General features: G+C 45.2%; 1 protein-coding gene and 2 long non-coding RNA genes across 5 annotated transcripts; 1 reads left to right on the forward strand and 2 right to left on the reverse strand.

The window, feature by feature from the left end:
• Window positions 1-959: 959 nt before the first annotated feature.
• LOC308591833 lies at window positions 960-14,152 on the reverse strand. 3 transcript variants are annotated; one of them, XR_014010277.1, is made up of 4 exons: window positions 13,949-14,152; window positions 13,490-13,556; window positions 3,875-4,095; window positions 960-1,703 (listed from the first exon to the last, which is right to left on the reverse strand). It is a non-coding gene; the product is annotated as an uncharacterized lncRNA (long non-coding RNA). The 3 variants fall into 3 exon arrangements; XR_014010278.1 differs by lacking the exon at window positions 960-1,703 and having other exon boundaries at window positions 2,367-4,095; window positions 13,490-13,593; window positions 13,969-14,152; XR_014010279.1 differs by lacking the exon at window positions 960-1,703 and having other exon boundaries at window positions 2,367-4,095.
• Window positions 14,153-14,303: 151 nt separating this feature from the next.
• TENT5B (terminal nucleotidyltransferase 5B) lies at window positions 14,304-32,190 on the forward strand. The gene is made up of 2 exons (XM_081202775.1): window positions 14,304-14,821; window positions 28,760-32,190. Exons 1-2 carry the CDS (start codon window positions 14,600-14,602, stop codon window positions 29,777-29,779), a joined length of 1,242 nt encoding a protein of 413 aa, XP_081058901.1. The 5' UTR covers window positions 14,304-14,599; the 3' UTR covers window positions 29,780-32,190.
• Window positions 31,482-33,790, reverse strand: LOC308591832. The gene is made up of 2 exons (XR_014010276.1): window positions 32,470-33,790; window positions 31,482-32,435 (listed from the first exon to the last, which is right to left on the reverse strand). It is a non-coding gene; the product is annotated as an uncharacterized lncRNA (long non-coding RNA).
• Window positions 33,791-71,713: the final 37,923 nt, after the last annotated feature.

Genomic DNA, 71,713 nt, shown 5'->3' on the forward strand with positions numbered 1-71,713 from the left:
ACAACCAGTGAGATGGAATTCAAAACAAAAGTCAGTTCCCAGGATTTTATAATCCGAAAGCCCTGTAGGGGGAGTACCACCAGGTTTCAAAGACAAAGAAGGAAGTAATCCGCCATTAAAGTTCCAAATTGTTTCAAAACAGTAGATTCATTAGTCCAAAAGTCCCTTCATAAACTCAAAGTTTCCCAAAGCACCTTTTATAGATCAACAAAGTTTCATGAAAGGTGCTTGTAACAGTATCCCATTCAGTCTTTTCTGCTCAAATATAACAGTTACGTTTCAGCAAAGTTTGCAACTGTTTCCGCAGTTTGACACAGTCTCTCTCTCTGGCAGCCCGACAATCTGGCTCTTTAAAAAAGACAGCCCAAAGGAGAAAAAAGATAGGAGGAAAGTCACCATTTACTACTTCTTTTAGTCAATGTCCATTTCCACCTTCAGCTCAGTAAAATAAGCAGATCTTATAGCACGAAAAAGTTTAAGCTTCCCACAGTCCCGTTTCAAACGCTTCCGTTTTTAAAAGCTTTGCTTTGATCTTGTCAGCAATGTCGGAAGACGGACTTCCCTTTTCTCGTCTCCCGCTTTCAGCCAAATTTACCGAATTTCTTCTGCCAAATTTAAAACCCCTTTACTCACGGGTATGTTGCTTGCAGTTTAGCGTTGATTTTAGGAAGAAGGATCAGCGCTCATCTGTAACAGCCGCGCGGCTTCGCTTCCGCGGAAAGAGCGATGAACTCACAGCACCGCTACCCCTCCTTCACTCCGGGTCTCCTTACGGGGTCCCTTCTGTGTTTTCGGAGCAGCTTCTGGTGCCCGCCGAGTCCCACGGCCACGGGCTCCCTCTACCCGTGGTTTATCTTGATGGGTCGTCGCTATGCCGCAGCGAACGACCCTTTTCCGCGGAGCCCCTCTTCAGAGCTCGAAGAGGACCGCCATTACAGTTTCGCGCCGCCCCCGGAAGTCCAATCAATCCCTTTTCTCAGCAAATTTGGTTATTGTAGCTCTGTGAGTGGGATAGGGGTCTCCTAACAACTCTCAGCACCCTTGACAAATTACAGCTCCCAGGATTGTTTAAGGCAAACCATGGCTGTTAGAGTGATATCACAGTGTTTCAAATGTGGATGTTGATAAAGTTGGCAAGAAATGAAATCCTATTGCCATGAATTGGAGCCGAGAGCCAGTGTGATGTAATGGTTGGCATGTCAGACTAGGGGTGTCTTCAGACTGTCAATGTTGCCTGGGAGGAATTAAGGTCTTATCCATACTTCCTCTTGTCCTGCTGCTTTCCTCCAGGGAAAGCTACTCTTTAGCATTCAGTCAGAGCAAATGGCAATCTGGGTTTTCTCTGGATTGACGTTTTCTCTGACTTAGCACTAAACAGGAAGCTTTCTCTGGGAAAATATCAGAGCCAGAGGTAAACCTCTCAGAACCCTGCTTTCTACGCATGAGACAAGCGTGGACGAGTCCTAAGTCTACACAATTATTGTTAAATCATTTGTAGTAATTTTCCCATAAAAAGCATCCCATTAACATTTCAAATCATAATCCAATTAAAATAAAAAACTAAAATTAAAAAAAACCAAATTATCATCCAAATTATAATTATTAATTTTCCAGGGCTTCCCATAGTCTGGACCTTGAAGCATCTCCAGATCTCAGTCCTGCCTCTCCTCGTTGTTTCCATATTTTCCACATCTCGATTAAGTCTACACAATTAAAGTGGATTAAAACACACTGTCACCCCATTGCAACAAATCCACTTAAACAAACCCACTGACATTTTGGAAAATGATAAGGAAATGCATTGAAAAGTGTGGGATGAATGCATGATTAATGGGAAGAAATGCAAACATCCCACAAACAAATCTGGATGAATGCAGAATGAAAGCTCATTGTCATATAACCTCCTTGTAAATAAATTGGAAGCAATGCTCAGTAAAGACTGTCCAAGCAGTATCAGCATGAATGCTGAATAAATAGGCTCTCTGGAGGAACTTAGGGACTTGAGGAGACATGGGGTCAAATCCTTCACTCAACCATAAGAACATCAGAAGAGTCTGCTGAATCAGGCTAGTGGCCCATGCAGTCCAGCAGCCTGTTCTCACAGTGGCCAATCAAATGCCTGTGGGAAGCCCGCCAGCAGGAGGTGAGCGCAAGAGCACTTTCCCTTCCTGTGGTTTCCAGCAACTGGACTATGGAGGCAGAGCATAACCACAGAGAGCTTTATCAACCATAAATTTGTCTTCATTAGCAAGAAGCTCACCAGGTAAGCTGTCTGGAGGGAAGGTAGGATATCACTGCACTGAACGAGTAAAATAATCTGCAATAAATAAACAATCATTTGGACAGTTCTTGTATTGGATTCTTCTCTGTGCCTTTTATGGTCAGGGGTTCCTTTACCTTTACTTTATGGTTTTCAAACTAGGCAAATAATTGATATAGTGGACAATCCAAGAGCCCCGATACAAATTATCCACCGGAGGATCATTGTTTAGAAAAGTAGGAATGTGAGGTTTCTCCAAAAATTGCATCACTTCTTAACCCCAATCCACATCTTCAATATGAGGCTGCAGTGGACAATCCAAGAACATTTAAAATGCTGCATTTGAAATTGCCAAGTGAGGTGCTATCCCTCCTTGTGGGGGGGAGAGCCGATCTCAGTCTCCATCTACTCAGCAGAGAAACTTAGGACTCATCTGCCCCCTCACAGAGATGCAATTCCCAGAGCAGTTCAACCGTCAATCTCTCTTCCCAGGGAACTCTGGGAATTGTAGCTCTGTGTAAGGAATGGGGTTTCCAAACAATCCCCAGCACCCTTAACAAACTACAGTTTGCAGAATTCTCTGGGGAAGACATTACTATTTAAAACAGTATGGTATTGCTTTAAATGCACAGTGCAGATGGTGCCATAGAGTCATAAGGGTAGGAGGTGGTCTTGTAGGGCAACCCTCTGCTTGATGCAGGAAACTCAAAGAAGATCTCCTCCAACAAGTGGTTGTCCAGTCTCTACTAGAAGACCTCCAGAGAGGAAGAGGCCATCACATTCAACCAGGATCTACCCTCCAGAGACTTAAACTCATTAGATCTAGTTCTGCTCTCTGGGGCAACAAAGAAAAAGCAACAACATTTGCCCTCTTCTCTGTGACAGCCTTTCTGGTATTTGAAGAGAGTTGTCATGTCTTCTCCAACAAGCATGATATTAAGACATTCTGTTGTGCAAGAAGCATCAATGTGGTGTAGTGCAGTGTGCTTCAACCTAGGATCCCAATACATTGTTGGACCACAATTCCTATAATCCCCAGCCATCTTAGTCAAGGGTGGGAGTTGTGGTCCAACAACATTTAGAGACCCGAGGTTGAAGAACAGTAGGGCAGTGGATAGTCCTGAACTTCAGCCAAGAAGTGCTGGATTCCAATCCTCTCTCAACCTTGTGGCATAGTGGGCTGTCACTTTCTTTCAGGCCAACTTGAAAGGCTGAAATGGGGACAACTCATTCCTGAGCGGTTGTGGGTAACTAATCCATACAGCTGATCATCTCTGTAGCCCTTTCTGGAACCTGCTGCGATTTGTCTACATCCCTCTTGCTATAACTCTGTGATTCCCAAAAGCCATCTATCTAGTCCAGCATCCGGTTCTCACAGTGGCCCACCAGATGAGAAGACTGCAAGGAGGGTCTCAGTGCGGTGAGCAGCAACAACTATTTCCCACTTGTGAATCCCAGCAACTGGTATTCAGAGGCATAACGCCTCTGACAGTGGAGGGAGAAAGACAAGAGGAAGTTGAGAAAGACCGCCCTAGAGACTTGATCAAGGAAAAGTGGAGTAATGGCTTGATAGACTTGGATCCGGAATTTGCTGGCGACACAGAAATGGCCTACCTAGGCTTCATTTACATCCTTTTCCTCTGCGCTTCTCCACCTTTGCTGCTCCCAATCTTCCCTTTGTAGGAAAATTATAGAGTGTGGTCAGGGTATCTCTTAATTGGCTGCTGTCTGATAAGCCACATAGCTGGAATACTCTGTGCTGTCAGGTGTCACATGCAACCAACAGCTGGCGTGTTTAAGCCAGGCCTCCTTTGATGTCATCAGAGCTCCAGCATCTATGATTTAAACAACCACATACTTGTAAGCTGATAATGCATGTGTCATTCTCCCTCTCTTCCCTCCTCCTCCCTCCCCATGCTGCTGAGTTTGTGCTCACAGCTGGCTTTCAACTTCCTTGATGCAGTGGCCAACTTGGGGACTGTCATATTCCAAGGGTAATGGTTGGGGATTATGGGTCCTGGCATGATTTGCACATTCTCAAAGAGGCAGGCACTGTGCCCTACTTTGTAGAGGACAGTCCTCATATTTGAAGACTGCCTCCCCTCTTAAGAGCCCTCTTTCTGAAGCGCTGTCCAGTCCAAGCCTGCTTTAAAGATTATGAACCATATGAAGAGAGATCAACTTTCCAACTATCTGAAGATAACAATCTGAAGATAAACAACTACCCGACTTTTAGAAGACATCTGAAGGCAGCCCTGTTTAGGGAAGTTTTTAATGTTTGAAGTTTTATTCTGTTTTTAATGTTCTGTTGAAAGCCGCCCAGAGTGGCTGGGGAAACCCAGCCAGATGGGTGGGGTAGAAATAATAAATTTATTATTATTATTATTATTATTAACCCATCAACAGCACCCAAGGAGCAGGCTGAGCATGGACTCAGATCATAGAATCATAGAATCATAGAGTTGGAAGAGACCACAAGGGCCATCGAGTCCAACCCCCTGCCAAGCAGGAAACACCATCAGAGCACTCCTGACATATGGTTGTCAAGCCTCTGCTTAAAGACCTCCAAAGAAGGAGACTCCACCACACTCCTGATCACCTGATTGTATTCATATTTAAATCATAGCAATTATTTCTAGCCAATGTGGTGTAGTGGTTAGTGTTCTGGACAAGAGGCTGGGAGACCAGAGTTGTTCAAATCCCCACTTGGCTATTAACTGTAACTTGCCTGGTCATCCAAACCAGATAAGCTGTGGTTAATCTTAACTATGGTTTGTTGAAACAAATCATCTTCTAACCACAGTTGTGCAAGGTGACTTGTTTCAACAAACTATGTTTAGGTCAAAAACATTTTACAGTTCAGATGTAACACTAAACGTTGGTTAATTAATCTAGATTAGCCTCCCTGCAGCCAAAGGAGAAAAGCAGATGATGAAAGGTGTGAATCCATCTTCATACAGCTAACCCATGGTGTAGCTGTTGACACACAGTTTGATGTGATGTGTGAATTAGGACACAGGAAGACAGAACATTCTGGCTACAACAGTACTCAAAAAACAAGGTGCAAAGCTTAATTTAAAGAACAGAGTTGCACTTAACAGTATTGGATGATGGGGTTTCCCCTTCAGCATAGCAGTATAGTCCTGCATCCTAACATAGCAGCTTTTGTGATTGTCCCACATTAAGTCAGAACATGGAAATAGAGCTTAGTGACAGCACAATTCCACATATGTCTGCTCAGAAGGAAGTCCGCACAACATGACCAGATAAGCATTGTTATGCACACCCCAGTCTCGGAGGGATGAGAGATTTCAGAGGTTCCCAGCATGTACCTTAGAAGCAAGATCACTGGAGACTAAAGATGGTTCCTGTGATATGAAGATTTATTTACAGACACCAACACCCACACTTATTGAGCATAAGAAGGAAGCTATACAGCATCAACACTCCAACAGAACCTGCTCCATTAGTCTTCTAGAGCAGCATTTCCCAACCTTGGGCCTCCAGCTGTTTTTGGACTACAACTCCCATAATCCTCAGCTAGCAAGACCAGTGGTCAGGGATGATGGGAATTGTAGTTCGAAAACAGCTGGAGGCCCAAGGTTGGGAAACACTGTTCTAGAGGGCTCCCAATGCTATAGCTCTTGCAGAGGGTGAGTCATGCCTCTGTGTCTCTTTCGGCTCCAGCTTCAAGACTGCTGGTCTTTTGTTCTCTTTCAGAAATAGACACCTTGATGATATAACCTCCAGCCAAGAAAGAAAGGCATGCCCCCTGCCATAAGTTTGTTTCTGTAGCAACCCATCACTTGCACTTGGCCTCTCTGTAGTTTTGCAAAAGCCCACCATTCTCCCAACAAAAGGGAACCTGCCAGGCTACACTTGTCCACCTGGCTTGACCTTATTAGCAGTCTCTTTTTACAACCAGAGTCACAGGGTTGGGTGGGGCTCCAAAACGCATTTAGTCAAACTCAAATCTCATTACCGTAAGCATAGTATCATTGTGGACTTTATTCCCACCCCAACAATAGTGGTAAACTTACTTATATGGGAGAGTGTAGAGAGGTGCACTGAGGATATCATGGGAGTGGAGGGCCACGCATGCTTTATATAACCAGCTATTATTGCCATGAAGAATCAAGCCTGCTTCTATGTGTATCACTGCATTATGGATTCTGTTCCTTGGTCACACCAAAGGCTATCAGAATGTCAAAAAGGGGTTTGATGGTATGACGGTTGCTGGAGGCGGGGACCATCCTATCTTAAGATGATCGCTTGCTAATACTCATGGTGATCAATTGAAGTTCCCTAAATGGAAGCGATTTCATTTATTTAATACAGACCAATTGGTTTGCATGGTGCTTTCTGAAGAACAGGTAGGACTGGTCCCTATTCCAAAATAGAGGGAAGCAGAAGGGAGGAAGGAAATGGAGGCACAGGTAGCTAAGGAAAGAGAATTTCATTTACACATACTTTAACTTGGTTACACTGCAGGCTGGGTGGATGATCCAAAGGATTTCTGGGAAAGGTAATTTTGATGAGCAATTAAAAGGAATAAGGGAAATGGTTGAACTGAGGCAATACAGCAAACAGTTGCAGGCTCAAGGGAGCAGTGGGGAGAAATGAAGAGTTGTTTCAGGGAGCAGGAGACTTTTAGTAACTTCCTCTACCTAGGAAAGTGTTTAATGTTTGGTGTTTCTTATGATACTTTTCCATTTGTTGGAAGCCATCCAGAGTGGCTAGTGCAACTCAGTCAGATGGGTGAGGTACTATTACTACTACTACTACTACTACTACTACTACTACTACTACTATTACTATTCTTATTATTATATCCTCAGTGAATTGTCCAGCAGAGCTGTTTAGAGTGGCATGGTAAAATCTAGTGGAAGGGGTTGTCTGGGTAGGTCCAGGGGGTGGTCAATGCCTCACTATGGGAGGGAGTTATAGCAGCCACCTTGAAAGAGACAGAGGTGCAAAACCTCCTAAAGAGGTCCTTCGTGGATCCAGAGGTTTTAGAAAACTATCTTCCAATCTCTAACATTTCCTTTTGGGGCAAAGCGATCAAGGGGGTGGTGACTACCCAGCTGCAATATGCTTGGAGGAAACAGATTATCTAGATCCATTCCTGTCTGATTTCAGGCCTGCTTTGGGCACTGGAAAAGCCTTGGTTGTCTTGATTGATGACTGCTATCTTTTTGTTAAATTATATTTTTTCAGGTTTATACATTTCATTAATTTTACAATCATTTTTACACTTCCAAACTTGACTTCCTTCCCCCTTTTTCTATGGTTCCTTAAATTTATTTTTAATGTCTTCTGCATATCCAAATTAACTTAATTTGCTAATTTATTCATCTACTTTAAATATATACATGTATAAAACTTCAGGTTATTGCAATAATCCTGCCAATGTTCTTATCTGTTTACAATTTATCTGTAAATATTCAATAAACCATTTCCATTCTTTTAGAAAAAGATTGTTATCTTGATTTCTTATTCTTCTGGTAAGTTCTGCCATTTCTGCATATTCCCAAAGTTTTTGTATCCATTCTTCCTTTGCTGGGACTTCTGCTTCTTTCCATTTTGGGGTAGTAACATTCTTGCCGCTGTAGTATCATACATGAACAAGTTTCTATACAGTTTAGGTAGTTCTGTCCCTGTAATTCCCAAAAGAAAAGCTTCTGGGGTTGTTGTTTTTACAAACGTTATTTTAAACATCCTTTTCAATTCATTATATATCATTTCTCAGTAAGCTTTAACCTTACTACAAGCAACCCTATATGTTCTCCTCAACCCCTCAGTGGCTTTTGACACCATTGTCAGCGTTCTTCTGGAGTGACTCGAAAAAGGTGGGAGTTGAGAATTGGAAGTACTGTACTACTGTATTGCTGCTCCTACCTGCAGGATCACTACCAGAAAGTAGTTACAGATAGGTAGCCATGTTGGTCTGCCATAGTCAAAATAAAAAAATTCCTTCCAGTAGCACTTGACTGGAAAGAGAAGCTGCTGAATTGCAACTCATTACCAAACTTAAAACCATGGAGAGACCTGGTCTGAACAAAGACATTGGATTCTTATCTCATTATACACGACTAAGCCATTTTTCACCTTCTCACCCCTTGCCTTTTCCTGTAAGACCTATTGCAGTCGTTAAGAGTCGTCAACAGGCTCATCTCAGCTATCTGCCAATCTCCCATTTCCACCACCCTTCTGAGTAATACCCCTCCCCACCTTCTCACTATATAGAAGGATCTGGCAACTTCTGTTTCAGTGTATCTGAAGAAGTGTGCAAGCACACAAAAGCTCATACCAAGAACTAACTTAGTTGGTCTTTAAGGTGCTACTGGAAGGAATTTTTTTATTTTTACCAGAAAGTAGTACTAGGAGATTATTGCTCAGGGCCAAGGCTTTGGGGTTGTGTGGCCCCACAAGCATCTTTTCTGGTTCCTATGATGGTGACCCATGACAGGGCTTTTCCAGCGGCGATTCCTCATTTATAGAACACCCTCCCTAATGAGTTAGGTCTGTCTCCCTCATTATTGAATTTCAGAAGAAATTTTAGAAGACTCCTGTTTGCCCAGGCATTTGGTGGTTGAAAGACACTATTGATGACAGCCTTCGGAATGGCTGGGGCAACCCAGTCAGATGGATGGGGTATCATTATTTTTAAAATTATTATTATTATTATTATTACTTTTATTACTGGTTGTGAATGTTTCAAGTCTTTCCAGGATGTATTTAACAACCATTTTTAGAATTTTCTTTTTTTAAAAAAACAACTGCTGGTGGTGGTTGTTTTTAAAAATGTTTTACCATTGCCCCTGAGCTCCTTCAGGAGGAAGGATGGGATAGAAAAGAAATACATACATACATACATACATAGCCAAGGATGGTAGAGCTGAATGAGTAAAGGTTACAGTAATGGGCCCTACCTAATGGCTGGGAATCTCTCCTCCCTGCCTTTGGAAGGTGACCCCCTTCAGCAGTGTTGAGCAGCTTTTGAACAAAGAAGCTGAAAGAGATGGGAGCTGCCCAAAGGTAAATTGGCTTGAACTGCTCCACTTGCTTCCCTTTGGAAACGTGATGCAGGATTAGCAGGTATGCCATCGACTGTTGGAGTCTTCTCCCCCAAAGCAGTCTATTTGTATCCCTTCCCCAACCTGGTGCCTTCCCAGAAGTTATTGGGCTCCAGCCCCCATAAATCCCAGCCGTTTGGAGGGCACCAGGTTGGGGAAGGCTGAGTGAGCTGTAAAAGATGTACAGCAAAAACCCTGTCCTACTGCCCCTTCCTCTTCCGCTCCAGGAAATGGAAGTGCATAGCACTAAGACAGACAGGTAAGCAGACAGGCGAGAGACACAATAACACGAAGGTTTTCTAAGTTATGCAAAGAGCAGTTGTGGTAAACAGTATGCCACAATGTATTTAGAACATTCCTCTCAAGCGCAAGGTATCATTATGACAATAATGGAAGCCATGGGTTAAAAAAAGACACTTCCTGGACTGTTGGATGTTTACAGCCAAGGAGCAAACCAGCAAGGTTTCACCATGTTCCCTTGCAAATAAATCACCCTACTACAAAGACTTGCCTACGCAAGCTTTTCCGCAGAATTAGCAAGCCTCTGTGTACAGTACTCACACCCCTTAAATGCTAGTTAATTAACTACACGGCCATCTCTCTGTCCTTCTTCAACCTCATTTATTTTCTCCATTCAAGGACTTCTCATATCCTGCCTCTCTTCCAGTGAAGAGATTCAGAAACAGCTAACAGGCCTAGGGTGTGATTGTTTGCTTGTGATTGGCTGTGGTGATCTTTGTTTTCGTGTGTGGGTGAGGTGGGTGGGTGTTTTGGATCAGGTTAGCCATATTGATTTGTATGCTGTTGGTGGATTATTGTCACTGTCCTGTTGGGCTGTGTATGTGATAAAGGGGAGCCATACCGGGGTGAATGCGTCTTCTTCTGTTTGTCCCCGTGTCAGTTTCAGCTTATTAGTTAATTTTTCTAGTAGGGCTGTTTCCCATACTATTTGGTACCATTGGTCCATGCTTACTCCTGACAGGTCTATCCAGTGTCTGGTTATGCTGACACCAAACTCTACATACATTAAACATAATAGAAACACCGCCACCCGACCCCACCCCTATCCATCTTCCCCCTCTCCACCCCCCTTTCTTTTTTCTTTTCTTCTCCCCCTAATGCCTCAAAAAATGAAATGGATTTGTAAAAATGTTACATGGGAAAAAAAATACGAGGCACTACACTTCTGTAAAACAAGAAATTCCTGAATAAAATAAAAAAGGAACCCCCCCCCAAAAAAAGAAAAAAGAAACAGCTAACAGGAAAAAAGTTAAACGGAAACCAAGGTCATCTCAGTATTTTGCAGGAGGGAGTCAATTGCTTATTGGAAATGTAAGCCCCCCCCAAAAAAATCATTTTTTTAAAAAGCAAGCATTTTGCAGTTTGGAAAGTGATGGCGAAAATAATGGCTTAACAGGGAAATGAGGGGTAGATGGGGCTTGACGCTCATCAACCTGGGAAGGTAGCCCATCTAGAAGAAGGAAAACTCTGATCCTAAACTTCTTCACTCATTCATGCAAAAGGCTTTGGGAGTAAACCCTGAGGAAAAATCCATACCTACTGCCTTGTGGGACATCTTTGGGAGAAGAAAAGGCTAAGGAGTAAACCCTACACATATCTGGAGTGGAGTCCTTAAGATGGTTAGATGGCACCTTGTTCACCTCCTTGAGAGCCACTGCCAGTCAATGTCGACAAAACTGGGCTAGAAAAACTAATGGCATGATTGTGGATAGGTCAGTCGGTAGAGCATGAGACTCTTAATCTCAGGAATGTGGGGTCAAGCTCCACATTGGGCAAAAGATTCCTGCATTGCAGGGCGTTGGACTAGATGACCCTGGTGGTCTCTTCCAACTCTATGGCAGCCTCCTGTGTTTGGTGAGCACCTGTGGTATGAGGTTGCTTCACGATGCTGATGGTGATGCTGGAGCTCACTTCTCAGATGGTTGCTTCATTGCCACAAATGTTTTGCTGAATCAAATTACTGGCACAAGGGACTCATGACACCAGACCAGCCCTGCCCAACAAGATCTCTGAAGTTTATCTGGAGTTTGTGGGTCTTAAGACAAGTGGATCCTATTTCAAACATTCCTCTTACTATGAAGAATTGGAAGCATACGGTGCTGGCAAAATTAAACCAATGTGTGAATCAGGTCTGTTGGAATCGGCAGTGTTAACTTGTGTACAGTTTGTTAGAATCAAGGAGCAGGTATCCATTTGGAAACCGGTCCTGTAAGAATTAGTATCAGAAAAATGAGATATAAATAGCCTGTCAAAGCACTGAATCAGCAGAAGCCCCTCAAGGAAAGGAAAGGCATAAACACACACACACACACACACACACACACACACACACACACAGTGGCTGACTGGTGCTCTGGGCACATTACATGTCACAACACAATAGAGTACGATGACACTACATCAAAGTCAATTAAGTCACAATTTTGAAAGATAGGGAGGAGAAGGTACATTGCAAGAGAACCAGCAATGGCTCTTTTCAAAGCTCCTGGTAATGTAAATGAGCAAGTGCTTTCTGATTAGGCACTTTTTAAAGCAGGGGTAGGCAACCTATGGCTGCATGCAGCCCTTAGCCTAATTTCCCACCTTCTTCCCAAAGCCTACTTAGCACTTTCCCAGCATTAGGAAGGAGGTGGGAAGGCTCTAGGAGCCTGCCATAGTCCTTGTACTTCCTTCCCAAAGCCCGGCACCTCACTTTACTCCCAGTTTTGGGAAGGTGGTGTAAGGGCAGGGAGGGGTATCCAATTTTGGCCTGCCACAGGGCGCCATATTACCCTGGTGGGTAGTGAGGGAAGAGGCAATGGACTCTTCAAAGTGGGTGGCAGAGACAAAGAGAGAAAGAAAAGGGAGTGACAGAAAGAGAGAAACAATTCATAGAGAAAGAGGGAAGAGGGGTAACTCTGTCCATCTTTGGTTCCGGCTCCTGACAAATTACCCACATGCGAATGTGGCTTCAGCAGACCAAAGATTGCTCTTCCTTCCTTTAAAGGGAGGTTGGCTGGAGCAAAACACTTGAAACACAAATACGTTTTTTGTGCCTGGTGTGTTATGGGCAGAAGTACAATTAGTGTGATATGTTAGAAGGCACTGTGATGTATTAGTTTGTGTGCAGAAGCAGGACTGGGGAGACCAATGTTCGACTACCCACTCAGCCACGACATTCCTGGGTGACTTTGGATCAATCATTCCCTCTCAGCTTAAGCTTCCTCACAGAAAATAAAATGGGGCCATGAGTGTGTGTGAGAGAGAACCATGTATGTTCACACCCACACCATACATTTAGAGCCCACAGCATCTCCCAAAGAATCATAGGAACTGCACTTGGTCAATGGTGCTGGGAATTGTAGCTCTGTGGTGGGTAAACTACACTTCCCATGATTCAGGGGGGAAGGGACTATGTGCTTTAAATGTATGGTGTGGATGTGACCTATGCTGCCTTGGCTTCCATTGAGGAATATCAGGATATAAATGCAATAAATCATGATATTCCATGGAGGAATATCAGGATATAAATGGAAAGTGCATGCTCCTTTCCATATGAAGACAGGAAAGACTGCTACATGAATTTTACTTATGCTGCATTTTAATCCATCAAGTTGTCCCACCATCTCAGCCTTCTCCCAAAATGATTTCCCAAAGCAATGCTCTTCACCTGTCCAAGCTTCAAGCTTTCCATCACTTCCATGTGATCACAGCCAAGGAGGAGGGGGGCAGGGATGAGTGAGTCTGGTCGCCTCCAAGATGCCCAAGGCCCCTTAGCTAAATTTACAGAGGGTTTTGTTTTGTTTTTTAAAATTGTCACATTCCTACTCTTTCAACATTTCAAGATACAGAGACAAAACAAAAAACGTGCAAACAAGATTCCATCAGTTGCACACTAAATCTGCCTACAGTGTTCTGGTCAACTGCTGTAATCCAATACAGTTTTAGGAAATCTTAAACCCATTGAAATCAGGGGGTTTAACTCTGTGCTGGATTTTGTTCAGTCAGTTCAGACCCCAAAGGTAGGAAAAATGATTGATTGGCAGCTACCACTTATTTTATTAAGCACATTTAACAAATTACTTAACTGCAGACATAATAAAGGGATTAAATTTTGGCTTTTTTTATTTGTTGTTTTCTTAAACTAACCCACCTTGCATGCATGTACCCGGTTGGAAGGCTCCATCAGCACAAAATTCGTGCAGCACCCAATCACTTCCCTTCTTCTACTGCATCCCAAATCCTCCTCCCTTCCATCTGAAAACAAACAAACAAACCTCTTTTAAATGCATCTCTAGAAACTCCCCATACCTCACCATTCCATATATCTTCCCTCACACTTCTCACATCCAATCTTCATAAAGGCCAGTCAGTTTCAATATCCTGTCTTCTATTCCACACTATCTCCCCTTTCCAAGGTTAGACTTGGGTCAGGGCTGGATCGTGAGAAACACGAAGGCGAGAGTACTTCTAAGTATGTGCAAAGTACCGCCGCCCCCCCCCCCCTTCTCTCCACGACCTCTCTGAATAACCAGCATCAGCCAGGCTTATCTGTGCTTTTAAGACGATGGCCGTGAATTCCAGACCGGCTCCGAGCCCCGGCTACGCAGACTGCTCTAATTTCTATTTTACCTTTTAAGTCAGGTTGCTTTGAACAGCACTTCTGTCTCTTTAAACACAGCCTTCCGTACGCTGACCAATCAGAGACAGGATTCCCTTGACGTCCGAGCCGAGACTCAGCTGCCCTCTTCCAATACTTCATCACCGGCCCCTCCCCGCATATTTTCATTCGGATTGCTTAAAGGGGCAGGGCGCTATCGAAAGTGGGGTGGGGCTTGTTTCCAATTAGAACGACCGGAGCTGCCAAAGTACGTCGAGGATTGGTTGGTTGAGCCGAGCCAATCGCAACGCGTCGCCGCAGGGATATATAAGACGGCTGCACACTTATAGGCATCCGCAGTGCTCGTGTTGCAGGCGCGGCTGGAAGGAGGGGACGGGTCGAAATAGGGACTTGGCAGTTGCACGCGGCGCGGTTACGCCTCCCTTTTCCCCGCCCCCTCCGGTCCCTTCAGATATAGACTTGCTTCTCTCAGCTCTGCAGTGTGGTAGTTGCTGCTGCTGCTGCTGCTGTTTTTCTGCCCGGCCTGGAATTTTCTTTCGGCTTTTTTTAAAAAAAAAAATCAATCCGGTTTGGTTTTCTCGGCGAGTCCAGCCCGTTTTAATTTTCTCCTCCAGCCTCAGCGTTTCTTCTCTTCTTCTCACCATGCGCGCGACGGGGTCGGCGGCTGCGGTGACGGGCGCCGGGCCCTCGGGCGCTGCTGCGAGCTCGGAGAAGCAGCCGCCCAGCAGCGGCAGGGACGGGCGCTTCAGCGTCCTCGGCTGGGAGCAGGTGAAGCGGCTGGACCACATCCTCGAGGAGGCCGTCCCCATCCACGGCCGCGGCAACTTCCCCACCTTATCGGTGCGGCCGCGCAGGATCGTGCAGGTGAGTGGCAGGACCCGGTGGACCGGGGTGGCCGCGTACTTAATCTCCCCACCCACCCCGCCCCAAAAAGAGGCATTATTAAGAACCGGCACGTTTACACGGGAGTAATCCCCGTTGCCTTCAGTGGACCTGCCTTCTAAGGTTCTGACTTTCAGGAGTGAAAACTCTGGAAACAGTCTTAAAGGCACATCTTTGGGCTCTTATTTATTAGGCTATTTAACCTTGCCCCGTCTGCCAACAACAGCCGTAAGTTCCTAACAGCAAAGAGAATGCACTGCAATTTAACAATAAAGCATGTCTTTTAAAAGAGCAGCGGTAAAGCATCGATTACTTTGCAGCAGGACATGCCCAAGATTGCACCCATTCGCCAGGCTTCTTATTGCATGTTATAAAAGGCCACGAGTTTCCCTCCTCACAAAGAACTCAAAGACAAATCTTGTCGCCTGATCTTAGTCATGTTTACTTGAATATAAAACTTGTTGAGTTCAGCGGGTCATACTCCTCAGGAAGTCTCCCTAGGGATGTAGCCTTAAATAAGCAACATAGCTGTCAACTGTCATTAGGTCAGTGCAGCCTTCTCCAACTATTACCGTATTTTTCGCTCTATTGGACGCACCGGACCACAGGACGCACCTAGTTTTTAGAGGGGGAAATCAAGGAAAAAAATATTATCCCTCCCCCCAGCCACAAAGAGCAACGGACAGGCTGTGCGCAGCCTGTCTGCTTCTCCCAGAGCTTCTTGGGGCTGCGGGGGAAGCCCGGGTTCCCCCACCAGCCCCAAAGAGCAAAGAAGCCAAGACAGCGCACGGGATCCATAGCCGCGCAACCTCTCCAGCCAGGAGCTAAACCTCTCCAGCGCGGCTAAAGAAGAAGACAAGGCAGTCCAGGGCAGGCACCCACTGCCCTGGCTTCCTCTTTAGCCTTGCACAGCATCTTTAGTCTTGTGCAACGGGATGGATTGCGCCCGCTGTCCACCGGGGCTGGACTAGATGACTCCTGGGGTTCCCTTCCAACCTTGCAATTCTATGACCTCGGAAGGTGTTTGGGGTCTCCACCACTGGAGGCTTTTAAGCAGCGGTTGGGGGACCATCTGCCTGGCGTTCTTTAGCTGTGATTCCTACATTGTGAGGGGGCTGGGCTAGATGACCCTCAGGTGGCCCTCCCAACTCTATACAGTCCTACAGTTCTGCAGCAGGAGATCCACAGCCACTTAGAATCATAGAATCATAGAATTGGAATAGACCACAAGGGCCATCGAGTCCAACCCCCTGCCAAGCAGGAAACACCATCAGAGCACTTCACACAATGCCCACTCCCAATTTTCATCTGAGAGACATGTGGCTTCAGTGTCTAGGTAGGTACCCCCCTACTTGCCACACTTCCCCCACCTCACTTAAGCTGAGGGAATTCCTGCCCAGAGAAGCTCCCAGGTGAGGCAAGGGTTAAGATCTACCTCTGGTAGATCTCTTGCGGCTGGAGAGGCACGCAAGGCTAAAGAGGAAGCCAGGGCAGTGAACGGGATGGATCGCGCTCGCTGCCCTGGCTTCCTCCCACCACCCCCCACCCCCGGAGAGGCGCGCAAGTCTAAAGGGGAAGCCAGGCAGCGAGCGCGATCCATCCCGTTCGCTGCCTGGCTTCCTCCCACCCCCCCCCACCCCCGGAGAGGCGCGCAAGTCTAAAGGGGAAGCCAGGCAGCGAACGGGATGGATCGCGCTCGCTGCCCTGGCTTCCCCTTTAGACATGCGAAGCCTCCCACCCCCCCCCACCCCCGGAGAGGCGCGCAAGTCTAAAGGGGAAGCCAGGCAGCGAGCGCGATCCATCCCGTTCGCTGCCTGGCTTCCTCCCACCCACCCCCCACCCCCGGAGAGGCGCGCAAGTCTAAAGGGGAAGCCAGGCAGCGAACGGGATGGATCGCGCTCGCTGCCCTGGCTTCCCCTTTAGACATGCGAAGCCTCCCACCCCCCCCACCCCCGGAGAGGCGCGCAAGTCTAAAGGGGAAGCCAGGCAGCGAGCGCGATCCATCCCGTTCGCTGCCTGGCTTCCTCCCCACCCCCACCCCCGGAGAGGCGCGCAAGTCTAAAGGGGAAGCCAGGCAGCGAACGGGATGGATCGCGCTCGCTGCCCTGGCTCCTCTTTAGCCTTGCGAAGCCTCCCACCCCCACCACCCCCGCTGGAGAGGCGCGCAAGTCTAAAGAGGAAGCCAGGGCAGCGAACGGGATGCATCGCGCTCGCTGCCCTGGCTTCCTCTTTAGCCTTGCGAAGCCTCCCCCCGGCTGGAGAGGTTGTGCAAGGCTTTTCTAGAGGAGGGAGAAGGGACTGACTGGCGGCGTCAGTCCCTTCTCCCTCTTGGGGAAAAGCCCGCAAGAGCCGCGCGAAGCTTGTGTGGGGCTCTTGAGGGCTTTTCCTGCCTGCCTCCTCCCTGCATTCGCTCTATAGGACGCACAGACTTTTCCCCTTAGTTTTTAAGACGGGAAAAGTGCGTCCTATGGTGCGAAAAATACGGTATACAGTGTTCACTTATTTGACTCATTCTGAACTAGAATATCTGCTTTAAAGCCTGTATGTGAGAGGCTGCATACATACCATACATTTAAAGCACATTCTCTCCCCACCCTGAATCCTGGGAACTGTAGTTTACCTCTAACAGAGCTACAATTCCAAGTACCCTTAACAAACTACAGTTCCTTGGAGTCTTTGGGGGGGTGTGCTTAAAATGTACAGTGTGTACTCAGCCTGTCAATTAGGAGAGGAACTAGAAGAGCCTATCTTGGATAACATTATTTATATACTAAAGGGCTCTTCTATGTAGCCATCGTTCTTGATTGGAATGAATAGGTGTTTGTAAAGCATCATTTTGTAGCCAGTTTAGCTATTGTGGCTCCTGCTGGAAAAGCCAAGGAAGCATATTGGCCGTGAATACTTAGCCTTATACAGTATATTCTGAGAATGTAAAGCTTTTTGAGTAATTGTGCTAATCCTTCTCATAATCCCCTGTTAAACTAAATGAGCATTAACTCCATACTGTGGAGAGTAGGCCAGGCTTATATTGAAGCCAAAATTTGGGTGCCTTAATTGACAGCTCAGGCCTTGGCTAGCTGTAGGTTTGACAAAAACTTATTTGGCAGACAATAGTTCAGAGTACAGGTATTGTATATGTGGAGTTAGTAATTGCAACAACCTTGATATTGATGCCCCCAATTACAGGTGGGAGCCAAGAATGGTAGATTGCTGCAGTGTTGCACCAGATCTGTAGTTCCTTTAATGAAATACAATTTCTAAGTTCTTAACTGAGTTGAGACTAGTAGTCTAAGTGAAATCTTAGAAATGAGGAATGTTAGCTGTGATTGGTAGGATACTGAAAAGTGCCCTGATGTAGTGGGTGGTGGTATTAAGAAATTATACACTACCCTCTATCAAAAGGCCACAGGATCATTTACTACATGATAACATAAATGTAATACAAAGACAAGTGTATGCAGTCTGTGTTTTAGGGTACCCTTCCCTTTGATTCTGTGGATTAGGAAAAGGCTCTGTCCCTGAAGCAGAAGGGAATGGAAGACTTTAAAAAAACCCAACTCCCATGGGGTAACCATATCCGTCTGTTGCAGCATTAAACAAGAGTGACACCCTAAGATTTGTTAGCCCACAGAAGTTTATAGAATATCCAAACTAGCTCTTATCCACGAAATTTTTTGTCATAGTAATCCAAGTCTTTAGGGTGCCATCGCTGTGGAGTAGGTGTTGCTGCCTGGGGATGACATTTGAGTTATCAGCTGTGAGGCAACACTCATTTTAACACAGGGTTGTATGCTGACAACTGGTCATTGGCCTGTACTAGAGAAGACGGGTTGGTTCGCAGGTGGGAATTCTTGGATCACAGGGGCGGTAGGGCTGCAGCCCGTTAACAAAAGTGGCTAGAGAGACAAGAAGGGCAAAGACATCTTCTGGCTGTGAATCGGTTGTAAGGAGGGGAAAGAATGAACCGGGGGGAGAGGGGGGCTGCCTGAAATGAAGGTACTTTCTATGCACAATTTATGTTGAGCTATTTGTGGGACCTAGAGGAAGAGAGGTGGGGAGTGCCACACAGTGCCATCCCCAGATCCTAATAGAAAGAAGTTGGCAAAGTCCTTCCATATTGGAGCAGCTCTTGAGACCTTCCATAGTCTTGCTATGGAAGACTATAGAAGTCTACTATGGAAGACTATACCTTCCATAGTAGAAACCCACAATTGTATACTAGGTTCAGGTGCCCTATTTTGAAGGCAACCCTGTTCCAAGAAGAGCAGTAATTAGGTTAAATAGGGTTGGGAGTATAGGAAGGCGTCGGTCATGGGTGTGCGACTGCAGTGGGTTGTTGGAGAGGCAACCTCAGGCTGGTGAGCAAGTGAGTCGATAGGCTGAGCACAGAGAGCTGGGAGCTGGGCAGAAATAACCCCCTGCTCCTTATTTCCCAATCCCTTCCATGTGTTTCCCTAGCGCCATATTTCTGGCAATGGTCGGTCTCTAGACTTGATTGTCGGGGGTGAGGAAAACTTGCTCTAGCAAAGCACGCTTAAGTCCATCCAGATAATTTTGCAGAAAAAGAAACGATTCCTTGAGCAGAGTTGGTTACGGCAAAATCCCATTCCATTAGAACATTTGGCTGTGGTCCAGGACCACTTTCACACCATACGTACATTTAAAGCACTGTGACACCGCTTTGAACAGTCATGGCTTCCTCTGAATAATTCTGGGACCTGTAGTTAAGGGTGCTGAGTTGTTAGGCAGCCTATATTCCTCTCAAAGAGCAGTTCTCAAAGTGGTTGAACAAACAATCCCCCTTCACAGGGACCTCTGGGACCTCTTCAAAGATATGTTAGATAAAGATGTGGAAGGACTGGACAGGTTCTTCCCCTTCCCATAGGAACATGTAGGAAGTTGCCTTATACTGAGTTAGGCCACTGGTCCATCTGGCTCCATACTGTTTGCACTGAATGGCAGCAGCTCTCCAGGATTCCAGACAGGGTTCTCCCCCAGCCCTACCTGAAGATGCCAGTGATCAAACCTGGAACTTTCTGTAGGTAAAGAAGGTGTTCTGTCACTCAGCTGTGGCCCTTCCCAAAGGGTCTGAGGTTGTTTTGTTAAGGGAGTATTCTTTCTTCTGGTAAACAGCTGGCAATACTGCAAAGAGTGAGGGTTAGTGAAAGAACAGTACATTTGTCTAGGAAGGGGGGGGTCACTGCCTTGGAGCTGAAATTGGTGTCTACAACGCCTGATCTTTCCATTATTTGCAAATTGATGTCTACTGCTGTTGCCAACTGGCACTTGAAACAGAACTAGTGTGTCTGAGGTCAATTCTAAATTGTATTAAATTCGGTATTTTGTTAAACGGAGGTGTTGTATATGACTCCCCGGGGTTCCTTTGGGAGAAAGGGTGTGTTTAGAATCCTTGAAACAGCGTTGCTTTGACAGACTGTTTGGTAAGGATGCTTGGCAGAAGGGGGTTAAAAAGCAGGCATCCATATACAAAGTGTAAAACCACAAGATTTATAAGGAAACAAAACCGAAAGGCCACAATTGGCAGAGATGCCTCTTATGCCAAGCTGTGTTTGAACAGCTCTTACTCAATATCCTTTGGGGAGGGAAGAAACCAAGATGTGCAAGGCACTTAGTATCTGCCAAGGGTGGCTCCCTTTACTGGAGGAGGCTTTCATTTAGCTTTCTCATAAAGCACGGGAGGCTTATAGAAGCAATAGGAATTGTTGCCCCTGTGTATGGTTCGCTTCTGTAGCGTGGCATCAGCCTCTTTCAAAGGTTAGTGGCTGCCTGCCTCAGTGAAACGAGGGCCCCTTTCACATTAGGTCTTTAGCACACCTGATGCATTACTTCCTCACAGTTGGCTGGAAATGAGTCTTCGAATGTGGTTCCATGCAGCATTGAATGGTGTGCTAGATTCCCCATTAGTTCTCCAGAATTGTCCCTCCCCACCATAGCAAAAGCACACAGTGCATTGTTGGAACGTAGCCTGAGAGCGGCTAAGAAATAGAATAAATAAAATTGCTGTGCAAGTCTGCTTATATTTTAGTGTATTAGTGCAGAAATGGAGGTAAGTGCCATCTTTTGAAGCTAATGGAGAATGGACTAGTTGTACTCCTGCTATGATGAGTACAAGCAACCAATGCAGGTTGAAATCCTACCAAGCAACTGCTTCCCAGCAAAGAGACTTATAGCATCTTTGAAAACAGACTCACGGGAGCACAGTCGGGAAAGGCCAGCCATGTAGGAAGGTGGGTCTTCCCCAGGTGACTCAGTAGTACTTTGTAAGTCCACATGTGTTGGCTGGTGGTGCAGTTGTGGTGCAAGTCAGAAATCTCAAGCCCTGTATAAGACAGAAGAAGAGGAAAAACTTTAGAATGTGACAGTTGGCAGAGTGATTATCTGGGTTCTTTAGGAAACGAGAGTACATGTCTTTTTATCGAAACAGGTGTGTGTGGGTGTGTGTGCCAGCAAGCAATCGCCCAAGGTCACTCAGCATTAGATGTCACCATTGACTAGTCTGACTACATCAGTTCATGTCAAATGTTGGACCCTGCTCTGATGAGCTTGCATGCTGGCTGGCCCTTCATTTGGCACCCCTCTGTCAGCTTATATGGAGCTTGGAATCTGCTAGCAGAAAATAAATCTGCTGAGGTAGTGATATCTGGTCTCTTGGGCTTGGCTCTGTGCCATCAGGGCTTGGGAGTCTCTAGCTGTAGCGGGAACGGAAAAATCTGTGCAGGTTTCCTAGTCCCTATGGTTGGGAGATGTAGTGGGGCATCTGACTGCAGGAGTTGGGGCTGTTAAAATATTTTCAACTTCTTCCAATGGGTGTGAAGAACATTTTACTTTTGATGGTAAATATTGCAGGTGACCATTATCCAATAGGTCTGCATTTTAAGTAAACTGGACAGAAATGGGTTCTTGGGGTTAATAAAATAGTAAATAAGTTTAAGTAATGGCAGGCAGCACAGATGTGGTACAAAGACAGGCTCTATAGAGCAGCCTTTCTCAACCTTGGATCCTTAGATGATGATGGACTCCCATCATTCTTAGCCAGCATGGTCAGTGGTCATGGATGATGGGAGTTGTAGTTCAAGAACATCTGGGGAACCCAAGGTTGAGAAAGGTTACTGCAGAGCAGTAATGGCCAAACTTGACCCCCCAGCTGTTTTGGGACTGCAACTCCCATCATTCCTAGCTAACAGGACCCAGTGGTCAAGGGTGATGGGAATTGTAGTCCCAAAATAACTGGAGGGCCAAGTTTGGCCATCACAGCTGTAGAGCATTTCCATGTGCTTGATCCAAGAAGTGTAGGTTTACACACAAGTGTATTGCACAGCCCTTGTGAGGTAGACTGAGATGAGATAATGGCGACTTGTCCAGTGCCACTTTGCTGAGCATCATGGGTTCAAATCTCTATTTGTTCATATCTGTTTCTACCTGACCAGCTCAACCGAGAATTGCTGTAAAACTGACCTACAAGACAAAACCTGGGGGAGGTAGTAATGACGAAAATGCTTGTGCCAGATGGACAGATTCCCCCCCCCATTTTATTGGCAATATATGGTTATTAATGGTCTTTAGTCTTGGATATTATCTTGATGGCAAAGGTTTAATAATATGGTAGACCAACATGTTCTAGATTCGTAGATACAAACCTGACTTATAGCAATTTAGCATCAGCTGATATCGCTGGGTTTTTTTTTATCCCCAGCACACTTTGACTTGCTTCTGTGCCTTCTGGGTTAATGACAGATTAACCCTACAGGTTTAACAGGCACAAAGCAACTTGTTGTGCCCAGCTTTACCTACTACCTTGGACTTCCTGGAAAGGTAAAACTACAACTCCATGTCTAAATATCAAGGTGGATTTTTAACATTCTAACTGGAACGCAGTGCCCTTAAAGTAGACATCTAAGTACAACACAGTAGCCTGACCTATAGCTGAAATGGGGACAACCTGAGACAGGTAACTATGCAGTCGCCATTTAGCTGAACCTTACACTCACTTCCAAAGCATGACTGTTTACAATTTTGGCACTTGGCTGCCAAACGCTTCCAATCTGCAGAAAGTGAATCTTAGCACATTGTAACACTTCTGGGTGGAAATTGGACTTCGTTTGTACTTGGCAGTATGACAGGCAGGTCTGATATGGAAGTACATTTCCTTTCTCTCCCTTATGGAGGGCAGTTTCTGCATGTCAAAGCAGAAGTCAGTTGTATGCACAGGGCTGGAGCGCCCTGGTTTGTATGTACTGAAAGTGAATCAAACTGATATGTGCAATTTAACTACAGGCGGTTGTAGTTTGCTTTGATATTTTATAAATTATTATTCTCTTTATCCCAGCCATCCTTCAAGTAGCCAAAGGTTCTCCCTCCACCCCAATTTCATCCAAACTGTTTTGTGATGTAAGTTAGGCTGAGAGAAACTGACCAGTCCCAAGTCACCCCAGAAAAAATTCCTAAGCTGGGCTTTGAACCCAGATCTCCCTGAACCACACTGGTTCTTTACATATTCATTTGGCGGGGAGGGGCATGTGTTGGTGCTGACATGTACATGGAAGCAAGGTGGTCTTGGTATACTTGACTTAAGTGAGCATCTGTGTAGAAAGTCGGTACACTGAAATCTCCAACAGCCATAAAGCTGTCCAGTGCTTGTTGACTCTTCCAATGAAGCTAGATAGCATTGAAGGTTGTTTCCAGTACAGTCCATTTGCCCTGAAATAGCCTGCTCTGCTGTGTGTCATAATTGCCACAAATTACTAGGGATTTGTTTGTCCGTGAAGTAGCAACAGTGTGCTTAGTAGGCATTAACGTTGCACCAATAAGCTGCTGCATATTCATTTTGTATGGGAGGGGCTTCATTCCTCTGCAATGACTCACTAATGTAAAATAACTCACATTGGTTTCTGATTTTTTTAAAAAGCATTGTTATAAAGCTGGCTGCCTTTCACAACATCAGTTATCAGGAGTTGAAGGTCTTCAAGAGGTGCATGCATGCACTCATTATTAAATGAATTATGTGCAAGTTCAAAATGCTGTTAAATTTTGTCAGCAGTGTCATGACTTTCCTTAAAAATAGCTCAGAAATGCCTTTTCTTTTACTAAAAAAAAGCTAAACAACTTTTCTGTCTGGATTTTCACTGTTTGAAATAAATGGCAACCCTAAGCAGAATACTGCATTTCATTGAGATTTTGAATTGTGTACTTCTCATACCCTAAAACTTAAGGTAAAACTGCACTTGCCTAGGTGGACAATAAAGTGTATACATAGGATGAGAACATATTGTGAATAGCTTTTATATGGACTAGGCCTGTGTTCCCATGGTGTGGTGCCCATGGGCATGTACATGTCTGTGCTGTTTCTAAATTAGCAACACCAGTTGTCAAGAACAACAAGGAATGGTTGCACAGAGGCAAAGCAGCTGCAGTGTGGCACCTGCAAGGTTTTTCTTTGCGGGATGGCACAAATGATGTGGCAGCTAGTGGAGAAGATTCTGCTGGCAAGGGATAAAGAAGTGCTAATCCAGCGTGCTAAAGATTTGGAAGGCAAGCACTGGCATGTAGGAAATGGGCTTGTTTGATGAATTCAACTTTATTGGGTCAGGGATAGCAGTTGGGAGATAGCAGTAATGCTGATGATGGGATTTTAGCAGACTAGATGTAGAAGGCTGGCATGCTAGAACTGGATGGAGACACCTGGGTTTAGATCAGTAGTTCTAACTGGCCCCACTCCCTCACTGGAAACGAAAACAGCTTTTTTGAATAAAGGGATGGCATGGCCTCTGGGTAGGCAGTTTGCCTTTCTAATCCATTTTGGGTTTGATGCCTTGAGGGAGCATCAGGATTGGTATGTGAAATTGTAGCACAGGCAGTAAATGGTCCTGGCAGCAACTACCCATGCTCTGTATCTGCCTGGTTTCCTTATACAAGCACACGAAGCAAGAACACAGCACACACTCTCCCGTTCTGTGGAATGATGAAACCCACACACAAGCAAATCCACTTTCTTTGCAGAATTCCAAGGTGATACAGAGTAATAGAGATTTGCCTCTTCGAAGTAACTTCCTCCTTTGCAGCAGTAACTTCCTAAACTTACTACTACTTTGTAGTAGTCAAAAGGAAGCCATTTGCCCTGGCTACGAAATGCTCAGAAATCCTGAGGCATGGAACTGGTTGCAATTGGATGACATGCTAAACACACCATGTAACTGGTGGATGCATACCTATGAAATCTAAATAGAATGCTTGTTAGCAGAAATATGCCAGGCTGCAATGTGATTCAAAGTAGCTATCATTTGAGAGTGGGGAAGAAGACAAGTAGAAGTAGATCACTGAACCAAATGCAACAGTACAGTTTCTATTGAATGCAAATAGAGGCCGGTGATGGGGGTATCTGATTATGTATAATGCGCTGCAATTTAAGTTAATCTATTGATTGGCTAGAAAGAAACTGCAAGCCTGAGCTGTTCAAGCTCTTATTTCGACAGATGGGTTGGGACAAAGCACCCTGTTTTAGGCAGGTCACAGCCAATTTTGTAAAAGCTTTTGCACATACTTCCAATAAGTATATAACCTACTTAACCACTCCATAGAACTTGCATGGTATTTACATATTTTACAAAAGATGTTGCCCAGGTCATTTGGAAGACATATCACTAAACAACTGCATCCGTCCAGCACTTCCATCATCTAGCAGAAAGGGTAGCATAGCACTTTTCTGTGGCTGCATTTGCACACTGTGCTAAACCACTGGTCTACTCTGAATGTGCAGGTGGTTCTTGCTTCGCTCCTTGAAAAGGCAACAAGCCACAATTCTGGCTTCCAAACCCAGGAGTCATGATTTGTTTTGCTCTAAAGAAGCCACATTCTGGAGCCAAAGTTTGTTGGCTTTATCAATCATGGATGGCCTGAGCAACGCAAGAAACTTCGCCCCGGGACTTTGGTTTGATGCTCAGGCTAAGGGAAGACTGAAGCTAGAGCCATCTTTATGGTTTACTATGATGTACAAACAGGGCCAGTTTGATCCAACTAGTTTCATTTAACTCTAGAAAGTGAACTTGTCAAAAGTGGCAGCACTGGGGGTACCCTTCGGAGTAGACATACCTCTGTTTGGCTTCATCCCTTGTTAGATGTTAATTATAGCCTGCATTGCAGTGTGACAAATAGATCCAGAGGAGCCAACAAGCACAGGTTTTAAGAAGGGCCTTTTGTTGCCCATCCATTTAAACAACCAGAGTGGTTGGGGCAACTCAGTCAGATGGGTGGGGTATAAGCAATAAAATTATTTATTTATTTATTTATTTATTTATTTATTTATTTATTTATTTATTATATTTTATTTTATTTTATTATAGATGGCATGTGTCTGCCCACACATCATCTTCTGTTTTAAGCAACATCACACCCATGTAGCTTTCAGCAATGCTACTTTAGCATTAAAGGGCTGATGTTTTTAAAGGGAAGCCAGTGCTTTTTAAAAACAAAACAAAAAGAACCCTAGCAGCACACTCAAACAGCTCCCGGCAGTTTTCTGTAAACAGAAAGGCGAATGACTCTGACCAGATAAACATTAGTCAGTCCCAGATGCAGAGCTTGCCAGTCTTGAGCAAGTAACCTAAAAAGGCAGTCAGTTTTGTGAATGCTTGATGTGTGTAGCCTTTAAACCAAAAGAGGTAAGGAACACTGGATGAAAAGGCAGCTGAATAAGCTGCTGTGTCTGGCCTACCAAGTGGGTAGGTGGCAACACAGTAGCTCTATATACGGACCCGTCTTCCCAAAAAGAAGGCAAGCAGCCCTCTTCTGTTAGCTTCTGCCAACAAGCAGCCCAAATTGTTGCTAGATAAATGAGAGTTTGCCTACCACACAGCTTTCTTCTTTTCATAATCCAAACTGAAGTGTGCCTGTTCATTTTTTAATTATTTTTTTGCTATTTTACAACCGCCGGGGGCGCATCACATTTGTCGGGGATAAAAGTAATAAAGTTACCAACTTCCTTAACATTAAAATTCACCAAATTCCTTCATATTAAAGCTCCCCTCCTTATACACAATTAAGATAGCTTCTTTCCTAATATTCCTGAAAGCGAAGTCTTCTCTTCCCTGCTGCATATTTGAAGGTTCGACTAAGCTGTACTCGTAGGCTAAATTCTGCTGGTAGGTTTATGAATCCTGTGTTAGTGTTCTAGCTGGAGTTTTTTTAAAAAAAAAATATATGCATAATTTCAACATATAAATGCCTCCAAGACGAATTATATTTGCCTCCAGCCTTTGTCCGGATGACGAAGGGTACACTTTGTATGGTTCAGCTACCCTTTCAATACTTGCAAATACCTGGTTGTACTTGGCCTACATGTTTGGTGCAGGCATATTGAAGTTAGTGACTTAGTCTGGAAGATCCACTAGCAGACTGGGGGTGTGGTTTATTTCCCCTTTGGTATATTTCAGGCATGTCCAACAGATAGATTGTGATCTACCGGTAGATCACTGGATGTCTGCCCTGCACCCCAAAAATATGGGGCTTTCCTCCTCCCTAAGAAAAGCTCAACAACTTTGACCTGAACCCCCAAAAACAGGGCTTTCCCTTTGACCCCTGGTATATTTTAACCTACATTGATTCTCACAGTTAGCTTCACCCTTGCAGCTGCCCCTTGGATTGGCTTCATGTTGACACGTTAAATCTCTAAAATAGGAGTGGAGAACCTTTGGCTCTCCAGGTGTTGCTGAACTACAACTCCCATCATCCCTGACCACTCTTGCTGGCGCTGATGGGAGTTGTAGTTCAGCAGTCTCTGGAGAGGCCAAAGGTGCTCAAAAATTACACAGCCTGGAAACCCAAGACTCTGGTTAGGTTCATATGGCGGTTCTTTTGCTATAGAGCCCCTGGTAAGAGCAGCTCCAGAAATGAACAAAAGCATGACCAATATTTTTAGGCACCTTGTGCCAGTTAGATGTGTTTGGTGCTGAAGGCTCCTCCCTTGGCTCTTAATCTTGCCATTTTGCACGCCAGATGAAAGTTCTAGGATACTCTTGGCTTAAGAATAAAGGCTGTAGGAGGAGGCATGGTTTCCTGCATTGAACTTGTCCAGGCAGCTGCTGCTTTAGGGTGGGGATCAGCAACAGATCTCCAGCTCCCAACATGGAATGCCTGAACAGCAGTGCTCATGTAAGCCCATTTGTGCTCTGAAGCCTATTTGAGGTCAAACGAGATGCGATGTCAGCAGATAGGTGATCTTCCAGTTTTTTAGTTTTTTTGTTCAATGGAATAGTTGCTTGGGTAGGTGTAAACCCTTCCCATGTCACTCCCTAGTTTGAAATTGCTCTGCCAAAGCAACTCGCCCCTGGAAACATACAGGTACCTGTGGCCTGGGTTCCCCTCTGAGTCACAGAGCAGCTTTGTGGAGGTGCTGGCACATTGGAAAAGGCTGAATGGCTAGTAGAAGCAGCATGGTTACCATCAGACCTGTGGCCCCTGCTGCTGCTGAACTACTTTTAAAACCAAAAGATATGATCGCTGATCTCCTGATCTAGTTGCATCCATGGAAACGAAAGGTTGTATCCTAAGTAGCATTAAGCAACTCATTTAATCAGTACATGGATTTCTCCTTCCACGATGGATGCCTCCCCCCCCCAGTGCCCCTTGAATGTGTTTTAGGAGTTCCCCACCATGACCACCCTTTGGAGCAGATTTGGGGAGTGTGTTGGGCCATGTGCAGAGGGCTAAGAGGAGGGAAGTTGCATGAGCAGAAATTCGTGTAGTGATGGGATGTGTTGGATATGCCCCGAGTCTTGCATTTAGCCCTTATGAGTGTGTTAACATACTCACACAGGTCACCGATTTAAACACACCAGCTAATGTTTGCTTAGGCCATTTAAAGTTTCCTCCCGTACTTACAGCAATGTGCTTTTCCCCGTGTTGTAGGTGGTCCGTAGCCGTCTGGAGAAGCAGGGAATTGCAGTCCACAACGTGAGGTTGAATGGCTCGGCCGCAAGCCACGTGCTCCATCAGGACAGTGGTCTGGGGTATAAAGATCTGGACCTCATTTTTGGTGTAGACTTGAAGAGTGAGGACGTCTTCCAGCTAGTGAAAGATGTAGTGATGGACTGTCTGCTGGACTTCCTCCCGGAAGGGGTAAACAAAGATAAGATCACTCCCATGACGCTAAAGGAGGCCTATGTGCAGAAGCTAGTGAAAGTGTGCAATGAAACAGACCGCTGGAGCCTTATTTCACTTTCAAACAACAGCGGGAAGAACGTGGAGCTCAAATTTGTAGACACTCTCCGGCGGCAGTTTGAGTTCAGCGTAGATTCCTTCCAGATAATATTGGACTCACTGTTGCTTTTTGGAGAGTGCTCAGAGAACCCGATGTCTGCAAACTTCCACCCTACAGTCACCGGGGAGAGCATGTACGGGGACTTTGAGGAGGCAATGGACCACCTGAGGAACCGGATCATTGCCACCAGGAATCCGGAGGAGATCAGAGGTGGTGGGCTTCTGAAGTACTGCAACCTCCTGGTGAGGGGATTTAAGCCCAAATCGGAAGTAGACATGAAGGCGCTACAGAGATACATGTGCTCCAGGTTTTTTATAGACTTTCCTGACATTGGGGAGCAGCAGCGGAAGCTGGAGTCTTACCTTCAGAGCCACTTTGTGGGGATGGAGAGCAAGCGGTACGATTGCCTGATGACCCTTCACAGGGTGGTGAATGAGAGTACGGTGTGCCTAATGGGACACGAGAGGAGGCAGACGCTGAACCTCATTGCCATGTTGGCTGTGAGGGTCCTGGCTGAGCAGAACATAATCCCGACTGTCACAAACGTGACCTGCTATTATCAGCCAGCCCCTTATGCCAGCGAAGTAAACGTAAACTACTATGTAACCCACATGCAGCCTCTGCTGCCTTGCAGTCACTCCTATCCAACTTGGCTTCCCTGCAACTAACCACTGACATTGCTCCAGTCCTTGTTCTCTGGGAAGCAGAGGCTGTACAATTCAGAAGAAAAATGGGTCTCTTGCTCAAAGTGTCTTCCTCCTACATAGGAACAAAGTCTGCTGTATATTGTGGGCAATTGTGCAGTGTTATGAGTAGTTACCAGAGATGTTTACAGTAAGAAAATGATTGAGTTTATGTATGAGGTGGATGGATAGGATTAGGTTAAGAAAGCAGAGCTGCACTACCTGAGATGCAAGCTGAGTTTCTTTCTTTCTTTAGTACACGAAGCATTAAGGGCTGTGCAGACTCTGTTTCTGAAGATATGCCAGAGTGGCCGATTCCTTTTAGGGGACCAAAGAAATCCTATTCAAGTGCCTGCAACCAAAAAAAGCAAAGAAAAGAAAAAAAAAAAAGCACTGTACCTTAATTTTTTTTTGTAGGGGGTAGAACTCCCTGTTGGTAGTTCAGTTTGGGATGTCTGCGATGAATATTGGGGGAGTTTGGGGGGTCGCTTGATCATTTCTGTTGAGGGAACCGAAGTGGGCCCGGGGGCTTGTAAAAGGAGCCAGTGTACCATGGCTTGCTGCCCCGATGGACCAGCTGTATTTATTATCAGTCAGAGGAGAGCTGTGGGGTAGGGTGGGGGTGGGGCAAAAGAATGGGGTTGGATACACAGCAGCAGATGTTTTGACAGATGATCATGAACACTAAAAGAATGGGAACCTGCCCCCAAAGTATTACTCAATGTGCCGTGCCAAAAAACCCCTAAGATGTGACTTTCTGAAGGAAAGGATCTAGATTAGTGTTTTCTGTATCAGTAACATCAGGGGAATGAGCAGGTATGGGAGTTCAGCATGATATTAAAATGGCTGGCTAACTTTTATTAGGAGTTTAAATGAGCTGCACACAGTGCGCCAACATGGGCAGAGAAGTCTGTTCATTTTAGTAGTTGCAGAGCTGAGGTCTTGATCCAGATGCCCTGGTCCTCTTAATGAAGGGCAGCAGCTGCCAACATCATCCATAGGCTCTGAAAGCTGCTCTTCTTCTTTCTGGAGGCCTGTGTGCAGCTGCTTGGCTCCATGTGCAAAAGATTCCCAAGTTTTGGTATTTTGGTGTTAACAGTGGAAAGGCGGTGGGAGAGAGCTGTTGGTAGCCAAATTTCTGAACCCAAGAGGTTCTTGGAGTCCTGTTCAAATGCAATAGGAAGAGTCAATACAGAAGCCACCAGCTGTTGGACCACAACTCCCATTAGCTTCAGCTAGCATGGCTTATCGACTGAGTAGTGATGGGAGTTGGTCCAGAAACATCTAGAAAGCACCGTGTTGCCTACACCTGAAATACACAAGCTTTTGAAGTAGTTACTTGCACAGCACAATAGTTCTTTTTACTGACGTTTTTGGATTGCCTGCCAGTTCCTTGTGCAATGTGTCAGTTCAGGTTGTTGTTTTTATGCTTTTTTAGGAAGCTGAGGCAAAGATTGCTAGCTTTTTGGGTAGACCTGCTTTTTTTGAAAGGGCTACAAGAAGATGCTTCATGGTGTATCCTTGAAGGGCGACTGACTTACTAATCTGTTTCTTTGCAGTAAAGCTGTACCACATTTGGGCAGGCTGAAAAAAATTGAAATAAAATATCATACTTGGATTGTGTCTAGGTAAAATTCTGCCTCTTCCTGGGAAACATGAGCTAGTTTGGCAAGACCAAGCTGGGCTGTTTGTTTTAAAAGTCTGCTGCCATGTTGTTTGCTTCTGTCTTGTCACGACTCTGACTGGCTGAGAAGGCACAATTGCTCATCTTTTAAGAGGTCCAATACTATGTAAGTGAAGAGTTCCCCTGAAAAATAAACAGCTCTCAAAGACAGTTCCTTTATGTACAGTAAATCCTTCCATGCTCCAAGATGTGTGTGGCTGCAGTGTCTAATGTAAGGGGCTTCACCAGGTTATTCCTCTTTCACTTGAGGAAAGGGCTGCTTCTCGATTATCTCCTTTTTGACAGCTTTCAGTACTTCACATTTAAAAGGGGAGAAGTGGTTTCGCACTAAAGGAGCACAGCTGATTAGCAGCACTTTTTGGCAGAATTGTGAATGAGAAGCCTAAGTGATAGACATGCCTCGTTTAAGCAAACGAACCTTCCCCTCCAATCCAAGGGCTTGCTGGAGAAATTTAAAGAAAATTGCACTTTTTGTGGTGTGTGAATGCGTGGTGAAATTCTCACAAATGGCTGCATCAAACAAATGCTGTGATCCTGCTGTTTCTTTGTATGCATGGGGGTATCTGAAAGATTCGAAGAGTGTAACACTTTGGCACTTCCAGTCTTGCGTTTGAATGTGTTCTGCAGCTATCGAACCTGTCATGCAGTGGGCCTGACGTAACTTGCTAGATTCTTTAGAATCTGTCACCATAAATAAATACAATGTATTGAACTCTTTTGGGTTATTCTTCTTACTTGATTGCACGACAGTGCCATGACCACTTGCCATCCTTCTGCCCTTTGAGGTGACTCGTCTGAAACAAGGTGGAATTGGGCAAAAAGAGGTCATGAGCATTCCTGTCCCCTGAGTTGGCTTTCAAATTGCTACCCCATCTTCTGCCAAATATCTTCCCAGGCACTTCAAAAACAATGGCTGCACCTCACCAGTTGTATTGCACCAGGACTGATGGCAGCCACCTTAACGAAGAAGGCAGAGAGTAATTACAAGCACTCAGTGCACATATAGGCCCCCCTTTTAACTAAAGTTGGTTGAATGAATGTTTCTACCTGTGCTCCATTAACTGCCAGGCATACTGCTTGTAATGAAGGCTTGTTTAAGTCTGTTCCTGGAGTGAGTGACTGGTCAGGGGTGGAAGCAGAGTTTAAAGGCACTTTCCCCCCAGCCTGGGTCCCCATGAAGACTGTCAGACTCCAACTCCCATCAGCCTCTGAGGATAGAAGTTCTTCATCATCTGGAGGGCAACAAGCTGGAGAAAGTGGACTTAATTGTGGTGGGAGCAATTCATTGAGAAACCTTGATCCACGAGATGAAGGCCAGATGAGCTTGAGGCTAAGCGTTGCATGAGCAAGCCATTAAACTCAGCTGGATTTGGGAACCTTTGGCCCACCTAGTGGTGTTGAACTACAGCTCCCATCAGCCCCAGCAAGCATGGCTGATTGCCTGGGATTATGAGAGTTGTAGCTGAGCAATATCTGGTTCCCCACACCTGAGCTAGAAAACCCCCAACCTGGTGCCTGCTAGGTATTGTATTATCTCCTGACTTCTATCAGCCCTAGATAGCATGGTCAGGAGTAGATGAGCATTGTCAAATATTGTAAGGAACCAGCTTAGGGAAAGCTGAGCTGGATTACAAGGGAAGTAATGTTTCTTACGTTGGCTGGAAATTGCAGTCTAATATCAGAATTAGAGTGTGGTGGATACATGGACTCAGGCAATGTCAAATTTAGCAACCTTCATGTACCACCCCAGTTCTGTCAGTAATCAATGTGCAGCTCACTGGGAGAATTCAAGGCAGAACTAAGACTTCCTTGTGTTAGGACACATTACCCTTATGCATAGTGTGCCTTCAATTTCTCCCTACCAAGTTTTTCTCTTTTGCTATTCCAGTTGCATTATCTTTCCTGCCCATTATTTTCTGCAGTTGGCAGTTGTCTCTTTTAATCTGACTAGAGCAGCACAAAACACCTGACCTGGTTGGCTTTTTCCATTGTTTAGCTTGATCTGTTTGAACAAAAGGATGCTGGTAGAAAACACTAGGTTTGATCTGAAAAGAGACTTTCAATTTTTTTTTTAGTGTCTGGTCTTTTAAAAAAATGAAATAAAAAAGTATATTTTCTCAGAAGGTGGTCTGTCATTTCTTGGATAAGCAGAATACAAAAATGCTAAAAGGCAATGGTTTATCAATGCCTATAAGCTCATTACTGGCCTGTCAGTTTGTCTTAACAATCAAAGCTGAGACACTTCACTAGATCCCCAGAAAAAATAATGGCAACTTATTTCAGAGAAGCAATGCTGTATTGTTTTTAACACTTGATTGGAAGCCGCCCAGAGTGGCTGGGGAAACTCAGCCAGATGGGCGGGGTATAAATTATTATTATTATTATTATTATTATTATTATTATTATTATTATTAAGCAGATAGCACTGTTTTTAATACTTGGGGAATGGGGAGTCAGGTGAGATTTTTTTTAGACTTTCTGCTTTCAGTAGAGAGCCAGTGTAAGGTAGCTTTGGAGTAAGACCTGGAAGACCAGGGTTTGAATCCCCACTCGGCCATGGAGCTCCCTGGGAGACCTTCGGTCACTGCCTCAGCCTAACCTGCCTCATAGGGTTATTGTGGGGATTAAATGAGGAGGGGGTGAACCATGTGTGCCACCTTAAGCTCCTTCGAGGGGAAAAGGTGGGATATAAATGCAATGAATACATAAGTCTTTTGGGGTAAAGTGCATCTTAAATAGGACTTTTGGACAAACACAACTTTGCATTTATCCACACTTACCTTTTGTCCTCTTTCCAGACTCAGGTCCACGTTTCAAACTGTCAGAACACCCTTTTTTGCCCTCATGAAAACCTGTTCTTTAGCTCTCAATCAGAGCAAACAGCAATTTGGGTTTTCTGTGGGTTGCCATTTGCTCCATCGCAACATTAAAGAGTGGGTTTTGTGGGGAAAGCTCTGGATGGGGAAAACGGTGCTCATACGCAGAGCTTTAAAGCATGAACTCTGGATGGAAAGAGCAGAGGAAAAGTATGAATAAGCCCCATATTTTGCCCTTTGATATCTAGCAGCTCATTGCCTGCTGCTTTCCACTTGGAATTTCAGGACAGAGTTGGTATCACAATTGGCAATTCAGGGTTTCCCAGTATCTGCTTTCAGAAGTGGTTCATAAACAAATTTGTTGGGCCTGCCTGCTGTGAAGCTATCTTCATGTGAGCCAGGATGTGGACTTGGAGCAGGGAATAGCTGTGTTTGAGCTGGCTTACTTCATTGAAGCTTACCTTTGGACTTCTCAGCTCAGCCTACCACACGGGTCTTGTGGGAGTAAGATGCAAGGGCAAACCTTCCTTGGAGATTGGATGGCCATCTGTCATGGATGCTTTAGCTGGGATTCCTGCATTGCAGGGGGTTGGACTAGATGACCCTTGGGCCCCTTCCAGCTGTAAGATTCTATGACGTGTGTCACTCTGAGCTCCCTGGAAGAAAGGAGCATTGCCATGCATTAACGTGCAATTGAATAATGGCGCGCTCGCTCTTTGCATTTTGCACAAACATACCTATTTCCCCCTCTCAAAAGTCTCTGGGCTTGGCTGGTTGTTTTTCTAGGAATGTGGAATCTCTGCATCTTCAGATGTAGTTGGCTTGGCCATGCTGCCTGGAGCTACCAGGGGTTGGGAAACCCTGAATATCTGGAGGACAAATGGACTGTCAGGAGAGAGATTAAACTACATTTATAATTTGTCTTTCTCATGAGGAGTTCTGCTGATCTTACATGACACAGAGATGGGATCTGTCCCTGCCAAAATATAAAGCCCTGGGGATCTAAAGCTCCCTGGCTCTACCCTTTCTTGATGGGCACAGTAACAGCATAGCAGAAAATCCCTCCAGGGTGATATATTAGGCAGGGACACTGGGACATTGTTCATAGGGAGGTTGGTCTGGAGCACTATGACATAGACAGCGTGACTTGGCCTGTGGCAGCAAAAAAGCTAGTTCTGCCCATACCTCTTGGCATTTTTGGATCACGAGTTCTGGCCTGGGAATGGCAGGTAGATTCCCAGTCTACCCCCACTACTCTGTAAGAACACTTAGCTCTTAATTGCAGGCTTGCTTTGACTCCGTATAAATCTAGCTCAGTTTTATTTACACTGAGAATGGGGAACCTGTAGCCCATCAAATGCTCCTGGACTACAACTCACACCATCTTTTACCAGTGGCCATGTTGGCTGAGGCTGATGGGAAATGGAGTCCAGCAACATCTAGAAGACCACAAGCTCTCCATCCCTGGTTTGCATTGTCTGGCTGTGGTCTCCAGCGTTTCAGGCAGGGGTGTCTGTCTCTTTCTCTGCCCTACCCCAGGCTGAACGCAGAACATTTCACAAGGAAAGCAGGTGTTCGGCCACTGAGCCACAGCCCTTCCTTCTGGGGCCCATGGGGACTGCATTTAGACTGAACAAGCTGGACCCATCCCGTAGTCACCCCCATCCATCACTTTGTGTGCCAGTAGGGTGAGAGAAGCAGTGTGGACTGGGCTGCAAGGACCAGATATACTCCAAACTCCAAACAAGGGCTCTCGTAACATGCTCTCAAGTGCTAGACTAGGCCGCTGTAATGCACTCCCTTAAAGAGCTGAGGCGCTTCAGCCGGCACAGCATGTAGCTGGCAGGTTGCTCGAGGAGGCCTGGCATTCAGATCATGTTGCACCAGTTCTGTCCAGTGGTGTCGGTTGCCCAATCATTTTCAGGCTCGATGCAAAGTGCAACTTAATAAAGTGAGCAAAGGTTTCGTACTGCGGTAGTTAACAACACAGTTTTGTAGGGACCTAGTGTCCACAGAAGAAAAATAAATCATCATGCTTGGCATAGAATCATAGAATTTTTGAGTTGGAAGGGACCCTGAGGATCATAGTCAAATAATTAGGGTTGCCATATGTCCTCCTTTTCTGGGACACGTTCTCTTTTTCATGCGTCCTAGCAATCCAAAGTTAAAAGTAGAAGTCGGCAAATGCGCCCTCTTTTTTTGCTCTTCCAAATATGTCAACCCACAGGTGACACATTTTAAGTTTTATTTTCCTCATCCATTTAAAAACAGCTATCCGTGTTTAATCAATACATGTCAAGACAGCTTGTGCTATAGCAATTTAAACAACAACATTGCCAAGGAATCCAACCCACAAAGCTGCAGCAAATATAGCAGGCCTTTCTGTGCTCATTGCATTGCCAGCTTTGCACTCTCCGTTCCAATAGGGACCCCACAGTTCTGTGCCAGGGCTGGCCAACCTGTGGCTCTCCTGTTGATGCTGGACTCCCAACTCCCATCCACCCCAGCTAGCACAGCCAATGGACAGGGATGATGTGGGGGCTGTAGTTCAATACTACTCGGAGGGAAACACTGGCCTCTGTTGACACCGCTCCTTCTCACAATGCAATCACGGCTGCTGCTGTCATGACGGGCGGAGAGGGCGGGGCACACGGGTGATCAGACAAGTCACATGTGATGCTCACTCGAAAGCCGTAGCTTGGGCCAGGTTTCCACTATTGATTCCAATGGGCCTCACATGGGCGGAACGGCGAGACAGATTGCAGCACCTCAAGCCGAGACCGGTGCAGTGTAGGTAGAGCTGGTGCTGACGCCGTTCCTTTGAACAATGCAACCCCGCCACTGCTGCCATCGTGCCAGTCTGTTATGCAGACAGGAGTGGAGAGGGTGGGACGCAACAAATGGCAATGAGACAAGTCACTGCCTCGTGGACCCACACCCAGTGAGCAACAGCCCCATTGTGCTTGCCTGGTGTGTCATCCAGCTGCAATGCTTTAAAAGGACTTGCTCTTAAAACATTCACAAGGTGATTTTCAAATGTCAGGGCACCAGTGAAACCTGAGAGATGCACTTTCCTTGTTAAATAGATAGGCTTGTCCCAGCCAAATAGCTCCAGTCAGCAGTTAGATAAAATCTCATTATGTGTTTTCCTGCTTTGCTGAAATGTCTTTGTTATCTTATTAACGCTCATCATTTCTCTGCTTCCTTTGCAGAGTCTGGAACTTCCGAGGGCAAAACAATCCCATCTAAAATACCTTTTTGTGGGGGTGGGGGGTGGGGTAGGGTGGATATTGAACCAATATTTTAATACCGCAATGACAAAAGCACGCAAACCCGTGGGGAGGGGAGATCCATTTTTTAATTTAAAAAAACCCCTTAATTATTTCCCTACAGATGGGAAATTACCTCCACCCACCCACAATTTTTGGAAAATCCAATGCTTGGCAAGGGACACTAGGGTGGCTGTTTAAACATCAACCCAAAAAGGACAAAGTTACAGATTTGCATTAAGAATGCATGTGCAAATTTATACAGACAGGTACAAATTTTGGGAAACAATTGCTATAATTTAAATTGAAATACAATCCATGTCACAATAGTGCCTGCTCTGTCTGCTGCCTAGGTGCTGATAACTGTTGATTGGCAATTTTAAGATCCTTCCCGCTCTCCTTCTCGTTAATACTCTTTGCCTTCAAATCAAACTTGGACCAGACAGCCTTTCAAATAGCAAACTCCTTCAAACAGAGCGTGAGCAGGAAAGCTTTTTTGCCTAGCAGGCCAGATCTTTACCTATCCCTTTGGTTCAACTTGGATGGGTGAGTGGGACAACCCACCTGTCAATCATCTGGTATCATAGGGAGTTTAAGTGATTGGCAGGTCGATGGTACTGCCCACTTGTTGCAGCTGGCCAGTGAGGGTGAGGATAATGACTCCCCACCCAACAACTGATGAGTGGGGAGTTCAATCTTGCTTGGGGACTCCCCAGCAGCCAATCCAACTGCTTCTCTACCTGCCCCATACCTGACATCACATATGATGTGAGGTATGGAGCATGTGGATGTGCTTTGGAGGAAATGGCATAGCGAGCCAAATGAGGAGGCCTCACAGGCCAAATTTCACCCAGGGCCCAGAGGTTCCCTTGAAGCAGAGAACTGTCCTTTGACAACCCTTCAAATAAAGGACTGTCCTCTTTTTAGTAGGATATACAGCCATCTCAGGCTATGCAGATCTCTGGAGCAGTGCCAGATTTACATATAAGCTAAACAAGCTATAGCTTAGGGCCCCATTCTCTTGGGGCCCCCAAAAAAAATTAAAGGAAAAAAACAACTGGATGTACATTTCCAAAATAGAAGATTAAAATAAAATAAAATAAAACCTACATACAGCAACAGTGTTTTGCGTTGTGTAGGCTCCTATGATGTAAGTAATGGGCCCCGCCTGCTAGCCTGCTCCCTAAAATATCACTGGTTTGCTCATTTCTATATATAGGGTGCCTATATTTTGCATTGACTGGTTGCATGGCAACATGGAGAATGCAGCTGCAGATGCAGTGGAGCACAGTTGAATGTAGGTCAAGCTGTTGTACCTGTTATCTAATATTAAAGAGTGCTTGTAGACTGATCAGGCAGCATAGACTAAGGGTATGAGTCTTATGATTGATTTCATGTAATACATAATTTATTTATTTTGATCCCATTATGGCTTTAGATACCTATTAGGTCCATAAATTGCCATATAGCATATATTCAACACACAAAAAACCAGTGACAATTTGTTGTTGACAAAGGACAGCTGACATATAAAGGGCCCCATTACCTTCAGTAGCTTAGGGCCTCATCAAACCTAAATCCGGCCCTGCACTGAAGGGCTGAAAGCCAATATCCCCAAACTCTCTTTGTGCTGCAAACACATACCCAGGCAGTTACACTGTTATTTGCCAGCTATATCCTATGTTAGGGGAATTTCACATCAATTTGCCAGGGATGTTCAGTTGGTGCCCTTTTATGGGGGCTGATTTTTTTAAAAAATATATGGTTTCTAGATGCAGAGATCATCCCTGGAATGAGAGAACCATTTGGGACAGACCCCTATCCCCCAAACTAAGGTTGGGCCTTTAAAGTCTGTGCATAAAAAAAGAAAACCAGAGGGGCATGTGAGGCGGTGTGAAGAGAGCTTGCTATGAACCCTGGAAGCTTTTTCCTTATCTTTGAGGTTCTGATGTGGGTTAGTGAACTGCTGTCCGTAATGAGGGTGCTTGAGGCTCTCCTCTACTATAATGTTCTACTTAGATTTTTATTTTATTTCTTTTTTAAAAAAGAAGTTCCACCCTGTTCCAAAGGCTGAGGACAATTTACACTTGGACAACAGTTCTCCCCCTTCCATCCTGCTAACATGAAGCATTTACCATGCTTCACAGTTTCACAAAGTGCAAATCAGTAAGACCTCCCCACCCCCCCACCAAAACCCCCTGTATAAACTACCCAAGATTAATCTTCCCTTCCAGTTATTAGAACAGAAGAAGAGCTCTGCCGGATCAGGTCAAAGGCCCATCTAGTCCAGCACTCTGTTCTCAACCAGATACCCATGGGAAGCCAGCAAGCAGTCTCGCCACCTGCAATTCCCAGAAAAGGCATGCTGACTTCGGCAGTGGAAGTAGACCGTAGCTATCTGTTCTGTTGGTTCTGTCCTACTTACTGCATTTTTATCCCACCTTCCTGCAAGGAGCTACACATAGTTCTCTTCCTCTCCATTTTATCCTCACAACAACCCTGCGAGTCAGGTAGGCTGAAAGGTGGTGATTGGCCCAAAGTCACCCAGTAAGCTTAAAGATGGGGTGTGGATTTGAACTTGGGTCTCCTAGGTCCTAGTCCAACACTCCACACCACACTGGCTTTCACGGCTCATCCCCTCACCTCACTCCCAAGGACATTACCTCCACATCCCTTTGTCTCTACACTGGGGCAGACCCTATCCAAAGCCCTAGATTCTTCTCTTTCACAGAGCTCACCTGTTTATTGAGCATCTATCCTGACTGGTTTGAGCAGAGGTCGGGCAACTTCCTTTGAATGGACCCCACACTTTCTAGTGGTTTCCCCTGTTACTATCCTTCCTGCATCTGCCAGTGTGCAGTGGAAGACCTACCACAAAATATTGACACCCTGGAAACAACCGGGATCTCCCTTTCTTCCATCTCTCCAGCGTCCCCAAAAGGAGCCACAGTCGTAATGAAACAACAGGACTTTTCTGACATGCCACAGAGATTGATGGCTCGGCTTTGACCTACCAAACTGGTAAAGGCTTTCTGTGCAGAGGTGAGGCGAGAGATGTGGCAGGTGAAAGTGGTGGTGGTGTGCTTTCTGGGGAGAAAGGGAATGTCTTCTTCTACCTGCACAACATCTGCATGTCAGAGGATTGCATAACGTTTTGTTCCTATACATTCCAATTATGGAACATGAAATTACGGCTATATCCAGACCACAATGTTTAAAGCCCATTTAAAATGTGTGGCTTCCACCAAAGAGTCCTGGGAACTGTAGCTTGATGAGGGTACTGGGAACTGAAGCTTTGTGAGGGATAAACTACAGTTCCCAGGATTCTTTTGGGGAATCCGTGTGACTTAAAAGTATGCGGTGGAGTTTGTTGTGACCAAAGTCCTGGATTCTTTACAAAAGAGTATGTTGTGTCCAGTCCAGCCTTTCCTTCTAACTCAAACGACAGCTGTTTAATCAATCCCTTTTCAAGCCACTGATAGGGAATTCACCTCTGTGATGTTCCTGGCAGGGTCCCTCTGACCCCAAATCAGACATTGATCCTTGCTTCCATGCTGCCACCATTGCATATTTACCCTCCTTATCTCTGCCCACTATCAAAAGGCAGTTTCAGTGAGAACAGTGTCACCATGCCTTCAAAGCAAAGGCAAGCAACTTCAGTTCGTTCCGAGGGATGTTTATAGCTTGTCCTACATTTGGCTCCCAAATGCGAGGAGGAGTCAGCCGCCATAAGGACACACCCATCGCTCCTTCCTTTACACACAAATAAGGCGGTGGAAGTTTGGAACATCTGATTACTTTAAAGCATCTCTCCCTGCTCAGTACGCAATTAGAGGTTGTTTGAACTAGGTGCTCACTCTGCAAGGCTGTAGGGTGATTCATGTAACTCCTGCTCTGCTAATGAATGTGAACTAAATTCATTAGCAGCTGGACAGAATGCTAACATGCATTCAGCTCTCCACTCTCCCATCCTCTTCTTCACATCTCTAGACTACAAGCTGAGCCAGTTTTTCCATATCAACAGCAATCGATGGTTCATACAGCAAAAAATTCCCATATACTACTAACCCAGAAATCGTAAACTGCGTCGCAAAGGGTATAATTAAGACTCAGCAAAGGAGTTTCCTCCTTACCAACTGCCAAGTGCCTTGTTCATCCTGCGGCGAAGCTGAAGCAGAGTTTCCCCTGAGGTTCCTACAATGCCATGTGTTTATCATGGTTATTAATACTAGTAGTATTGGCTGGAAGTATTTTTACGCCACTCTTCAGCCCAAAAGGCTTCCAGAGTGACTTGCAAAAGACCAAGAAAAAACAAGACGTTCCCCAGTCAGCCATGATGTTCACTGAGTGACTAGTAATGGACTCGTTAGCTAGGCCTACCTCACAGAGATGTTGTCAGCACAAAAGGCCAGGGCAGGGGGAGAAAGAAAACCATGTAATTTACTGTTACGTACTTGTAAGCTTTGTAAGGATCCATATCCCAAAATGCAGCATGCAAATCACTGTAATCAACCAATCAATAATAAAAATGTTTGCTTTCTTGAATTCCTAGGAAGAAAAGTAAAAGAAAACAAAGGTAGTGAATAAATCAATTCTGAGTGTTGTGTCCAACTAAGTCAAACTCAGAGGAAACCTCTTAAAATCAATGGGCCTGATTAGCAAGTCCATTTGTTTCAATGGGTCAACAACCCAGTATTCATGACACCTGCTCCTGCGTGTACACTCCTTCTCAGTCTCATGATAATGTCATAGCAGTTTGTCACACACTGAGACATTTATAGATCCCAGATCTATAAATTTGTGTGTCCTGGACAATAGAGCAGCAATTAGACATCCTCTTTCTTTCTTTCTTTTTTAAAAGCCAACTATGGTGTAGTACATGTCACTATAGATTACCGCAAAAAGGAAATGTAGAACAGAATAATGAACAGTTTTTCAAGGAAAGCAAATGAAGGGCACCATGTACTACAAGAACCTACCCAAAATTCTATACCAGAATGTCAATGACATTTTGTACTGAGGAAAGCTGGCATCTACCACCTGTGCACATTATAAGGCTCCATTCACACCATACATTTAAAGCACTACGGTTCTAGTTTAAATAATCATGGGTTCCCTCAGAAAATCATGGGAGCTGTTGTTTGTTAAGGGTGCTGGGAGTTGTAGAAAACCCCTATTCCCCTCCCAGAGCTACAATTCCGAGTGTTTTAATAATTAATCCCTCTTCCCAGAGAAGAGGGAGAAATTTGAAGGTGCAGTTCACATTTAACGGAGAACCAACATAATTCACACTTTCAAAAAAAATATAAATCTATGAACCAAAACACACCCATCCTTCGAAATTTGCACTTCTTTAAATTTTGCATGGGTGTCTTCTCTCAAAGTAGCATGTTCAAAAATGAACATTTGGAGAAAGTGTGCATTAAAATATGCACATTAGTAGAGATAACAGCCCCAAATGCATTAAATATGGGGAAATTACTTTGCAAAAATGTGTTTATTTGGCATTTTAGGAGAAATTTGTACTACAATGCTGCTGAATTTTCACAAGAACTTGAAAAATATATTGCAGACTGATGTAAAATTGTGGAGAACTGAACTTAAGAGTGGGAAAGTGAGAAACTGCGAGGAACTGAAATGGACAGAGTTGCCCATCCCAGTTATGTGTGTGTGTTCAACACTTGAACCTGCCATCTTTGGCCCTCCAGTATCAATATTTCTGTGAGAACTGGGAGTTGTTTGCTTCTGCACAGGCTTTCAGCTTTAGTATTGCTTCCATTGCCACAGTGAAGGTATCTTTACTCACCCACACCTAAGACAATGAGTAACTTTTTTGTTCACCCTGACTAAGGTTGTGAAAATCTGACTCCAAATCCTGTTCTAAACCCAAATCTCAAAGAAGCTTAGCCCCTCCAAGTGTCTCAGGAAACTGAGTCAATCCATCAAAATACGGGCCTAGAGTGATAGTAGAAGGTAAGCCCCAAACTTGTTAGTGTTTTGAGACAGAAGTGTGGGCAAATTGACCTTCTAGGCTCTATAGTTGTATGTTATCCATTTCTGCCTGCATTAGTATTTTGCTGGCACCTGTGGAAATGGCTCCATGGCTGTTCTTCTAGGCCACCTGAAACAGTCGTGGCTTCCCCCAAGGAATCCTGGGAAGTGTGATTTGTTTGGGGTGTTGAGAGTCCTTAGGAGACACCTATTCCCCTCACAGAGCTACAGTCCTCACTGCAATGGTTTAACAATCAATCTTTCCCAGGGAACTCTGGGAACTGCAGTTCTGTGAGAGGGATAGGGGCCCCCTAACAACTCTCAGCTGTAGTGTCCTGTGGATTTGGGAAGAGTACTTACTATGTGAGGAAACCTTTCATAATACCAGGAAGCAGAGTAGCTTTAATTGTTGTATTTATTAATGAACAACAGGTCAACAACTTGGCATAGCAGCTAAGACTTGCTACACAGGCAAGACAAAGGTTCCAACTAGTTTCCAACCACCTGTAGAGGGAACCTCACCTAGGGAAGGGAGTTTCACTTACAGATCTCTCACACACTGCATCGGTACCCTTAACAAACTACAGTTCCCTGGATTCTATAGGGGAATAATATGGCTTTAAGTGTCTAGTGTAGATGGGGGCCCCAGTCTCCCTGAAAATCCCAGAACATGGTCTCAGGACACATGAAGTCACCACCTTGCTGAAGCTAAGCAGGTCTTGGTCTGGTCAGAGCCTGGATAGGAACCCACCTGAAAACACCATGTATGTCACCTTGAGGTCTATGTGGAAGAAGCCAGGATATAAATATAGTAAATAAAAATAACTCAAAACCTGGGGTTGCATTGCAACAGGATCCTCTAAGGGAGAGTTCATCCCCAAAGACTGGCTTAGACTTTTAACTAGGGTTGCCAAGCAATTAAAAATGTCCAGGTTTTCACTAATAAATTTGTTTATTAGTTAAACATGTAGGTGCTTTTTGTTTGCAGGATGATGAAAAAATAAGAAAAGTTCAAGTGTCTTCTCAGTGAACTAATATGCACGTAAAGCTACAATTAAATTTGAATATATTAACGGAAGAAAATGAAAGCTTGCAGCCTCCCCCCTGCCTCCCGAAATCTACTCCATCCCCAAAGGCTTGGGGCCTTGACAGTCACAGGTAACAATAGTAATTAGCATTTATACAGCATTGCAGATCTTTGGAAGAACATTTCATACATCATTTCAGCAGTTTGTGCAACAATCCTATCAATCAGGTCAGTGTAAGTAATCCCATTTTGCAGACTTTGAACCAAGGCTGAGAAAATAGTGCCTTACCTAAGAGAATCTAGCTCATGCACTTAGAATATTTTCATACATGTGGCTTAGGCATTCTTGCTTCAGTGGGGTTTTTAATGTGATCAGAAAACTTACCTAGTAAAACTTAAACTTACAGAGTAAACGTGGCCGGCCAGACCTCCCCATTTGGCCTGTAAAGCCATTTCCCAAAGCTACATCTACATGTCCCACCCATTATGTAGTATGTGATGTCAGGTGTTGGTCAAAGTAGAGCTGCAGCTACCGAATGCAGGACCAAGCTCACTGCAGATCTGCTAATAATCCACAAGTCATGTCAGAGTGTTCTTGTCGGGAGCTGACTGGCATGTTCAGAAAACAAGACTGAAACACGCACACATAGATCGGCTAGTGTGTGGAGAGTTCAATTCTGCTTGAGCAGTATCTCCCTACCCACAATGGCCGGGTTTGGTAGGTGGGTGAGACAATCCACCCACCCATCAATCACATGACATCACTGTGACATCAAAGTTGGCCTGCTGGTATGGGGAAAATATGGTTCTGGCCCGCCAGGCAAAAAATGTTCCCTGTCCCTACAGTAAATAGTGCTCACTCGCATTACAAATGCTTTGCTTCTGCACAAACAAAACCAGAAGTTAACATAAACAGTACAAGAGAGGCTCGAAGGCAATTTAAACCTCAGTTTAAAACACATAATTTGTTGGGTTCATTGCTACACGATCTGAAATGATGGCCACCGGCATAGTTGGCTAAAATGGGCCTAGGCCAGAGGTAGGCAATGTGGTTCTCTACAAATGTTTTTGGACTACAACTCCCATCATTTCTGGCCATCACAGTCCTGTTAGATAGGGATTAGACCAGGCATGTCCAAAGTCGGCTCGGGGGCCAAATCCGGCTCCCTGGTCGATTTAATCCAGCCCCCCAAGCAATTCTGAGAAATTAATCTGTTGCAGCCCTCGAACGTCTGCTGCTTGGCTTGTTCTGCCCAGGAGCCAACGCATTGACAGAGCTGCAGCTCTCTAGCATTGACCCTTGGAACCGTCCACCTGCCAGCTCACACATGCACCCTATCGTGACCGTTGTGTGCTCGGTGTGCAGCTCACTCTCTCATTTGTCTCGCTCTCCTGGCCATCTGCCTTTAATCCTAAAAGAAGCTCAACAACTTCAATCCTAATAAAAGCTCAACAACTTTGGCCGGCCCTCAAGCATCAAATCTGGCCCTCTTTGAAAAAAGTTTGGACACCACTGAATTAGACAAAAGTATGGAGGACAGGTCCATCAACAGGCATTAACACCCATGATAGCTAAATATAAACTCCTGGAAGCAACAATAGGAGAGGGCTGTTGCCTTTGTGCCCTGCCTGTGGCCTTCCTAAAGGCATCTGGTAGAATACTCTATGGACCACTGATGAGCCACTGATCTGCTCCAGCTGATCTTCTGTCTGCCTATGTTCAGATTTGTGTTGCCAAAATCATCCAGTTTTTAAAGGTGTGCCTGCTTTCAAGGTGCTATAATAGATGGTGTAGTAGAGTACATTTAAAAGTGAAGGTTTTGGTTTTTTTAAAGGTTAGTAAAAGGACATAAAAACCTACATTGGTTAGAATGATTATTCCCATCACAAATGCCTGGCTCCCATAGAAGTAAATCATTCATTCCTTATCATACTGTCTTGCACACAATGGTTTCTTTTTTCAAAACTAGGAAATGCTCTGCAACTGCTTCTTTGCTCAGTTGAGTCCAGCTCAAAAACGATTCCCCACCATTCATTCAAGCTTAGTGTCCACCATGACCTTTAAGCCAGCTGCCTGACCAACCCTCCTGTCATCTATACAGCCTTCCAGCCTTTCTGTGACTGCTGTGAGCAGATGCCCAGCTACAGATGAGGGGGAAATTGGATTCAGTTCTCATTTAAAGGCAAAATGATTCAATCCACACTTTCTGAAACAATATGCAAACCAAAATTGCAGCTATCCTTTGAAATTCACACTTATCCTAATTTTGCGATGCCGTTCTCCAACCAATGTTTACAAAAATGTATATATTGGGGAGAAGCGTGCATAAAAATCAATGTATCAGTGAAATTAACATACAAAAACACATCCTGTTAGGAGAAATTGCTTGCACAAAATGTGTACATGAATCAAAAGTGCATGAAAAAAATGTGTTCTGTTAGGGGAAATTTGCACTAAACTGCTGATGAATTCCCATGAGGATTAAAAAAATAATAATAGCCACAAATTGCTGAAGAAATGTGGGGAACTGAATTTAAGGCTGGACTGGAGAGATCCTTCCATCCCCACGCTCAGTTAACCAGTCTCAGCAGGCCCTGAAGCCCCAGCAGCAGGAAACTGGATCCCTCCAGCCCTACAAAGTGCTGCTAAGCCCTTTGACAAATGACCCATGACAAGAGACGTCATCGTCCCACACAGCTGGGATTTGGAGCTGGGGTTCTGCCCATCGCCAGCAGCCAGCATAGCGGCTGCACCGGAACGAGCCATGAAGGGTCAGCAAAGAAAGCAGGAGCTGCATTTGCAGGCGCTGCTGGTTTTGCCTAGGACTACCGCCTCCTATGACTCCCCTGGGCTGCTCCTTCCTCATGTATTGCCGGTAATGAGAAATGGAGAGAGGCCAACTCTCCATTTTTGCACAGCCAAGAATGAGACAAAAGCAGAGGCCATCAGGTGACGGTTCCAGCACCCTCATTTGCAGAATTAGAAAGTAAAGGGGCATTTCATAGTCTTTGAAAAGGATGTGTGGGTTTTGGTGTGGGTTTCTTCACCACCTCCATCAAATTAATCCCACTCCTATGCACACAATTAGATAAAACAAGAGACAGGCCACAATTAACTGGGACGAAGCAGAGGACTCTGTTAAAAAGCCCCACTGTTTCCTCCTCCCTCTTTGCTTCCTTCCACAATGGATTGATTATCATATTAGTCCTTGCAGGGGGGTGCATTCCCTTCTGGGGGCCACATGCCAATGCTGAGCGGAGCGAGAGAATTTCTCTTTGTACAGTAGGCTAGATTTTCACACCCCTCTCTATTCTCCATCCAAGTAAGCAAGTCATTACAGGAGTTTACGAAACCTTCCAGCCAGGCAAAAGTTATGGAGGAGAGTATGCGGCAGGGCCAGTGAGGGGTGCAGCCTGGGGAGGGGAGTGGCCTTGGGAGAATCTCAAGGGCCAATGTGAGATGGTTGGAGAGCTACATTGGCCCCTAGGCCTTATGTTCCCCACCCATGAGTACATGGTTCTATTGTATTTTTAAGCTTTTTTCTTTCTTTTAAACTTTGGTCAAACTTTGCAAACTTCGGGGGGGTGTCGATCTATGGGTAGAGAAAGGGTCTAGAATAGAGATGTCCAACCAGTAGATCGTTATCTACTGGTAGATCCCCAGCTAATCCTGGTAGATCATGGGATCCTTACTGTGTACAAAAAGTTATGGGGGGAAAGCTTAAAAAACTCTGTGCAATCCTCCCCCCAAAAGCTCAACAATTCGGGGCAATCCACCCACCCCACGCACGCTCCTCCTCCCTCCAATGCCAATGGGTAGATCACTGCCAGTTTTTTTTATACTGGGAGTAGATCAGTCTCTTGGGAATTGGATATGCCTGGTCTAGAAGTATTAATATAAAGAAAATAGTTTTTAATACTTTTAATAATTGAGATGAACAAATGAATCCCAAGCCATCCTGATCCCAAGATTCAAAAATCTAAATATCTGAGACAGACACTCCCAAAAGGTGCCGCATTTGGACTGGGCAAGGAGCCCTGCACTCTCCCTGTATGATCAGCCAATGATAGCCCTACTCAGAGTAGATCCATTGAAATCAATGGACCTAAGTTAGTTGTGCCCATTATTTCAGTGGATAAACTCTAAATAGGACTTACTTTGGAGACAACCCTCTGAAATGAATGACTCCCTTGGGTTCATTCATTTCAGTGCGTCTGAGTAAAACTTAGGGCTAGACAGCCTTTATTACTGTGCATTCAAGATTATTTATGCTCATGATGTTATCTGGGCAGTTACATATCCTGTTTGGCTCTCGTTGGCTACTAGCCGTGATGGCTATGCTCTGGCTCCACAGATGGAGGCAGTAAGGTTGCTAAATACCCGTTGATGGAAAGCACAGGAGGGGAAGAGGGCTCTCCTGCTTGGTTCCTGCTTGTGGGCTTCCCACAGGCATCTGGTCGGCCACTGTGAGAACAGGAAGCTGGGCTCTAGGTGGGCCATTGACCTGATCCAGCAGGCTCTTGCTTTCAGTGCTGTTTGCCCCTGTGAAAATTTCAGGCTGGGCACCCTGTTTCATCTCTGAAACTTCCTGCCTTAACCCAGGACTTCTAGTGAATCTCAAGAAGTTCTGAATGCAGAGACTAAAACAATCACGGTTTGGTTTGACTCGGTGAACACAAACCAGGAGAGGTGACCTGGTAATTTCTCCTTGTTCTTCTTTTGACAGGAACACTGGGGCACTGGCCGCTGCGGGCCTTGGGGGGAGAGCATCTGGGGTCATCCACAGTGGGCAAAGGGAGCAGGGGATAACATGGCACTAGGCAGCTGCTCTCAGCTCTGTGTGATCCCCTTGTTTACTTTTGGAGAGAAGTGCCAACTTGTCAGGTTTAATGTTTGACAATTGAAGCTGTCATTAACCAGCCAGCTACTCTTCCCTCATATGATAAATTCCTAGGGCTTGAAGGAAGATCTCCTTGTCCCTAGTTAGGGATGGGGGATAAATTTGATTCAGGTTCACATTTAAAGGCGAACCTATCTAACTTTGTGAACCAAGATGCAAGACTTTGTGAACCAAGATGCAGCCAGCCTTCCAAATTTGTGGATTTCACAGTGCAGTTCTCCAGTCAAGTAATGCATTCAAAAAGGCATACACTCGCTGGGTCTCACTGGGTGAACCATGATGACAAGATCTTCGCAATGGCTCTTTGGGGCACATGGCTGGTGGCAGCGACCCACCTTGGATCACGCAACCCAGGAGTGGGTCTTGACCCACCAGCTTAAAAACAATAGACCACACTGTCTCAGGTTCCAAATTAGAAGATATGCTTCTTTCTTTGACCATCCTTTCTTTATAAACTTTCATTTATTAATTATTGGATCCCACCATCCTTTGGCCCCTAGAAGGGCTCCCCCAAAGCCATAGGATCAAGCACAGGGCTATTTTTCTAGAAAAAGAAGTGTCGGAACTCACCAGGAACACCTCCCTCGTTCTCTTAGAATGGCAATGGTGCCCACCTGAGAGGGGCCAGAACTGAGTTCCGGTGTGTTCCAGCTGGGGGGGGAAAGCCCTGATCAAGTAAATCTTCTTATCTGAAGGAAGGGAAAGAGAGACCAGACCTTGCCATAGGCCCCTGTATTGCCACTGCAGAAATCTCTGCAGCCTTGGCCTCACCAATGTCTGAGCTTCAACACTGACAGACAGCAAAGGAGGCGGATCAGTGAAGACATCTGTGCAAAAGAGCCTGCTCACTGTGGTAGTTCACTCGCCATCAGTTCTTCCTCCACACCCTGCTTTTAGGATTGCAGCCTAAATTATTTCATTGTTAGAAGACAAGATAATTGTAGTTAATTTAAAGCTAGGGTTGTAAATGGATATATATGATTCAGACATTTGGATTGTAATTGAGTAATTTTGCCATTGATGATTGTATATGCAAATTTATATGTGTGAAAATAAACACACACACACACACACACACACACACACACACACACACACCCTTTCTATACACGATTTGAAAAAATAGGACAGATTAATGTATAAATACCTGGTGAAGAACGAAAAGTATGTTCCTTAGGCCATCTCTTTAAGGCTGTGGTTGTCCAGGTAGGGCTGGCCCAATCATACATAGATGGTGTAAGGCCTCTGCCTAGAGCAGCAAAACATAAAACTGGGGCACTCACTTTGTCATAAGCAGCATCAAAATCTAATCCTTCATGCTGCTGTCGGTATGGCCGGCTACTTCCATGAATGAAGAGCAATCAACAGTTCCTCTGCCTACAATTTCACAGGAGAGTCGGGGTGGCACATTCCGTCTGTGTAGGAACCAGCCACACAGGAAGTCCCAAGGAAGACCGGGCCCACATCTGGTGTGGGGCTGGTGGGTGTGATTTGGGGGAAACTCCACACCCCAGATGTATACGACGCTCTGCAAATAACATCCTTCACAGGCATACAACCTAAAATGTGACACGTGAAAATGACAAAGGAAAAGGAAATAGAGACGGGGTAGATGATGTGGGGAGTTGAATTACAATGCTTAATTTGGTTACAATACGGCTATCTGGAGTTAGGGGGTGTCCCGAAGCCTTCCAAGAAAGGGTAGATTCAGAAGGGGGTGTTGAATGAAAGAAAGGAGGTGGTGGTGGCACAGAGGCATTCTGGGAGACAGCTCTAGTCATAGGGGGCATCAAGGGAGAAAGGGGCAGAGTAAGGAAGAGGGCTTTGGGTGACTGGATCTCTTTTACTTCTTATTCTTCTCAGCTGAGGCTTTTCATGGCCGGTGCAGATGTTTAGGGTGGAAAACAAGCAAATGTGTGACAGGAAGCGTTTCCAGAAGGCGGGAAGAAGAACTCTGGTATTTTCATCAAGAGTGTTGTGGTTGGGGTTTTTTTTGCCCCGCTATATTCATCCAGGCTGGTTTGAAATGTGTCATAATTGGGTAATTTGTTCAGACCCAAGGGCCACAGCGAAGCAAAGCAACCCCTCTTACGAGCCACTCGTCATTTCCACAGTCTCTCGTGATCGCCACTCTTTGCATAAAACGTGCCCAAATGTAGCAGGGACTGACTCCTAGCTGGGAAATGCGTCACAGACCTTTAGTAATTCTGCTCGTGCTGCTCACAATGGGAGACCTAAAACAGACATCCAAGGCAATGGGATGCTTCAGCAGATGATCACCATTTAATTGAGATCTCCGTTTAGAGTTAATTGCATTTGGCTTTGCAAGTGTTGACTCATAAACACACATGCTCCGACACAGAGAAATAAGCTGAGGGCTGATCACTCCCATCTTCCTCGGGCCCCAGCACATCTCTCAAGGAATGTGCTCAAGATGCCACCATTTGAATCAACATTAAAAGAAGTGATCAATGGGGCCTGCGAAGCCCACACTCTCCAAGTGTTTTCTAGGGACGGTCCTGGATTTACAGAAGCCGTCTCAGTTTTTTTATTTGAGCCCAGAATATCCCACTTTTCTTTAGAATGCCCCTGTTTTCATCAGAGAAATGTTAGAGGGTATGGAGTTATCCGATACCCCCCGAACCATCTGAAGTCAGTTTTTTTAATGTTTAATGTTTTATAATGATTTTATACTTGTTGGAAGCTGCCCAGTGTGGCTGGGGCAACCCAGTCAGATGGGCAGGGTATTATTATTATTATTATTATTATTATTATTATTAATGTCCCTATTTTCATCAGATAAATGTTGGAGGATATGGAAACCTGGGGGAAGGCATCAGCCCCAGGGTTCTAAATTTGGAGCTTGGGGTTTTCTGAGATTCCAATGCAATTTCTCATTCCTGCTTCTGGGCCTGGGTGCTTCACCTACCTTGGTGCTACAACATTCCTTTTGTGATGAGACAGTGCACAGGTAGGTACGCTGGTGAAGTCAGAGAGTGTGTAATTGTCCAAAGGGTGTGTGTCGCGTCTGCACAAACGATAATAACAGCAATAACCTAAGAGGGAATCCTCAGAGTGACATTCCAGTGCAGGCAACAAGCAAACGGAGAGTTGTGTACACGTGGGTGTCTTCTTCCTCTACTGAGAGACTTGTCTTGCAGGCCCTGTGGGGTTGCTGGCAGCATAGTTTGGTCAGCTGCAAGTCATCAAGTGCAACACATTATTTGGGGCTAAACTATGACCCTCCAAGTGCTGTTGGTTGATGGCAACTGGGGGCCACATCTCTGTTTTATTCAACGATTAATGGCAGTCAACCACACGCTTGCTTTTTGGGGGGTCAGAATTCTGTATTAGAGGTCCCTAGCCTGCTCACCTCCTTGCAGAACTATATTTGCCAGGATAACAGGGTGGAGAGGGACTGATCCTTTAAGAAACCATTTAAATCCAATGACATAGCTCTTTCCATACTGCTCAGAAGTTCAATGGAGTTCAGTTGAAAGTTTCCATCCATATCAGGGGTGGGGAAACTTGTGACTCTCCAAACGGCTTTGAACTACCACTTTTACAGGTGCCCCATGATGCCCACACCACGTCTGTAAGAACCCAATCATTTGGTGTGGCGGCACAGACACGTTGGAACTCCCTGCCTGTTTATATCAGACAGGCAGGTACCTCCACTGCATTTTTTCTGTCCCTGCTGCAGACATTATTATTTAGACAAAAACCTACCCAGATGTTTGGAAAGTTTATATGAGTTTTATTTTCTTTTAGCTAGGGTTGCCATACGTCCAGGAAACCCTAGACATGTCCTCGGGGGGGGGGGCTACATGCCCATCCGGAGGGATTTTTTACGCAAATTTTAAGCTCAACTTTTTTTGTCTGTATTTTTACCTCTGAAAATATGGCAGTCCTGGTCTACTGTATTATGGTTTTAATTCTCCATATGTTTTAAATTGCGGTTGTAAATATTTGGTGATAATCTTATTGTTTTAGCTTTTTGTAAACCACTTTGAGTCGTCCCCCCCTACAATCAAACAGTATATAAATTTTATGAATTAAAAATAAACAAATTCCCATGGTCCCTGACAATTTTCCCATGCTGGCTGGGGCTGATGGGAACTGGAGTTTAACGACACCTGGAGGGCCACAGGCTCCCCACTCCTGTTCTATGTGAAATACAACAGAAGAGCATGCCCCCGCCAGCTGATTGGCAGTGCCCCTTTGCTGTCCATTTGACCCCAACGGTGGTGCCCAATTGCTTCATACCAGCCAAAGGCAAAGGCATGTAAAGTGCAAGCCCAAAGTATTTCTCCTATTGCTCATATGTCTTGGGCTGGATCAATCAAGGAATGGAATGCGCTGGGAAAGAATTTTCTCCCAAGGCAACCTTAGCAGGAACTTTGCTGGGGAGGTGCCAGGCAATTGCCTTCCTGAGGAGGAGCAGCATTAGATACAAGCAGGGAAGCGGGAGTGACCTCAATTTCCTGCAGGTCTAGCAAGAGGAAATACAGTGGTACCTCGGGTTACATACGCTTCAGGTTACATACGCTTCAGGTTACAGACTCTGCTAACCCAGAAATATTACTTCAGGTTAAGTACTTTGCTTCAGGATGAGTACAGAAATCGTGCTCCGGCAGCACGGCAGCAGCAGGAGGCCCCATTAGCTAAAGTGGTGCTTCAGGTTAAGAACAGTTTCAGTTTAAGAACGGACCTCTGGAACGAATTAAGTACTTAACCTGAGGTACCACTGTAGAAGCAAAACCACGGAGCCCAGGATGAAAAGCCCTTTTCAGCAACTTCATGGATAGTTCCAAAATCCACATTTAGAACAATATTAGGCCAACCAAAATGTCACAAAATACTGTGTAAGCTTTCAAGTTCTCTGAAACACCTTAGCTGCATTCAGATGGTGCCCCTTCTCTCAAGCAAGTTCTTGCTCAAGCACACTGCTAAAACTACTCATAGCCCAATACAAATTCTAACATGCAAAGACTAAATTGAACTGGGACTGGGGTCAGGGTGAGGCATTTACTGTATCTGTGGTGCCCTTGTTTAAGAGAGTGGTGGTTTGTAAATGACACTAATTCATGAATACCATTAACTATAATTGAAGCTGACCATAGTTAATAAACCATAGCTAAAGATGAGGCATCTAGCAGGTGATCACTTAAACCTTGGTTTACTGTGTCACAGAATAGTCACAAGCACCATCGAGAGCAGTCTTGAGAACAGTTTGATTTTTTTGCTGCTCTTTACTCACAGCTCAGTTAACAGGCAACTTTTAACCACAGTAATAAACCATAGTTAAGCTGCTGGGTTGCATTCACACATAAAGCTAAGCCATGTTATCTGTGAACCAGCCTAATAACATTCCAGCCTTACTTCCTGAGCCGTGTTTAAGCCTCCCATAACATGGAATAGATCAGTGGTGGAGTCCTGTTAATGGCGAGGGAGCCCATTTCAGATATGATAGAAAGAAAGTCTGTGCAGCAGTTCTCCAATCTGTGCAGCAAAAGGGACTCAATGTACTCTCCAACAAGCACTAAACATTTACCCCAAAGATGCCCATCCCCAGGGTGTACCTCCTGACCAACCAAATATGTCCTCAACAGAGGAAATACTCTTAGTCCCTAAAATATCTCTGACTGTTCTGAATATCTCAGTGGAATAGCTATCTATCTATTTCAGCAGTCATCAGAATGCAAGCATATGGCAGTTGGATTTTATAAACTATTTTTAAAAAATTATTCTACCATTAAGCTATTTAACACGCTTTGTGACTCTGAGGTCCACGTGCTGCGAGATTGCCTACTTTAGCATCACTCAGAGCCACCGTGGAAGAACCCTGTTCTTCCCGTATTTCAAGATTGTGGTCCTCCTTTGTGCAAGCTCCATGCATAGGCTTGAGAAAGGGCTGTGTGTAGGCTTCGTTTATGTACATAGCTGGGAAGGTTATCAGCATTAGGTGATAGCCATTTTAAAAGCCCTGAGTTGATTCAGGGCAATTATGATGCCAGATGAATGGGCCCGACAGCCCAAAGTTGTCAGGTGTGCAAACAACCGGTCCCATTCCAAAGCCTCAACCAGAGCAAACAACTTGGTATAAATGGCAAATCAGTGGTTATCACAACCAAATGGCCCTGCGTTTTCCTGGCTTTTGATTGGCTGGGGAGAAGGGAGGCATCTTTTCCCCTTCTGAGTGAGCTTTGTTTGGTTTTGTATCCCTGGTCCAGGGTCTTCGATTTCTGCATGTTTGTAAACCGACATGGATGAAGGGTGGTACAGAAATTTAATTAATAAACAAAAATAAACAGTTGGATTTCCTACTGAAGAGACACAGATGTCTTCAGCAATGAAATCAACGTTGGGGTCATAAATGTTGAACCATTTTTTTTTTAAGGATCCCATGGTAATTAAGTAATTGTTGATCCATTCTGTCTCTTGATCACATAGCTTCCAGCTCTGTGTTGCAACGAGTAGTTACCGAAGATAAATGCTCTTGCGTCTTGTTGTAATTAAGAGCTAGATATATAATGATTTCTTGCAGCGTAGAGGTCTTTCAACAGTGACTAGCTATAATGAATAATGGAATTTCCATGTGCAGAGGGAGTAGGCTGCTGGACCTTAGAGTTAGAGCAGTTTCTTTGCCTGTAGAAGGTCCCAGGTTCTGTCTCCAGGTAGGGCTGAGGAAGACTCCTGGCTGAAATGCTGGCAAGCTGCTACAGGTCAGTGTATGTAGATCAGGGGTGGGAGGGACCTTTCAGGGCCTGCATCGCCACAGGGGACAGAACCAGACACAAGAGTAGGTGGAGCTGGGCCCAAATGTGGGTGGAACTGGGGACAAAATGGGGAGAGCCAGCTCCAAGATGGGTGGAGTTTCTGAAGTGGTCAGACTTTTGAAACTAGGCCAAGGGCTGCATGAAATGAGGCCGAGGGCCACAGGCAGCCCTTGGGACTGCGGGTTTCCCAACCCTGATATGGAGCCAATGCTTAGCTAGAGGAACCAACGTCAAGTGTCTTCCTGCCACCTCCTCCACTCAAGCATCTAGGGCAGGAGTAACCAGCATGCTGCCCTCCAGATGTTGTGAACCACAACTCTCATCAGCCCCAGCACCATAGTCAATGGTCATGGCCAATTGGCAGCACAGCCTGTTGGCACCAGTGGTCTGATTCAACAGGGCTCTGAAGTTCTTAAACAATCAGGTCCAAAGTCTCCGAGCATCCTTCTTAGGGTCAAACAAGATGGAATACTGAATGTATTATTGTGAGTTTGGGGGCAGGATTAGGCTGTGTGCCTGAGTCCCTTCTAATTCCTGGATCCAGCAAAAGCTAAAATCTAATGGGGGATTCAATAGTTGAAGCAGCTAGGCCAGCTTCATGGTCATGGCCCCCTAACTATGGGTTGTTAAGGAAGTGGCTCTGCACCAGGGGGCAAATGGGTGTGAGCTCCTTCCTCAACTGTCTGGTTGTTAGAAAGACTAAGGCTGAGTGGAGGTGTGGGGGGAACCACAAAAAGTGCTCCATGAGAAGATCTCTGAAATATACTCAGAGTTGCAAAGTGATTTCATGCTCTTTATTCAGCTCATAGTGGTGAGGAGGAATGAATAATAGTCCCCTCAAAGTATCTGCTTTATATACATTATTTACACAATGGGCTGCACATGATTGGTTAATTCTGGAATTCTACTGTAAGCCAATCAGGTTGTGGATTCACTTATATCTGAAGCATGATTGGGTGGTTCCTGCCAACCAATCATACTGCTGCATTGTTCTTGGACCAATCAGACTGCTGCATTCTGAATCCTATTCAACTCAGTACATAACAATCTCAGTGATCAAGGTGGAACATAAGGAATCAGGTGGTCTTTAAGGTTCTTTGGGCTCCAGTTGTTAGCCTTCATTTGCCCCCTTCCAGTCTAGCATTCAAGGAGGCCTTAAGGCCTTATCTTTTTCCTACTGCATTTCCTAAAGAAAATGCTGGTGATCCAGTTCAGTGTCTCTCATGTGTCAATTTATCTATAATCACGTTAGCTGAGTTTCTGTTGTTTTATTTCTCTCTGCACATCATTTTGAAAGGAATTGCCCCCCCCCCAAAGCAGCTCCTAAATGAATAACCTGTCTGTTTAACGAAAAGGAAATAAATATTTTCCTTCCAGATCTGTTTTCTCCCTATAAACCAAAAGGATTGTTCCAATAAAGACCTGTTAAATATTGACATTTTGGAGTTTGTGCTATTATTTTCTCAAGGCTGTGCACACTTAAGGGAAATGTTTGCTCCCTAGCACACTGGTGTGCGAGGTTATCATTGCTATACATACTTATTAGTGTGCGGAATGCCGTCAGATTAGGCTGCAAACTTATTCCAAGCATTGCAGGGAGGAGGGGAGAATTAAAGCCTTTGTCCAGGCAGACGGTGTTGTCAGTTATATAAGGCAATGCGAATATCATTAAATCAACACGAATTTTCTTTGGCTTTTTTGCTTCTTGGCATGGAATTTGGGTTGCAATCTAAGCACACTTGCAAGGGAATAAGTGGCACTGAACACGATGGGACAAGTGTAGGATTGGACGACATGAAATCCAGATGAACTGGGCATAAGAAGAGTCCCACTGGATCAGGTCAAAGGTGTACCGAGTCCAATATTGTGTTTCCAATGGTAGGGAACCAGACCAAACTCTGGACAGTTTGCAAGCAGGATATGAGCTCCAATAGACCTCTCTTGCAGTTCTTCCCCAGGAACTGGCATCCAGAGAGATGTGGCCTCTGATCCTAGAGGCAACATATAAACATACTGTAGGGATGAGAACCTGTGGCCCTCCAGGTGTTGTTGGACTACAACTCCCATCATCCCTGAACACTGGCTATACTAGCTGGCTCTGCCATAATGACTTGTAGTCATTTATCCCAAGAACAATAGAAGAGTTTGCTTGCTCAAGCAGTGGCCCATCTGGTTCAGCATCCTGTTCTCACAGTGACCAACCAGATGCTCTTGGGAAGCCCGCAAGCAGCACCTGAGCACAACAGTCCTCTCTCCACCTGTGACTCTCAGCAGCTGGTGTTCAGGGGCATATTGCCTCTGACAGTGAAGGTAGAACATAGCCATCCTAGGTAGTAGCCATCAATATTGGCCTTGTCTTTTCTGAACTTGTCCAGTGCTTTTAAAGCCATCTAAGTTGGTGGCCACTTGCGGGAGCGAGCTCCTATGTGCTGTGTGAAGAGAGAGGTTCTTTTTAAAAAATCTGCACTGAATCTCCAAACATTCAGCATCAGCCGATGTCCACGAGGTCAAGTGTTGGGGGGGCGGGGACTTTTCTCTATCCACTTTCTCCATTCCATGTATCATTTTACAAACTCTTACTCGCCTTTTCTGCAAACTGAAGAGCCCCATGTGCTGCAACCGTTCCTCAAAGGGGAGTCAACTCCATTCCCTTGATCATTTTGGTTGCTCTTTTCCAACTCTACATATCCTTTGTGAGGCGACCACAACTGTACAGCACATTCCCAAGGTGCTTGCGCCATAAATTTGTACAGTATAATGGCATTGTGAAATCAGCAAGTTTGTTTTCAATTCCTTTCCTAATGACCCCTAGCATTGAATGTGCCCTTTTCCACAGCTGCCACGCACTGGGGCAACATCTTCACTGAGCTATCCGTTACAACCTTAAGGTCATATCCTCCTGGAATATAATGTAACTAAAAAACAAGCAAAACAGGTACATGACCTTCCTTAACAGCAAAGCCTATCGAAATGTTGGTGCAAATGCCGTAGCACCAGGCATGCGCAAGAAAGGGAGAGCAGGCCAGGGAGCTTGTGCTATCAGCTCCTGAGGCTGACCTGAGAATATTTTTCTGACATTTATTGTTGCTAAGATTTTAAATTGTGAAATAATTTGGAGCTCTTAACACAGACAGTCTCATTTGAAGGATGGAAAGGAAGGAAGGGTAAGCTATTTTAACAACAAATAAGCAAGCAACAGCAGCTTTGAGAAGTAGTTTTTTGATCAGGGAAGCAGTGCTGGGAGAATTATTTATTATTATTATTTCTTAAACTTGCTAGTCACCTGGTACACAAAAGGGTATCCATGCCACTTACAACATACTGTATTTAAAACAAACACAGGGGGAAAATACATTACAATATAAGCATGTGAACTCAAAAAGACAGGCAGGTCATTAAAAAATTAACCTCACCCACCGCTGTCACCAGCAGGAAGCTGTGATGATGCCCTAACAGCAGACAAGGACATCATAGCCCATCAAATGTATTGGGGCAGTGACGGGAAGGGAGGAATGTTTTTACCTGATGCTGAGAAAGTGCCAGGAAGAAATCACCAGGGAGGGCATTCCACAAACGGGGAGACAAAAAATGCCTTCTCCCTTATCACCCTCCTTCAAGCCTCCCTCAAAGAAGGGGAAACAGTCTCAGAAAGTGTGGATTTTTATGAGGAACTTTGTAACACTCCATGCTTGTGTGTGTGGTATTGTTTGCTTTTCTGGACATCATCTGAAGACATTCTGCTAAATCCTGCCATGCTCCTCTGCCTGATTTCTCCTCTCTGGCTCTGGCCTGTGCATGATCCATTGTACTTACCTGTCACAATGTGGAAGAATCAGTTTTTGTTGCTGCTTTTTATTTTTGCTTGCTGGGTGGGTGGGAAGTAAGGAAAGCCCCTCCTGCTGGGAACAAAAGCTCCCCCTGACCCACTTCCATGGCATGTGCTTTAAGGTTGGGGTGGGAGAGGAGGGGAAGGAAATCACATCCAGCCATAAATCTCCATTTGTGTGGGCCCTGCTCTCAGACACGAAGCTGACCAAGCAGACTTTGATCCATGCCGCTCACTCTCAGCCACAAGTGACCACACAAAGTGCTTGGGAAGATATGTTATTGAAGGAGGTATCAAAGCTTGCCCTGCACCCTTCAGAGATAATGCTAAATACAATGTCGCTCCTCCTGGGTCAAGCTGCACGTTGGACTGGAGTCGTGTAATGTAGCTTTTTAGTCACAAATTGACTCATTGACTAATAGCCTTTAATCACAAGAGCATAAGAACAGCCCATAAGAACAGCCTTGCTGGTTCAGGCCAATGGCCTATCAAGCCCAGCATCTTGTTCTCACAGTGGCCAACCAGATGCCTATGGGAAGCCCATGGTATTTCTTTTCTTATGTAGGATTTAACATCACCTTGCAATCATCAGATGAAGTGGGGGGATCCATAAACAAAAATGGCAACAGTCATGATAATACCCCAGCTGCCCTTTTTCTTTGCTTAGTGTGGTGCTGGAGGGAAGTTCTTTGTAGCTGAGAAGTAGCAGAGGAGAGGGGAACTGCGGGTGCTTCTACACAAGGTATTTACTGTAGAATTGAACCTGACGCCTCCATGCAGACCAGATGCCCTACCACCGAGGTATGGACTAGTGGAGGGCACTACCCCATCACTAGTGCTTAAGTAAGATTCAGTAGCCACGCCAGGCATCTTCTGTATGTGGAATGGCGATGGGAGGAGGCATCTTATCTTTTACCTCAGGCAGCAAAATATCTTGGCCCAGACCTGGAAAAGCAACAAGGTGAGAGCTCTTGTTTAACACAACTGCACACCTGAGTTTATCAGCAAAGTGGGAAGGAACTTCCATCCCGGATATTAATAGGCCGGATTGGTCAGATTTCCTTGCTCTGGCTGGCCGCTTGTGGGGTGTTTTTTTTCCATTTGGTACCAAAGAACTCACTGTGCCAGTATCAAGAGGGACAACAGATCGCTTGGGAGAATTTCCATTTGTTTTTCTTATCGAGAGATAAAGGCCAAATCCAGATGGTGGAAGAATGAGAGTAAAAGTGCAGGGTTGTTATATAAAGATCTGGCAGCTGGCTTCCTACGAGGTCAACATACCCTACAGCCTTGCAGTGGCCACCGAGAGAAAGAACCAGCAGTTCCAAAAAAAAGAAAGAAAGAAAAGAAGGCCTAGTGTGAGGACATGTGCCCTCATACAAGAAGATACAAAAAGCCCTGCTGAATATGTCCAAAGCCTCATCCACTCCGGCATCCTGTTCTCAGAGTGGCCTATCAGATGCCTCTGGGAAGCCCACCAGAAGGACTTGAGTTTCAGTATGGCCTGAAGGCACATGTGGCTACCACTGCGCTGAAGCTAAGCAGGTCTGGGCCTGGTTCATACCTGGATGGGCAACCACCTGAGAGCCACTTGGATGCCACCTTGGAGCCCATGTAAGGTGGGATATACATGTGTAAGGAAATAAAATGGCAATTTGTATAGAGCAGGATTCAACTAAGTTGTTGCATATGCAGTAGAGACTCCCCCCCCTTTCTACCTTGCACCCCCTAAATTTGCTCTGGAGGGTTGAGGAACTCACAAAATGGGTTTAGGAGGTGCACAGGAAGAGAAGAGGAGGGAAGTCCTGTTGCATGAGTAGATAGGCCTCATCCCCCCCCCCATTTAGCTCTGTGTTGGATTCCAGTTGTGCAAGCTGTGTCCATTTCCCTTTGTTGACCAACCTTTCCAATATGCTGTCTGATGCTACCCCAGAGCCACTGCCACAACCCCCCGCCAATTTGTACAACAATGTTGTGCAAAGCACCCAGTCTGATGGTCTTACCGGTCTGAGCCCGGCTTCGGCTGGGGAGGGCAGGATATAAATAAAATTTTATTATTATTATTATTATTATTATTATTATTATTATTATTATTATTATTACTACTACTACTACTACTACTACTACTACTACCCTAATCATCATTCTAATGGCAGGGAGGGGGAGAGATTTCAAATGATGGGACTTTTCAAATGGCTACAGCACTGTGTCATGGCAAATTACCACCCACCTCCCGCCAGAGGTGAGAAAAACAAAATCTCCCCTCGTTTGCCTAGAGTTATTAAAAGTACAGGAAGCCGATCCACCTTTGCATTTGGGCTGCATATACACCATACATTTAAAGTACATCAAAAGCAAATTATTATCCCCCAAAGAAATCTGGGAACTGTAGTTTACCCACCACATTGCTACAAATCCCAGCGTCCTTAACAAACTACAGTTCCCAGGATTCTTGGGAACTTTTAATGTGGTTTACAAGTATGGTGTGTATCCAGTCATGATCACCTTCTCCCTTATTCAGTTGATTGAGTGTCCAGTTTAAAGTTCTGAAGTTGTAGGCCTAGGAAAGAAACTCTGCCTGATACATTTTGGAGAGTCGCTCTCAGTTAGCTCAAATAGCAGTGAGCTAGAGGGACTGCGGATCTGACGAAGGCATTTATTTTTATCCTAATACTGTTAGGCACCAGACATATTTTGCATAGGAAACTCAACTGGCTGGCGCCCAGGCAAAGAGTTTCTCTATCCCCTCTCCAGATCCTGTTGGTGATTCTAGCTTGCCCCAAGGACGCTGTGTTAGCATTGTTTAAATGTTTGGAGCATTCCCACTCAGGCAAATGAGTTGCATGCATTCAGTATTATTACAAAAACAGCAGCTACACTCTGTAATTCACGACAGGAAGCCAACAGTGCATTTGCCAGTCAAATTGGCAACATAATACATAGAAAAGAGTGTGGGAAGGGATATGGATGCTGCAAGCAGTGGAATTTAACCAAGGACTGGTCTACTGGGGGTAGGAATGGGGAGAAATTGGGTTCAATTCACAACTGAAAGCAAGTCTATCTAATTTGCACTTTTTGAAACCAGTTACGTTTCACATTCTGCACTTCTCTGAATTTTGCAATGCAGTTCTCTGACCAAGTAATGTGTACAAAAATGCATATATTCGGGCAAAGAGTGCATTAAAATGCATATAACATGCAAAAACTCAGTATATTAGGGGGAAATGCTTTGCCAAAAAAAGTGTATATTTTCATGATGACTTTTTTAAAAAAAAAATCACAAGCTGATATGGAAATGTGCAGAACTGAATTTAAGATTGGGAAAATGTGAAATGGAGAGAAACAGAAATTGACAGATTCACCCATCCCTAACTGGGAGTTAGGGTTGCTATCTTTTAAATGAACACTGCTCCTGTGCTTGGAGCAGCAGCCCAGCACACAGGAAGTTAGCAGGTGAGGAACTGAGCGGCTCTTATCTCCATGACACAGCCCAGTTGCGGAGAATGTGGTTCATTCTCCAGCTGAAAAGGATCTCAGGAGCAGGACTTGGAAAAAGCTGGCCTTGGAGATCTGGTGCCGATTAGAGTAAGCAATACTGGCTAGATGGACCAATGGTTGAACTATGTAGTCAAGATATTTCATTTTGTGGACCCACCTTTTTTGCTGAATTTAGATAGTTCAGTTCCATTTGTAAGAGTTTTATAGATAGATAGTAGGGTGACCTTTTATGGATCACCAAAGATGAGCAAATGTATTGCATACATTGCACACACAAAGGATGAAAGAGGACATGGGTTTGCATTCAATTGGCATATGCTAATTTACATGTAGAAATAATGAATATGATTTAAATGGAAATCAAATCCATCTCACCATAGCAGAGAGGTTTGTGACCAGGTGAGCTGTGTGTACCTGCTCAGTCCATTATCCAGATGCTCTCTGTTGATGGGGAAACCTCAAGGCCCCTGCTGCTCCCCCATCTTACGATCCCTTAGCAGACTTGGAGGACCGTCTCCCATGAAGTAGGGCCCCTGACTCAGCAAGAGCACACAGTGCACTGAAAGAACACATAGTTAAAATACACAATAAACCAATCCCATCAAAAACAATATAGACATATACAATTCTCCCTTTTAGCACAACATAGCAGGCAAGAGCCCTCCTTCCACTCTGCACTTTTGGTGGTCCAGGGACAAATGGGTTAATTGTTTCCAGAATTCCCATGGTGGTGGAATTTAGGAGGCTGGTTTTGTCCTAATACGATTTTTTCAGAAGGAAATCTTCACTAGCTTCTCTGATCACGCCAGAGTCCTCCCCTACCTCTGGCCCCCAGACAGGCTGCCAGCTGGGACTTGGAACAGGCAACCAACGTCTGGACTTTGTTTCTATGAAGAAAGTTAGAACCGTTAACTCAGTACGTTGCTATTCCAAGAATTCCAGCCTCCGCTTTCATTCCATGTCGGGGATGCATTCCCGACCTTCTGTCCTTGTCTGTGTCAAGGAAAAATGCTGGAAGTCATCAGAGAAAGTGCTAAAGAGTATTTGGAGGTAATATTTTTTTTAAAAAAAAAAAAAGCAATTGCAAATTTAAAGGAAAACTGTTAAAAGGGGGCGGGACCTAAAATAATGGATGGCTCTGATGTCTATACTAATAGCAACCTCAGTTGTCCGACTGCCTGTCCTTATATAGCCAAAATGGCACAATCCAATTCCACATGCAAGAGGCAGATACCAGAAGCCTGTGGGGGGGAGGGGAATCCCAAGCTTTGCAGAACTAAGAACAAAACAAAAAAACTTTAGGGAAAAAAGACATTGGGAATAGTATACTAAGGAATGAGTGTGCTGACTTTGGAGGAGTGGAACAGAAAACCAGGTGGGATAGGCAAGGGAATGGAGTGGTTATGGCTGGCTGCCTGCCTGAGACCAGAAGCAGGAAAGCTCCACACTGCAACATTTATCTATTTATTTTGCAGTTATTTTGCAGTTCTTACCTCTCATGACTAATGGCTATTGACAGACTCTTAAAAGCCATTTCAATGATGAAATCTACACATCAGTGTGTGTGTGTGTGTGTGTGTGTGTGTGTGTGTGTGTGTGTGATATTTTTGTTCTGAAGCCACTGCCAACAGGCTGCCTTATACTTTCTGACCCATTGGCCCGTCTAGCTCAGCGTTGTCTACCACATTAAGCAGTCATGGCTTCCCCCAAAGAATCCTGGGAATTGTAGTTTGTTAAGGGTACTGAGTGTTGTTAGGAGGTCCCCTATTCCTCACAGAGTTACAGTTCTCAAAGTGGTCTAATCTCTCTTTTCAGGGAACTGTAGCTCTGTGAAGGGAACAGAGGTCCCCTAACAATGCTCAGCACCATGGACAAGTGACAATTCCCAGGATTCCTTGGGGGAAGCAATGACTATTTAAAGTTGTATGATGGGGCTTCACTCAGAATAGAACAGCATAGCTAAGGGTTGGGGAGTCTTCTTCAAGGGCCACATTCTCTCCTGGCCAACCATTTGAGGGCCACATGCCACTGGTGGATGAGATGAGATACAAAAGGTGGGTGTGACCAGAGGATGAAGTGGGCGGGGTAACATATGTGATAGAAGTCACTAATGCAAAAGTCAGAGGTACACATACACCCTCCCTCCATCTTTCAACCAGGCAAGCAACATGCATTATTACTGTTCAAGAATGCATTACAACCAGTGAAATCACCCAAGGAGGGGTACGACCTGAGGAGAGGCCCAACGACTTCTACCTCCAATTCTGGAGGCGATATGCCTCCAAATGCCAGTTGTTGGGCATCACAAGAGGGGAGAGAGCCGCTCTGCTTGGGTCCTGCTTGCAGACTTCCTGTCAGGTGTGTGTGCAGCAGCCAGGCCCTGTGACCAATAGGACTTTGCAGGACTGGGGCCTTCCTAAGTTTGTTCTGAAGAGGCAAAGCACGGCCTCACAGGTGAGGCCGATTGGTAACTCACAGCACCTGGTGGCAAGAGCCGGGAAGGGATATAAGGTCAGCATTTTCCCTTTGGCTCTTTGCCACAGCAACATGCTCCCTGCCTTGCTGCGTTTGGTTTCTTGCTTCCTGATCCTTGAACCTCGGCTTCTTGACTCCCTGCTTCTTGGTCCTCGGACCCCTGACTTCGTGCCTCCTTGCTTCCTGACCCTCGGACCCTTGGCTTCTTGACTCCTGGCTTCTGGGCCCCCATTCCTGCTCCCACCCCGCCATCTTGTCCCCGGTCCTGATGTCCCCTGCTGGGACTTTGATTGCCTGTGAACCAGACTGTGACACTTCCCTTTGAGACGTCTGGTTGGCCACTGTGGGAACAGGATGCTGGACTAGATGGGGCATTGGCCTGATCCAGCAGGCTTTTCTGGTGTTACTTTACCTGCTGATTCCTGCAGTAGAAGCCTCTGTCAAAGAAAGAGGAGCTGGCCTGGCGGTGTTGCTTTTCTGGCCACTTAGCAACCTGGATTATCATCTTGGCTGCTATCTAGTTATGGGCTGCTACCTAGGACTCTGTTCTCAGGGACAAATTGCTACACTGAGCCTTATCGTCCACTGAATTGGGCGTTCTGCTGGCTCGTACAAAGCCAGGACACAAATAAATAATGAACTTTGTGTGGCAGGGAAGGTGAATAGAATAAAACACATTCTTCATAACTACTTCGGAATCAGGAGGAAAAGCTGAGGTTTAAACACTTGGACTGAGATTCAACTCTAGTTGAAGAGGCAGAATTAGCCATGCACATTAGGGTCCCTGATTGGATATCATCCATCCAGTTGGGTGAAGCCCAGCTGAACATCACAAGGTGGATGGTGACACAACAATTTCACACTCCAAGGCTGTGTATACATTACCACTTACTCCATTGCGCTCCCAACACTGGTGTTACACATGAGTATACATGACATTAACCCCAATCCATCAGTACCCTGTAGTTTCTCGAGAAATACTCCCGTTTGATGTGCTTTCTCTTGAGCCGCATCCATCCGATTAGAAAACAAAATCCGCAGTTAAGCTGAGGTGTGTACATTTCAGGCAGCCATTGCATATGCACAGATGACAGCTTCAGGTAATTTGCAGTTCAGCACAGGGAAACAAATCAGATAATGGGCACCAGGTGAAGACATGCCCGTCTCCTCTCTGGTGCGTACAGTGACGTAAGAAAGCGACTTGAAAAGCAGTGGTGGGAGGAAAGATCTCACTGTGTTTCAGTTTGTGAAAGCCCAAATTCTACTTCCACAAGCAGAGATATCTCAGTGAGTTGGAGTGCCATGCCTTCAGGGAAGTAGATCATGTAGTTTGTTAGAACTTGCCATAGATTTTTCTGATAAGCAAGACAGCAGCTGCTACTGAAATGAAACGTTCCAAACTGGGGGGACAAAAGCTGTTACCATCACAGAAAACAGAGGAACGGACTTTGAAAAAAGAAACAGATTTAAGTAGATTGCAAATGTGTCCTGCTCTACAGTGGACAGTCCTCAGTTTGAATGTATTCAAAGCAGATTCAGCATAAACACAGACATTGATGGATGTAGGTCCCTGTGCCATTCACTCATAGATTCATAGGCTATAGGTGAACTGGGTATTTATGTGTGTGCATATATCACTGAGCTCTTCAGGGGGACTCACTGTGAGCAGTCCCCCATGGTTTGGAAGTGCCGCTCATATTATTTATTTATTTATTTATTTAATTACATTTGCATGCCACTTTTTTCCTACAAGGAGCTTAAGGTGGTGTACATGGTTTCCCCCTCCCCATTTTATCTTCACAACAACCCTGTGAGGTAGGCTTAGGCTGAGAGGTGGTGATTCCATCAGGAGCTGTGCTTTCAGTATTGTAGGCAGACAAGCACTCCCTCTGTTAAACATCTAGTACCTACTGATTATTTTTCTTTCAATGGGCATTTAAATCCACTTCTTATTTTATAGTTAGCTTTTAATGGATTTTCATCTCTACTGCATTTGTTGAGCTCGCTTGTGCTTACAGACAGTTGTAATTGAAGCAATGTATAAATTGGCAAAATAAATACTGTTACATGCCACCCCAATCTCTGAGCAGTGTGAGCTTCCAGGGGCACTAGGTGCCTACTCAGTTGGTGTTTTCTTTTGGAAATGAGACACAGTGGAGACTGTGGTGTCTTTATGTTATATGGTTTATTTACCCATATATACAACCTGTGACTGAGGGGCTAACAGCATTAGCACTCCAAGAGTGTTTCTGCCATAGCCACAGCCTTGTAGGCCAGCAGAAACCAGCCATGGCTCTCTGACTCTTTGCTCCAGCTTGCTGACTTTTAACACCCTCCCACTTTTCCCTCTCTGAGCTCCCATCCCAGCCAACTGCAATCCTAAACCCCTGCTCTCCTCCCAACTCTGGCCTTTGTCCTGCTAATTAACTCAGAGCTGGAGGAGGGGCCCCTCCCAAGGGCCGCCTGGCTCAGACTTTGCCTTCTTAATGGCTTTCTTAATGGGTCATTACCTTCCCTTTGTTCTTTGGTTCATGGGTGATCTCCCAGGCGATTTCCTGAACATGGCAAGCTGGTTTGACCTGTATTTTAACATGCAAAATCCAGTGTCTGGCACCACGAATCAAAAGAAAGGGTCCAGGAATGAGAAGAGGGGTCCAGGCACCCCACAAACCCATAACAATACATTCACATCATACCTACAATTCTTTCAATCTTCCAGCCAAAAAAAACCCAAAAAGTGGGTGGGGATGGTAGGATCAAGGGAGGCCCATTCAGCTCCCTGTTGGCCTGCTTTTAAATGGAGTGGCCATGTGTCCTACTTTACAGAACAGTCCTTCACTCTTATCTGGTCTAAACCCGGCCCAAGTCCACTTTAAACATAAAGAGCCCTGAAAAGGGAGAGCAAAAGGGGCCTGGAAGTTGCCCATCAACAATTAGCACTAGGACAGTAGACTGAGCTGGTACATACTTCACCACTCAAATCATTATCCACTATAGTGAGATGCATTAAATTAAATGTTCATACATGCGGGCACACCAGGGTAAACAAATTTTATGCAAATCTGTATCTTTTGCTTCTTTAGGGTGAGGGATGTCTTCAGGTTTGGCAATGTGTATATGGCACCCAAAATTTAAATAGGCAGGTACCTGTTGTAAGGTAGCACGTATATGGAGAAACCGAAACAAGGATTCTTTCCCTTCATATCTCTCTGCACGATCAGGTGCTGATATATAGGAAGAACAAGGAGGCAGAGGAGGGAGGCTCAAAGGTCCCTGGATGAGCCAGGTTCCACCCACAGGCCACACATGACTGCTTGGGGTGCCAGAGAAATTTGATTCAACTTGCTTTCAAGGCAAACCTCCAAATTCACATTCTCCGAAACAATATGCAAACTGAAACACAAACCGTCCTTCAAAACGTGCACTTCTCTAAATTTTGCGGTGCAGTTCTCCAGCTAAGTAACATATAAAAAGATGTATATATGAGGGTAAAGCATGCCAAAAAAGAGAGAGAGAGCATATATTAGTGAAAACAGCATACAAAAAATGTGTTATACAGTGTTACCTCAGGTTACATACCCTTCAGGTTACAGACGCTTCAGGTTACAGACTCCGCTAACCCAGAAATAGTACCTCGGGTTAAGAACTTTGCTTCAGGATGAGAACAGAAATCGCGCGGCAGCAGGAGGCCCCATTAGCTAAAGTGGTGCTTCAGGTTAAGAACAGTTTCAGGTTAAGAACAGACCTCCAGAACGAATTAAGTTCTTAACCCGAGGTACCACTGTATTAGGGAGAATAGCTTTGCAAAAATGTGTCTTAGGCAAACTGTCATAGAGAAATGTGCTTATTTGGAGAAAACCATACAAAAATGGTAGTGAATTTTGTTGAGGGTTTTTTTAAAAAATAATAATCCAAAATGTGGAGAATTAAATTTAAGATTGGGAAAATGTGAAACTGCCATTAGGCAGAGTGAAGCAGCTGATTTGGTGTGTCATGGAAAGGCAGCAAAGGGTTACTTATTTAAATGTATTCTTGTACTTTGTTCTAACATTCAGCCTTTGCATTTTTACTGCCAGGGAGGAAAAGAACCACCTGTAGGATTTTCTGCCTCAGGTGCCAAAATAACTTGGCTGGCCTTGGATACTCTGCACCTCGACTGAGGGTGGGAAGGGGGCTATTTGCCACTCCAGTTCAAGGAACAAAAATGTCTTGGGCTGCCCTGGAAATAGCTGTGCTCTCCACAGTGGCGTAGCGTGGGTTGTCAGCACCCGTGGCAAGGCAAGTAATTTGCGCCCCCTAACCTGTGGATTTGCGCCCCCTAACCCCCAGATGTTGCGCCCGGTGCGGCCGGGCCCCCCCCCCCCTGCACCCCCCACGCTACGCCACTGGCTCTCCATCCCCTACTATCCCATTTCAGAGTCCAAACTGCAGACTAAAGCACAAATGTTTGGCCATATCCATACAAGACATTTGAAGCACTGCTATACCGCTTTAAGGGTAGATCTACACCATACACCTAAAACACATCAAACACACATTTATAGCACATGACTTCCTCCATGGGGAATGGAATGGAGGTGCCCAGAGGAGGGAATGGCTGGCTGGCTGGCAGATTGGAACCCTGGAGAGGAGCAAGGCTGCTCCAGGATGTTTTACCGCTTGAGACAAAACAGAAAGTGCTGGCCCACTACTTCCTCCTCCTCCTCTTCTGCCTCTTCCTCCTCCTCCGCAGCTTCATGCCGAAGGCGACAGGGGAGTAAAAGGAGGCCAGAGGGAAGCAGGAGGCAGGCTGTGGTGGGTGGCCCCGGGCAGCCCCAGAAAAGAAGGTGGCAGGCAGGCAGGCAGTCAGGCAGTGTGCTCCTCAGAGGCCAGATCTGCCACCTGAGGCAACTGTCTCACCTTGCCCCACAGGTGGGCTGGTCCCGAAGAGGAGCACACCGCATTGCAACATTTCATTTTAGGCTTCTCAATGCAATGCAAACACAAATCTCCTCTTCTCTTCCCCGCAGCCCCATCTCTGGTGCTATCTCAGCTATGTCCTCGGAAAGAACTGTCTTGAGTAACTTTTTCCACTCCAGAAAGGCCCAGGGATCCAGCAGCGAGGTTTGTCCTGTGCCGTCTGCCCAGGGACACTGCTGCCGGGCTGGGCGGAGGGATTCCTCTTAGTATCTGCTGGCTGTCTCTCTCTCTCTTTGATGGGGAAGCCTGGCCACAGGAATGGGTAAGAGATTAGTCAGAGAACACACACAGGGGACGGGAGACCTCAGGCAGGCCTGGAGAGAAGATCTGGTAACCAACACATACATGCTCACAGCATGGCGGAATTCACTGAATTATTTTGCTTCCTTCAGACTGATGAATTTATCCTAAGCTAAATACACACCTTTCTGCCCTGGCATGAATGAGATGTCTAGAAAAACACGGGTGCGGCTGTGCAAACAGCAGGCAGGCTTTTTCTTTTAGCCTGGACTTTTAACTCCAAGGTTCAGCCCTGGAACATTGGAAAACCATCATAGCAATGCTGGTGTCTCTGAACATGTGCAGAATCCCTTTTCCTTGTAACTGAATAGATACAGTCAACACCCTTGCACATTGACGGGTGTGGCTTGCAGAGGCCAGCTTAGCAACCAATCCTTCCCTTTTCTGGGGGGAA

This window comes from Podarcis bocagei (assembly GCF_964188305.1).
Source record: "Podarcis bocagei genome assembly, chromosome: 7".
NCBI classification, from domain to species: Eukaryota; Metazoa; Chordata; class Lepidosauria; order Squamata; family Lacertidae; genus Podarcis; species Podarcis bocagei.

What these genes read in the sequence shown, in the direction of transcription:
- TENT5B (XM_081202775.1), top strand. Translation starts at nt 14,600, where the DNA reads ATGCGCGCGACGGGGTCGGCGGCTGCGGTGACGGGCGCCGGGCCCTCG. An exon ending in GGCCGCGCAGGATCGTGCAG is followed by an intron (nt 14,822 to 28,759) that starts GTGAGTGGCAGG and finishes CCCGTGTTGTAG; the next exon opens with GTGGTCCGTAGCCGTCTGGA.